A 65,034-nucleotide genomic window follows, 5' to 3' on the forward strand; every position below is an offset into this window, starting at 1 on the left:
GGGCCACTCCTCCCACTGATCTCACACATCTACTTACTACTTTGCCTCAGTTACACCCTCAGGAAGGCATATGCTCTGGAAAATATAAGGGACCAACTCCACCAAGTGGGCAGAGCAGAAATGCAACTAAAGCTGGGACTGTTTTGCTCGGCTCCATAGCCCTGGCCTTCATTCTGTAGAGAAATATCCTGATCTTGGAAATTTCACCTGTGAATGTACCATATATGAGGCCATGATTTTCAGAGGGTTTTGCTGAAGGAAACTGACAATTGCAGAGAGGATTTTAGCCTGAGGGTCAAAGGATCAAGAACAGGTAGAAGCTAGGGAGCTGGCATGGATGTGGTCTTGACTGATGAAGACCTCTCTGCCTTTGGGTGGAAGCAGGACAGAAAGCTGCTTTTGTTCTCTTTCAGAGAACCCTCTTGGGAGCTGAATGGGACGTGGGGTGGTCGCTGAGCATTTGTTCTGCTTTTTCTAACTCCTTCTCCTTCCTCTAGTCCTGGAAAAAGTCCTGAACCAGGCAGGGATCGGAAGTGGCCCAGACTAAGGTGGGTGGTGGAGAGACTCAGGGCGGGGGCTGTCAGAGTGCACACGTTTCACCGAGCTCTGTGTGAGGAGGACCCTGGATGGTGTCCCAAAATATGGACTCTTTTTCTCTCTTTCTATCCTGATCTCTCCTCCACGCTACTTTCCTCTGTCATCTATATTGTCATGAAGGCAGGAATTTTACTGGACAAAATTGTTTCTTTTCATATGTTCTTTTTCTCACCCCCTCCTTCTCTCTCATTCATTCTTTTTTTTCCCCACACTAATTGAGAGCATATTAAGTGACAGGACAAACTAGACACTGGGGATACAGAATCTGTTAGGGGTCTCAAGACTTACACTTTAGAGGAGAATACTCCCTCCTATTTCCTAGAATCATGCAACAGAAAGGACTCTCCAGACAGATCCATCGTTCATTCCTGCATTCACTCCTTAATCAACAAATAGTTATTGAGGATTTACTATTTGCTATGTTCTATTTAGGTGTTACTTGTTAAGAACAAAGACAGCAGGAGACACACTTATTTTATTTCATTTCTTTCTAAGTTACTCTGGAGCTGTAACTTGCCAGAGATTTTTTGGTATGGGAACAAAGGAGGAATTGGGTCTCAGTACTAAGAAGGGACTGTCCCAGAATTAAGTGGGATATTTGCTAGTGGTCAGATAGGTTGATTTACACTTTGTGCATAGACAAAGTAAAAAAGTGCAGGACAGGCAAAAGGGGAGGGGTAGAAAGGACAAGAAATGAGAGGAAAAAGCAATAGCTGTGGAAATGGCTGGTGAAGCTGTGAAGATTTTCTTCACTTTTTTCTCCCAGTTTTATAGAGTTATTAGCAAAAGTCTAATTCTGCCACCCAATGGCAGTTACTGGTATTTTGAATTAGAAAACTATGCTGTGACTAAGTGCAACCCACTTCAGACACAATTACTAGCATGCTCTTAAGCTGTGGTGGAAATAGCTCATATGGCTGAAGGACAATGAATTACCAAGATATATATTTTGATATGAGTGATTTAAGAAAGACATTCATATAAAGAGAGAGCTGAACAACACAATTCCTTGATAAAATGTAAATGTTATACTTAGGAATATGCTGAGATGGAGTGTGTGTATCATATCCATGAGTAGGTAGCCTCTCTCTGTAGGATCGATGACAGAACGCTCACTCATGCTTGTGAATGATCTGACTCTTATGACTCCCTTCTCGCTGAAGTGTAACAGGCTGCTTGCTCCACCATTGGGAGCTCAAGTATTAAAAAATGACATTTTGTATGGAAGTCTGCTGCTATTTGCCTAGCAGACAGTAAATTCCTAGTTGAAAAAGGCAAAAGTATTCTGCACGATGGGCTGAACTGAAAGCAATTCATGTAGCAGTACAAAAGTAATTTTGCTCTAGAACAAAGTCCTAATTCATATAAAATGCTACATACGAAAGTCAGGATATCACAGACTATTAGGCCATAGCCAATGGCCCAATGGTCTAGCTAATAAATGTTTGATGGGTGAACAATGAAAGAATACTGTGTGTGAAGAACACAGTTGTGGCAGGCCTATGGAATTTCAGAAGGAAAATTAAAGTAGATCATAGGGGTGCTCAATAAAAGAACCCAATTACTGGCTCAGAGGAGAACCAGAATGCCAAGGTGGTGACTTGGTCGACTGTTTGCAGGTAGCCACCTGGATACATGATATGAGCAGTCATGGAAGTGTCCAAGCCATGCAACAATGTTTGTTACAAAAACATATTCCATTGTCATCCACCAAAGTCACTGCTGTGGAAGTTACTAATGTAATTTCCTGGATGATAATAGGAGAAAAATGACCCAAAATTGGTCTTGGGGAGAATCTCCCAAGATTGCTAAAAGGTGGTTGACATGGGGCCACTGCCAGTGTTTCTGAAGGATTCAAAAGAATTTCAATAAAACTAGGGACTTACTTCTCTTTGGTCTTTGCTTACTCTTTAACTGAAATAGCAGCTGAAATACCATTAAGGTCCTGGAAATAGGCATTTTAAGGAACTTTAAGACGTATAGAGCAGTGACTTAATTGAACAATTGGAATGGGAGATTCAGACATTCTTATTAAAGATGTGATAAGATCATAAAGGGCTTCCTAGCTCAATTAGGTGAATTTGTGTCTGACCTGAAAATGAGGAGTGGTAAATGTGGAACCTTCTTAAAGAGATTTCTGGACATTGGGTTTTAAAAACATTAATTTAATTTTAATTTAATTTTTTAAAAATCAGCTCCAGTGGTCCCAGGCTCAGGACTATATCTGCATGTTTGAGCTAAGGGGAACATTGCTTCTCAAATGCTACTATCTCTATTCTTTTGAATTAGACTGCATATTTTCCTAAGGCACCTCTGGATAGATTATTGATCTTGCCTCTTGTACAAAGTAGAATTGATTGTAAGTGCCACCCCACTTCAATAATCTTTTGATGATTTACCTCTCCAACTCTTAACATCTCTCCCTGGAAAAGGACAAAGGACAGGCTCTGACAAGATTCCTATTGCTGCTTTACAAGCTTTCTTTTTTAATTATTATTATTTCTTTTATTTTTATTTTTTTTGCGATACGCGGGCCTCTCACTGCTGTGGCGTCTCCCGTTGCGGAGCACTGGCTCCGGACGCGCACGGGCCCAGCCGCTCCGTGGGATGTGGGATTTTCCTGGACCGGGGTACGAACCCGTGTCCCCTGTGTCGGCAGGCGGACTCTCAACCACTGCGCTACCACGGAAGCCCGAAGCTAAAGCTTTTACTTCATCTACACTCACACCTTCACAGTAGCGGACCCTTCCTTTGCAGGGCGTGCAATACTGGCTACTCTGGGCCCGGTAGCCCTCAAGGATCTCCCAAGAGCCGCCGTCGGCAGGACGGGGAAGGACAGGATCAGCACGTGGTTGCGGGGTTCCATGATTCTCAGCTTGCCACGCACCGGTTCTGCTTCTGCTCCTCGCTCTCCCAGGTGTTGACGTCTGCCATCAGCTTGTCTTCCATGATGCGCTCTAGCACCAACCACGGTCGAAGAAGCCCTCCGCCAGCTTGAAGAGGCTGTTTCATCGCAGTTGCTATGGTGTAGCCAGGTGGGCGGAGCCGGCCCGCGTAGTTGGACGGCTGCGCAGAGGCCAGGGCGTCGCCTGGCCCTGTGGAGGGACCACCGGGAGAGGCGTGCTCTCGGAGGTCCTGGGGCGGGCTGCCTTTTAAGCTTCCAGCCTGCCTCCCTGTCCTCTCCCTCCTCGTCACCCGCCACCTGATCTGGAGGAGCGGGCTCAGCCTGTTGCTGCCAAACGACACGTGGAAACGGTGGTGTGAAACCGGGCATCCAGCGCGCCGGGCCTGGGCCTCCTCTTGCCTCTCCTGGGCCCACCCGCCGGGCGTGGGGCGGCAGAGCAGCTCTCCCTTCATTTCTGAGGTACATTTTCTTTCATTTTGAGGTACATTTTGATGTATAGAACTCTAGTTTGCATTTATTTTCTTTCATCATTATCAGAATATTAACCCATAAGACTTAAGGCGTCTATCCCTTCTGTTTGAAATCAATTTCAGTCTAAAGTTGGCTCCTTCGAAGGCAGGCTCGCCTTTACTTATTTCCTGGGTAAAAAGTACAAATGGAGGTCCTTGACCCAAGGCTCTTCTTTGTCGCACCATTGGGTCTTTCATGAACTGAGAAAGTCAGTGCATGCCTCCGTAATTCAGCACACACCGTCGAGCTCCGTGCACACTCCTCACGCCTGGTGTGCACACTCCTCACGCCTGGTGTGCTCACTCCTGTGGAAAGAGGGCTGTGAGAACCGGAAATGGACTTGAGGCTGTTTGGGCAGGGATTTCTGAGGTCCAGCTCTTTGAAGCAGGAGATATAGAGTGTGCCGGCTGTGGGTGGGTGTATCAGCTAGACTCTGCAGGACCCTCACCCTGTGAAGAGTGATGGGTGGGAAGGAAACCAAACAGGCCCTAAAACAGAAGTCCAGGCCTGGACCACAGTTGCCTGTGTCTAAAGGTGGTACTGTTATGGACCTGGGTTCTTAAACTATTTAATCAATATAAATTGATAATAGGCCAGACAAGAAATTCAGGCATGGCTTTATTGGGACTCGTGCTGCAGCACGAGGGAGTGAAAACAAGTAACAGGTGCCCTTGCTCGCTCACTGAGGGCGAGCTGTTCCCTTAAATGGGGTAAGGGTAGGGGCAGATCCGTGGGTCAGGCCAGCGGGTGGCTTAGGTGGTCTGCCCACTCCCTTGGTGGTGCTGTGTGCAGGGATCATGGGTAGTACCCTGTGTTTGCTTCTGACACCTCAGAAGTAGCAGCTGGGTTTTGGTCTTTCTGTTTTGCTCCAGCTGCACATGCCTGCAGTTATTTTCAGCCCCTTGTAGTTTCTTTGTATTATTTTGCTGGAGGAGACTTTGTCCAGGTGCGAGCACTGCGGCAAAGGGTCCCAGGCCCCAGGTCCCAGCCTGTCTCAGTACTGTTTAAAGGTAATTTGTCTTTTGTCTCAGGCTGTTTACAATTTTTTCTTTTTTGCCTTTAGTTTTCAGTAGTTTAATATAAATGCCTAGATTTGTTTTCTTTTGTATTTATCTTGCTCGAGGTTCGTAGTGGTTATGAAACTTCTCTCTCTTATCTCTAAACCCACCCTTATGCTTTGTGATGTGCAGAATATGGAAAGTATTTTCTTCTTTGACATCTGACTCCTCTTAGGTTGTGGCACTAAAGGGAGACTACTTGCTGTTTCTGTTCACATCACCCCAGCAATAGCTGGGGTTCCACTTTCAGCTTTTTCTCAGCACTCCTGGAACTAGCTTCCTCATGCCCTCTCAGCCATAGCAGGAACAAGGAAGCTCCCCTTCCCAGCTTCATAAGACCCCTTCTCTGAGCTCCTGAGGTGGCAGCACAGATGGGCAGCACCCTGCTTAAGGATCTGAGTCCCAGCTCATGGAGAAACTCTTGCAGGCTTTCAGTCGATGGTCCAACCTCTTCTCTTTGTTCCCTTAGCCACAATTCTGTGATTACTATCTCTGTATTACCATAATGTTCCCTTTTCGCTTTTCCAATTTTGCAACTTCTGTTTAACTACATTTTCATATTAAATTATATTGCTCTGTCCCATTCTGTCTGTCCTTTCTATGACTCTAGATATACATATGTTAGATCTTACCATTTCCCATAAGACTTTGATGATTTTATGCTGTATTTCTCATTTTTTTGGTCTCTGTCTTTCAGTCAGGATATTTTCTGTTGACCCACATTCTAGTTTTATTCATCTTCTCTTCTTCTGTTTCTAATCTGCTTAATTTTGCTTATTATATTTTTTAGTTCTAGAGTTTACTTTTGGTTCTGTCTTATAGAATCCAGTTCTCTAGAGACATTCTCCATTTTGCCACATATTTTCTTGAACACATTAATCAAACTCATTTAAAAGTGCATATCTGAGTAGATAAAAAGTATTGTCAAGGATGTGGAGAAAAAGGAACCCTTGTGCACTGTTGTTGGGAATGTATATTAGTACAGCCATTATAGAAAACAGTAGGGAGAGACCTCAAAAAATGAAAAATAGGACTGACATATGCTTCAGCATCCTACTTCCGGCTATATATCCAAATGAGGTGAAATCAGTATATTGAAGAGATATCTGCATTACTGTGTTCATTGCAGCATTATTCACAATAGCCAAGACATGGAAACAACCTAAGTGTATGCCAGTGAATGAATGGATAAAGAAAATGAGGTATAGCTATACAATGGAATGTTATTTGGCCATAGAAAGAAGGAAATCCTACCATTTGTGACAAAATGGATGGACCTAGAGGGCAGTATGGTAAGTGAAATAAGTCAGAAAGAAAGACAAATACTGTATGATCTCACTTATATGTAGAATCTTAAAAAGCTGAACTCTTAGAAATGGAGAGTAGATTGGTGGTTTCCAGGGGTTGGGGGAAATGAGGAGATGTTGGTCAAAGGGTACAAACTTCCAATTATAAGAAGAATAAGCTCTGGGGATCTCATGTACAGCATGATGACTAGTTAATCTAGTACAGTTAATACACTGTATTACATTCTTTAAATTTTCTGAGAGTAGATCTTAAATGTCCTCAACACACACACACACAAAATGGTAATTACATGAGGCGATGGATGTGTTAATCTTATTGTGGTAATTATTTCACAATATACATGTATATCAAATCATCCTGCTTTAAACTCACACAATGTTGTTTGTCAATTATATAAAGCTAGAAAAAAGGCAAATGTTTATTGAACAAAGAGATGAATGAATATGAAAATGAAATAAAATAAAATGCATGTCTGATAACTCTAATATCTGAGATCTCCAGTGGATCTGTTCTATGGTCTTTTATTTTCCATTTTTGGTCATTTGGTCCCGTCTTAAGGAATACCTGACATTTTTAGAAGTGAAACTGAGACTCTGGCTGATGTCATCTCAGTCCAGAAAAGGATAACTTTTGCTTTGTGCAGGCATTTAGAGTCAAATCATCTTAATCCAATCTGGCATTGAGCTGTTTCCAAATTGTGTTTCCAAATTGTTGTGAGACTGTTCTATTTCTTGTTCAGCATTACTCCTATGGTATAGTGCTTCTGTGACCTTCCATGGCTCTAGCTAAAGGGGTAATCACCACTTACCTCTTCTTGGTGGACCCTCAGCTCCAATTTCAAACTACAGTTATATCTGCTTGGCTTCTCAGCCTCATAGACTCTACTTCCTGTTCAGCTTTTTACCCTTTTATCATGTGCTACAGATGGCATTTATGTATCTCATGGGGATACGCAGGCTCAGCGGCCATGGCTCACGGGCTCAGCCGCTCCGCAGCATGTGGGATCTTCCTGGACTGGGGCACGAACCCGCGTTCCCTGCATCGGCAGGCGGACTCCCAACCACTGTGCCACCAGGGAAGCCCTGTTGGAAGATTTTTAATCACAGTTTCAATTTCAGTGCTTGTGATTGGTCTGTTCATATTTTCTATTTCTTCCTGGTTCAGTCTTGGCACATTGTGCTTTTCTAAGAATTTGTCCATTTCTTCCAGGTTGTCCATTTTATTGGCATAGAGTTGCTTGTAGTAATCTCTCATGGTCCTTTGTATTTCTGCAGTGTCAGTTGTTACTTCTCCTTTTTCATTTCTAATTCTATTGATTTGAGTATTCTCCCTTTTTTTCTTGATGAGTCTGGCTAATGGTGTATCAATTTTGTTTATCTTCTCAAAGAACCAGCTTTTAGTTTTTTTTTTTTTTTTCCTGTGGTACGCGGGCCTCTCACTGTCGTGGCTTCTCACTTTGCGGAGCACAGGCTCCGGACGCGCAGGCTCAGCGGCCATCGCTCACGGGCCCAGCCGCTCTGCGGCATGTGGGATCTTCCTGGACCGGGGCACGAACCCGTGTCCCCTGCATTGGCAGGCGGACTCTCAACCACTGCGCCACCAGGGAAGCCCTCAGCTTTTAGTTTTATTGATCTTTGCTATCATTTCCTTCATTTCTTTTTCATTTCTTTCTGATCTGATCTTTATGATTTCTTTCTTTCTGCTAACTTTGGGGTTTTTTTGTTCTTCTTTCTCTAATTGCTTTAGGTGCAAGGTTAGGTTGTTTATTTGAGATGTTTCCTGTTTCTTAAGGTAAGATTGTATTGCTATCAACTTCCCTCTTAGAACTGCTTTTGTTGCATCCCATAGGTTTTGGGTTGTCATGTCTCCATTGTCATTTGTTTCTGGGTATTTTTTGATTTCCTCTTTGATTTCTTTAGTGATCACTTGATTATTAAGTAGTGTACTGTTTAGCCTCCATGTGTTTGTATTTTTTACAGATCTTTTCCTGTAATTTATATCTAGTCTTATAGCATTGTGGTCAGAAAAGATACTTGATATGATTTCAATTTTCTTAAATTTACCAAGGCTTGATTTGTGACCGAGGATATGATCTATCCTGGAGAGTGTTCCATGAGCACTTGAGAAAAATGTGTATTCTGTTGTTTTTGGATGGAATGTCCTGTAATATTAATTAAGTCCATCTTGTTTAATGTATCATTTAAGCAAGATGTGTTGTGTTTCCTTATTTATTTTCATTTTGGATGATCTGTCCATTGGTGAAAGTGGGATGTTAAAGTTCCCTACTATGATTGTGTCAATTTCCCCTTTTATGGCTGTTAGTATTTGCCTTATGTATTGATGTGCTCCTATGTTGGGTGCATAAAAATTTACAATTGTTATATCTTCTTCTTGGATCGATCCCTTGATCATTATGTAGTGTCCTTCTTTGTCTCTTCTAATAGTCTTTATTTTAAAGTCTATTTTGACTGATATGAGAATTGCTACTCCAGCTTTCTTTTGATTTCCATTTGCATGGAATATCTTTTTCCATCCCCTCACTTTCAGTCTGTATGTGTCCATAGGTCTGAATTGGGTCTCTTGTAGACACCATGTATATGGGTCTTGTTTTTGTATCCATTCAGCCAGTCTGTGTCTTTTGGTGGGAGTATTTAATCCATTTACATTTAAGGTAATTATCGGTATGTATGTTCCTATTCCCATTTTCTTAATTGTTTTGGGTTCGTTATTGTAGGTCTTTTCCTTCTCTTGTGCTTCTTGCCTAGAGAAGTTCCTTTAGCATTTGTTGTAAAGCTGGTTTGGTGGTGCTGAACTCTCTCAGCTTTTGCTTGTCTGTAAAGGTTTCAGTTTCTCCATCAAATCTGAATGAGATTCTTGCTGGGTAGAGTAATCTTGGTTGTAGGTTTTTCTCCTTCATCACTTTAAATATGTCCTGCTACTCCCTTCTGGCTTGCAGAGTTTCTGCTGAAAGATTAGCTGGTAGCCTAATGGGGATTCCCTTGTGTGTTATTTGTTGTTTTTCCCTTGCTGCTTTTAATATGTGTTCTTTATATTTAATTTTTGATAGGTTGATTAATATGTGTCTTGGCGTGTTTCTCCTTGTATTTATCCTGTATGGGACTCTCTGTGCTTCCTAGACTTGATTAACTATTTCCTTTCCCATATTAGGGAAGTTTTCAACTATAATCTCTTCAAATAATTTCTCAGTCCCTTTCTTTTTCTCTTCTTCTTCTGGAACCCCTATAATTCGAATGTTGGTGCGTTTAATGTTGTCCCAGAGGTCCCTGAGACTGTCCTCAGTTCTTTTCATTCTTTTTTCTTTATTCTGCTCTGTAGTAGTTATTTCCACTATTTTACCTTCGAGGTCACTTATCCGTTCTTCTGCCTCAGTTATTCTGCTATTGATCCCTTCTAGAGTATTTTTAATTTCATTTATTGTGTTGTTGATCATTGCTTGTTTCCTCTTTAGTTCTTCTAAGTCCTTGTTAAATGTTTCTTGCATTTTCTCTATTCTATTTCCAAGGTTTTGGATCTTTACTATCATTATTCTGAATTCTTTTTCAGGTAGACTGCCTATTTCCTCTTCATTTGTTAGGTCTGGTGATTTTATCTTTCTCCTTCATCTTCTGTGTGTTTTTCTGTCTTCTCATTTTGCTTATCTTACTGTGTTCGGGGTCTCCTTTTTGCAGGCTGCAGGTTTGTAGTTCCCATTGTTTTTGGTGTCTGTCCCCAGTGGCTAAGGTTGGTTCAGTGGGTTGTGTAGGCTTCCTGGTGGAGGGGACTAGTGCCTGTGTTCTGGTGGATGAGGCTGGATCTTGTCTTTCTGGTGGGCAGGTCCACATCTGGTGGTGTGTTTTGAGGTGTCTGTGGACTTATTATGATTTTAGGCAGCCTCTCTGCTAATGGGTGGGGTTGTGTTCCTGTCTTGCTATTTGTTTGGCATAGGGTGTCCAGCACTGTAGCTTGTTGGTCGTTGAGTGAAGCTGGGTCTTGGTGTTGAGATGGAGATCTCTGGGAGATTTTCACCGTTTGATATTATGTGGAGCTGGGAGGTCTGTTGTGGACCAGTGTCCTGAAGTTGGCTCTCCCACCTCAGAGGCACAGCACTGACTCCTGGCTGGAGCACCAAGAGCCTCTCATCCACGCGGCTCAGAATAAAAGGGAGAAAACATAGAAAGAAGAAAGAAAGAAAGAGGATAAAATAAAATAAAGATAAAATAAAGTTATTAAAATAAAAAATAAATAATAATTATTAAGAAAAATAATTTTTTAAAGTAAAAAAGGAACCAAAAACAAAATGGATGGATAGAACCCTAGGACAAATGGTAAAAGCAAAGCTATACAGACAAAATCTCACACAGAAGCATACACATACACACTCACAGAAAGAGGAAAAGGGGAAAAAATAATAAATCTTGCTCTCAAAGTCCACCTCCTCAATTTGGGATGATTCGTTGTCTATTCATGTATTCCACAGACGCAGGGTACATCAAGTTGATTGTGGAGATTTAATCTGCTGCTCCTGAGGCTGCTGGGAGAGATTTCCCTTTCTCTTTGTTCGCACAGCTCCCGGGGTTCAGCTTTGGATTTGGCCCCGCCTCTGCGTGTAGGTCTTCGGAGGGCATCTGTTCTTCTCTCAGACAGGACGGGGTTAAAGGAGCCGCTGATTCAGGGGCTCCAGCTCACTCAGGCCGTGGGGAGGGAGGGGTTCAGAGTACGGGGCAAGCCTGTGGCGGCAGAGGCCGGTGTGACGTTGCACCAGCCTGAGGCGCGCCGTGCGTTCTTCTGGGGAAGTTGTCCCTGGGTCACGGGACCCTGGCAGTGGCGGGCTGCACAGGCTCCCCAGAAGGGAGGTGTGGAGAGTGACCTGTGCTCTCACACAGGCTTCTTGGTGGTGGTAGCAGCAGCCTTAGTGTCTCATGCCTGTCTCTGGGGTCCACGCTGTTAGCCGCGGGTCGCGCCCATCTCTGGAGCTCCTTTAAGCAGCGCTCTTAAACCCCTCTCCTCGCGCACCAGGAAACAAAGAGGGAAGAAAAAGTCTCTTGCCTCTTCGGCAGGTCCAGACTTTTTCCCGGACTCCCTCCCGGCTAGCCGTCGTGCACTAACCCCTTCAGGCTGTGTTCATGCCGCCAGTCCTCTCCCTGCGCTCCAACCGAAGCCCGATCCTCAGCTTCCAGTCCCGCCTGCTCCCGCGGGTGAGCAGAGAAGCCTCTCGGGCTGGTAAGTGCTGGTTGGCACGGATCCTCTGTGCGGAAATCTCTCCACTTTGCCCTCTGCACCCCTGTTGCTGTGCTCTCCTCCGCGGCCTCGAAGCTCCCCCTTTCCGCCACCCGCTGTCTCTGCCCGCGAAGGGGCTTCTGGTGTGTGGAAACCTTTCCTCCTTCATGGCTCCCTCCCACTGGTGCAGGTCCCGTCCCTATTCTTTTGTCTCTGTTTATTCTTTTTTCTTTTGCCCTACCCAGGTACGTGGGGAGCTTCTTGCCTTTTGGGAGGTCTGAGGTCTTCTGCCAGCATTCAGTAGGTGTTCTGTAGGAGTTGTTCCACGTGTAGATGTATTTCTGATGTATCTGTGTGGAGGAAGGTGATCTCTGCGTCTTACTCCTCCACCATCTTCCCCCTCTCCCCCCAGAAGCTCAGTATAATCCTTTTTATATATTGTTGAATTTGGTTTGGTGATATTTTGTTGAGGATTTTTGCATATATATTCATTAGGAATATTGGCTTGTAATTTTCTTTTTATATAGTGTCTTTGTCTACTTTTGGTATCAGAGTTATGGTGACCTCATAGAATGAAATTGGAAGTGTTCCCTCCTCTTTAATTTTTTGGAATAGTTTGAAAAGTATAGGTATTAACTCTTCTTTATATGTTAGGTACAGTCCCCCTGTGAAGTCATGTGGGCTTGGTCTTTCATTTGTTGGAATATTTTGGTTAGTGATTCAATTTCAGTACTAGTGATTGTTCTGTTCTCATTATCTATTAATTCAGTCTTGGAAGATTGTATGTTTCTAGTAGTTTGGCCATTTCTTCTAGGTTGTCCAATTTGTTGGCATATAGTTCATAGTTTTTCTTATGATTGTTTGTGTCTCTGTGATATCAGTTGTTATTTCTCCTCTTTCATGTTCTATTTTGATTCTCTCTCTTTATTTCTTAATGAGCCTGGGTAAAGACTTACCAATTTTGTTTATCTTTTCAAAAAACCAGCTCTTGTTTTCATTGATCTTTTCTGTTGATTTGGGGGTCTCTATTTTATTTATTGCCTCTAATCTTTATTATTTCCCTCCTTCTTCTGACTTCGTTATTCTTTTCTAATTCCTTGAGATGATAAATTAGGTTGTTTGAGAATTTTCTTGTTTCTTGAGGTACTCCTGTGTCACTATAAACTTCCCTCTTAAACCTGCTTTTGCAACATCCGATAGATTTGGGAAAGTTGTGTTTTTATTTTCATTTGTCTCAAAGTATTTTACGATATTTTATTTGATTTCTTCATTGACCAAAAAAATTTTTTTTTTACTAGTATGTTGTTTAGTCTCCACGTGTTTGTGTTTTTCCCATTTTTCTTCCTGTATTTGACTGTATTATAGTATCATACCTTGTGGTCAGAAAAGATGCTTGATATAATTTCTGTCCTCTTAAATTTGTTGAGACTTGTTTTGTGGCCTACCATGTGCTCTCTTCTGGAGAACATTCAATGTGTAATTGAAGAAAATGTGTATTCTGCTGTTTTTGGATGTAATGTTGAATAGATATATTAAGTGCACCTGGTCTACTGTGTCATTTAATTCCAGTGTTTCCTTATTGATTTTCTGTCTGAATGATATGTCCATTGATGTAAGTGGGGTGTTAAGTCTCCTAGTAGTATTATATTAATGTTAATTTCTCTTAAAACTGCTCCATGTTGGAGACCACCATCACAGGAACACATGTCCCTGTGCACCCCTATCCCTTTACGTCTGTTAATATTTGCTTTATATATTTAGGTGCTCTGATATTAGGTGCATATATGTTTATAAGTGTTAATCCTCTTTTTGGATTGACCTGTTTATTATTATGTAATGCCTTCTTTGTATTCAATTATAGACTGTTTTAAAGTCCAATTTGTCTGATATAAGTATTGCTACCCCAGTTTTCGTGTTGTTTCCATTTGCATGAAATATCTTTTTCCATCCCCTCACTTTCAGTCTGTGTCTTTAGCTATAAAGTGAGTCTCTTGTAAGAAGTATATAGATGGATCTTTTTTTTTTATCCAATTAGCCACCCTGTGTCTTTCAGTTGGAGTATTTTAGCCACCCTGTGTCTTTCAATTGGAGTATTTAGTCCATTCGCGTTTAAAGTGATTATTAATTGATATGTACTTCTTACAATTTTGTTACTTGTTTTCTGTTTGTTTTTGTAGTTCTCCTCTGTTCCTATTTTCTTCTTTTAATTTTTTCTCTTATGCTTTGATGATTTTCTTTAGTATATTCTTATACTCCTTTCTCTCTGTTTTTTGTGTAACTGTTGTAGGTTTTTGATTTGTGGTTACCATGGGGTTCATATATGTTGACCTATAACTATATGTGCTTGTTTTAAACTGATTGTCATTTAAGTTCAAACACATTCTAACAGCTCTACATGTTTTACTCTCCCTATCACATTTTGTGTTTTTGATGTCATATTTTATATCTTCATATCTACCCCTCAACTATGTATTGTAGCTATAGCTGATTTTACAATTTTTGTCTTTGAACCCTTGTACTAACTTATTTAAGTGGTTGATCCACAGCCTTTACTATATAGTTGCCTTTACCTGTGGAATTTTTCCCTTCCTATAATTTCTTATTTCTTATTGTAACCTTTTATTTTTCACTTAAAGAAGACCCTTTAACACTTCTTGTAAGGGTCCATTTAGAATTGATGAACTCTTTTAGTTTTTTCATGTCTAAGAAGCTCTGTATCTGTCCTTCAGTTTTCAATGTTAACCTTGTGGCGGAGTATGCTAGGTTCCAGGTTTTTACCTTTCAACACTTTAAATATATCATGCCACTCCCTTCTGTTCTTCAAAGTTTCTGGAAAAAATCAGCTGATAGCCTTATGAGGGTTCCCTTGTACGTGATTCTTTCTTTTTCTCCTCCTGCCTTTAGAATTCTCTCTTTATCTTTTAACTTTTGCCATTTTAATTATGATATGTCTTGGTGTGGGTCTGTTTGGGTTCATCTTGTTTGAGACCCTCTGTAATTCCCGTACCTGGATATTTGTTTCCTTCTTCAGGTTCAGTAAGTGTTCAGTCGTAATTTCATCAAATACATTTTCTACCTTTTTATCTCTTCTCCTTTGGGACCCCTATAACTTGAATGTTAGTATACTTGATGTTGTCCCAGAGGTCCCTTCAACTATTCTCATTTAAACAAATTTTTCTTTTTGCTCTTCTGATCCAGTGATTTTCATTATTCCGTCTTTCAGATTGCTATGTGTTCTTCTGTATCACCTAATCTGCTAATTCCCGCTAGTGTATTTTTTATTTCAGGTATTGAGTTCTTCAGCTCTAACTGGGTCTTTTTTTTTAATATTTTCCAGTTCTTTATTAAAATTCTCACTGTGTTCACCTGTTCTTTTACCCAGTTCAGTTAGCATTCTTTTTACTATTGCTCTGAACTGTTTATCAGGTAAATTATCTGTTTCATTAGGTTTTTTTCTGGAGTTTTTTCTTGTTCATTTGAAACATATTCCTCTTATACTTTTTTTTTCATTTTGTCTAACTTTCTCTGTCTCTATGAAGTTAGGTGAAACGGTTACTTATCCTGGTCTTGAGGGTGTGTCCTTGTGTTAGACCGTCCTTATACAGTCTGCATGTGCCCGGTAGCTTTGGTGGGAGTGCTGGATCTGAAATCAGCACATTTCATATCTTCCCGTGGGTGGCTGACAGCCACCTGCTTAGTGGAAGGTAGGGCTCGAGTTGGAGGGACCAGAGCCAGGTGCAATATAGGGCTTCTCCTGTGCTCAGTGACTGTCACCGCCCTATCAGGGGTAAAGGCAGGGACCAAGGGGCTGGAGCAGACACTCTGAGGTACTTGGGTTTCTCCTGGGTGTAATGGCAGTCTCTACCTATGTTTGGGGCATGGCCAGTGCCTGAGAGCTTGGGGCTGGTTTCTGTGCTGGTTTCACTACCTACCCCCTTGCCCCAGTGTGCACACATTAGTTAGAGGCTGGATAGGAGCTGGAGGGGGTGATGCCACAACACTGAGCTGGGCCTGCCCTCTCCCAAGTATGCACAGGGACATGTGTTCCTGTGATGGTGGTCTCCAACATGGAGCTAGCTTCACTCCTTCCATATTGTGTGCAAGGATGCACGAGCTGGTGATGGTTGCCTCTGTCCTGGTCAGATGCAGGGCCATGGTCTGGGCTGGCTCTGTTCCCTCCCAGTGTGCACAGTCTTGTTGGCAATAGCAGGCTCCCCTTGAGTGGGGAGTAGTGCTGGAGCAAGAGTGGCTGGAGTAGTAGCCCAGTGTGGGCTGGGGTGCATGCTGGGTGGTCTTGGCAAGCTGGCCAGAGCCCCAGGCAGTTTTCAATTTGCTGCCTCCATGCTGTGACCAGAAATAAACACTCTTAAAGAGTGTGTGCACTCTTTAAGAGCAAGAGTCTTGGTTTCTTACAGCCCTCTGGTAAACCCCATTGGTTTTCAAACCAGCTAAGGGGGCTTGTCTTCCTGGTCAGACCCCAGGGCTGGGGTGTCTGATATGGGCTCAAACTCCTCTCTTCCCAGGGAGGATCTCCTAGCCTGTGATATCCCCCTTCTCTTTTTGTCCCCCATGGTGGTTGTGGTTCCTGATCAGATCACTTCTCTTTTCTTCTTATTAGACTCCATGTGGAAATTTCTTTACAGCCCTTGTTTTAGAAGAGCTGTTTTGCTAGTTCCCAAGTTGATTTTAGTGAGAGTTGCTCTATATGGAGTTGTAGTTTTGGTTTGTTCATGAGGGGAGGTGAGCCCAGTCCTTATATGCCACCATCTTGATCCCCTCCCAACTCCACATTTTCATGTTACTCAAGTCTTTTCTTCAACCTCTGCCCCTATACCTGGGAGTCCTGAAAGAAAAACCTGGTTAATTCTATGTTTGTGTGCCTGTCCCAAATTTCTATTCTTCTCATGTCTCTCTGAGATCTGTAACAACTCTCTTTTTATCCCAGGCCATGGCTTCTGTGACATTTATTGTCAAACCTGTGACTTGAAAAATAAACTTCCAATAATCAGAACTTGTCATTTTGGAATTTTACCACAAGGAGGCAGTGGTGTCCTAGCCATTAGGTCTGAACCAGCTGGCATATTTACTGTTATGCCGCCCCAGATTTATAACCTTGAGTTTTGCGTATTTCATTTATATATATAAAAAAGTAAATCTCTGTCACAATGGTTACTCAAACACTATTTTAAAAATATGATATTTGGAATCAATGTTAAAAAGCAGTAATTTAAATGATTAAAAAGGCAGTATTTTTCTCTTAACTTATTCTAGCATCATATGTTATCTCAATAGTGCCGAAAGGCACTCGATAAAATTCAGCACTTGTTCATTATAAAGGTCTTTGCAAACTGGGAATAGTAGGGATCTTTCTTAATGTGATAGAGTAATTACAAAGCCTACAGTAAACTTTTGCTTGAACAATACATTTTAGAAATTTGTCTTCAATTAAGACAAAAAAAAAAAAAGGTAAGACAAGGATGGCCACTATCACTTATACAATTTAATATTGTATTGAAATTCCCAATATAAGGAAATGAAAGAAATTAAAATTTAAGAATTGGAAAGAAAAAAAAGGTTAGTTATTTGAAGATGATGTGCTTTTCTACATAGAAAATACTATAGAATCTACAGATAAACCCAAACATATCCAGATTCATCACATGTGCTCTAATCTTCTGAAAAATAAATAGAATGTGGTATACCTATACATTAGAACACTATCTAGCAATTAAATGAATGAACTATCTCTACCTATCAACCTGGATAAATTTCTAAAACATGCTGACAAAATAAAAACTAATTTCAAAATGTTTCATGTAGTGGGAGACATTTATGTAGAGTTTAAAAAACGGACACGTGTAATAAAAAAATATAAAAGCATGCATGAAGAAGTGTATTAGTTTCCTATTGCTGTTGTGAAAAATTACCAAAAATTTAGCAAGTTAAAGCAATGCCTATTTATTATCTCAAGGTTCTGTAGCTCAGAAGTCCAAGTACAGCATGCTCAACTGGATCCTCTGCTTAGAGTCTCAGCAGGTGGAAATCGAGGTGTGAGCAGGGCTACATTCTGGAGCCCTGGAGATTCCGGTGATGAATCCACTTCCAGGCTCAGATTGATGGCTGAATTCAGTTTCTTGACATTGTAGGACTAATAAGGTCCCTGTTTCTTTGCTGGCTCTCAGCTGGGGGCTCGGCTCTTCTTCTAGAGGCTGGTTGCATTACTTCTCATGCTTTCTATGTATCCCTCCCCAAGAGGTGATGAGCCAGGTCTTCTCATGCTTCCACTCCTCTTTGACTTCCATTTCTACCTCAGCTTTCTCATGCCAGTGAGAGAAAGTTCTCTGCTTTTAAGGGCTCGTATTATTAGATTGGGCTCACCTGGATAATCCAAGATAATCTCCTTATTTTAAAGTCTGTACAAAGTCCCTTTTGCCATGTAAGGTAACACATTTACAGGTTCCAGAGATTAGAGAATGAACATCTTTGGGGGGCCGTCCTGTCTACCACAGGAGGCTACTTTCTGACTTTAGGATGGTGGTTATCTATGGGTAGGGAGGAAGGGATTGGGAAATGGTATACAAAGAAGACTTCAGATCTATAGTGTCCTATTTTTGAAAAATAATCTGAAGTAAATATGGTAAAAGTTAAGATTTGTTAAGTATGCATGGTGTGTACTGGATGTTATGTATGTTTCTCTAGTCATTATGTATATTTGAAAGGTTACCTAATAAAAACACTTTTTAAAATAAATGAAAACAAAAAACATTAAAATATTGAAAATGGTGTTTTATGCATCTCGGTGTTTTAGAACAAATTTATTCTTGTGTCGGAGATCATAAATAAACCATAGAGAAGCTTTAGAAGAGTGGTTGGTGCAGAAATGGTTGCCAGGTAATACCGTTATTACTTCAGTACATTTGGGTGTGAGAAAATGCAAGAATTAAGTCAGATGCTGTAAGGGTATGTGGGACTAGGAAAGTAGTTTTAGAAAATAATATGTGCTATGAAAACATACACAAATAGAGAAGATAGTTTGAATGTGCTAACTGCTAAATGTAAAAGACAAATGGAGAGGAAAAATTGAATACCAACTAGAAAAATAGCAAGTTTGAGGGAGCTTGGTCCCAGAGGAAGCAGAATGGAAAAATATCTAAAGCATAGGTGGAGGCATTTGTCTTGGATTGAGAAGGACATCTCCTCTACTGTATTAGCTCAGTACATATTTTTCATAGCAAAATGCCATAGTCTGAGTGGTGGAGATTGAGAGAGAGCAAGCTCTCCTGTGTCTTTTCTTGTAAGGACACTAATCCCATGATGAGGGTCCCACCCTAATGACCTCATCTAAACCTAAGTATCTCCTGAAGGCCACATCTCCAAATATCATCACATTGGGGCTTAGGACTGCACCATGTGAATTTTGTGGGACACCATTCAGACCATAGCATCTATCAAATTGAAGGAGGGAGTAAAAATAGTTCTATACAGAAGTATGTAGTCATAGATAGGAAGATAGGTAAACATGTTCTTACATACTGGATACCAAGAAATGCATTCAATGAAGTATCCAAGCTCTTAATCTATAACAAAAAAGGAAAGACAGATAGAAAGGTAAGGGTATCAGTGAGAATTCTAGCATATTACAGTAAAGCCGTTCAGAATTAGGAAGGAAAGAAACATGCCATTTGGGAGGGGACACCATGACTTGCCTATTTTATTATTTTGCTTTTTTACTTACTAACGTCTCTCATTTTATTTAGATACCCAATAGTAGGGGGTACTTTGTTATTGTCTAAACCATTCATGAAATTCCACTCTCCTTTCCCAGATAATCAGCTTCCCAGTCTTCCTTGCAGCTAAGGGTATTCATGTGACACAGTATTAGCCAATGAGTCTGAGGGGCACCCTCTAGAGGAATAATCTTTGCACTCCTCTCTGACTTGAGGACAGGGGAGGGAGAAGGGTAAGCTGGGACGAAGTGAGAGAGTGGCATGGACATATGTGCACTACCCAACATAAAACAGATAGTTAGTGGGAAGCAGCCACATAGCACAGGGAGATCAGCTTGGTGCTTTGTGGCCACCTAGAAGGGTGGGATAGGGAGGGTGGGAGGGAGACGCAAGAGGGAGGGGATATGGGGATATATGTATATGTATAGCTGATTCACTTTGTTATAAAGCAGAAACTAACACACTATTGTAAAGGAATTGTACTCCAATAAAGATGTTAAAAAAAAAAACTTACACCGTTAAAAAAAAAAAAAAGAATGTGATGCTAGGAGCTACAGAACCTGTAGTGAGACTATGAGAGAAAGGGAAAAATATCATAGTCACATTGAAGCAATAACTTTACTTATCATGGAAATGCTGAATAAAACCCCAAATCTCATTACCGCCCCCCCATTCCCAGATTTCTCAAGTAAAAATAAACATCTTATGGATTAGACTATGGCTATTTAAGTTTTCTCTTATTTTCATCCAAATGCATCCTAACTGATATGCAATGCTAAGATAGAGGAAGAAACCCATCTTGGGAAAAAAATAAACTAAGAAGCTTCAAATTCTTTGCATATACTTCTTTTGATAGAAATATGTAATAAGAACCTCCATTGCTTTTAAAAAGGTAGGGGAGCAAAGAAAGAATGATAAAAATTGAGACTAGAGAAAAAGCCGACAGAAGAGTAAAGTATTATAAAATATGTAAATTAGCAATAGCAAATAATAATAATAGAATAGGAATGGACTAAAATGATCAGGGATTTCCACTTCGGGTAACTACTCACTAGATCACTTGGACCAACTCACATTTAAAAAATTTTTAAAAAGCTGAACAGCATGTTTTTAAGATCTGCTCTAAAGATATTTGAAAGCTAAGGAGGCAGTGAGTAATTATGGAGCTGTCATCCCAAAGAAGAAGAAAACCCAGAGAAGCAAGCTTTGCACTTAGGGGTCTCTTTTTCCTGTAAGGGCATCTTGAAGAGGTGGTTGAAAATGTGAAAAGTTATTTTGACAGTTTCCTAAAGTTAGTGGGGAAAATGGAATTCAGGGACCACAAGGGTGGGTTGGAACCTTAAAGGGCGATACCCTGAAGTAAAGGTGGATTGGAAGCAGAGAAGCTTTGTGTGGGTTGGAGCCCAGCTTCATTTCAGTCCGCAAATTACATGAGGGTCATCCAGTATTGCTGATGCCCATGGTTGTCTGACAGAAGCAAGTAAAAATTTTCTCTGGAGGAAGAGAATATAATTCAGAGCCTTAAGTTATCTCCATAATTTTTCATAATAATACCCTATTCTCAATAGAAAAAATTTAACAAGAATATGGGGAGACAAACTAGAGACAGTGGAAGCAGATCCAGATGCTTAACTTTAAAATAAATATTTATAGAGATTAAAGAAAAGGTTGAGAATTTTGGCATAATATTTCTGGAAACTATAAATAATCTTAGTGAAAATCTTGAGAAAGAAAAACTCAATGGCTGAATAAGATCTTAATGGATGAGTTTAAAGGAACTTAATGTTGAGGAGTATACTAATAACTTATAGGATAGGCAAGAAGAAAATATATACAGTAAGGCACAGAAAGAATAAAGAAAAGAGTATGAGATACATAATGCATAGATACAGAAGGATAACATACATTTACATGGAGTTCTAAAGAAGAGGGAGAATTAGGCGATACCTAAGAAAATAGGGCAATATGTAAGACAACGAACGAAAATACTCCAAACTGAAAAATTATATCAACTATAAATGCTAGGAATTCTATAAATATACCCCAAGTATGATAAATTAAAAGAAAGTCACACTTTGTCCCATCATAATAAAATTACTGAAAATCAAAACAAAATATTAAGAGTGGCAAGAGGGAAAGGAAAGACAAATTAACTCCAAAGAAGTACAATTAGACCAACAACTGACTTCTCAAGAGAAACATTAGACTAACAAGAAGACAGAAGACAATGAGGTAGTATCCTAAAAGTACTGGATTAAAAAAAAAACCAGCCCTCCCCCATTAGGATTCTGTGCCCAGTAAAACATCCTTTAAGAATGAAGGTGAAATAAATACATCACCTAGAAGACTTGCACTAAAGGGAAAATTAAAAGGAGTTCTTCAAGGAGAAGGAAAATGCCCACAGATGGAAGTTCTTATTTTCTTCTGGCTTATCTTCTGAGTCACCTCTTCAGCTTTGTCTAATTTGTGTTAAACTTATCCATTGAAATCTATTTTCAGGTATTGAACTTTCAATTCTAGGTATAGAAAAAATTGAGCAAAAAAAAAGGTCAAACATGTAGGTAAATTTAAATGACCATTGATCATATAGTAGTGATAATGTCATGTATAATGATTATGTCTTTAATGTGTATCATGATAAAACACTTGACAACATTAGCAAAACTATCTAAAGGTAAGCTATGAGTCAATCAGCTTCAATGGTAATTCCCAGAGGGATCATCCAGTAACTGTTTTTAGCTAATAAGTCCAAAGTATACTTCAGGCTGAGCTTTCCAGCAATCAGATGCATCAGGACCTAGATGCCACCTGGGCTTTCAGGTTACACCTTGCCATCCCATTGGCCACCTTAACACACAGGGCCTTCTGGTAGACCTGAGCCTCCTTTGTTAGGATGCTGCTCGTAGCAGTGTATCAATGGTAATAGAGATATGTAAAGAAATGATTGTGCAGTTATGCTAGGGGAAGTATGAAAGAGGTTGCTTTATTCCTTGTTAGGAATTTGAAGTTCTCAGTTTTCCTTTTCTTTGTCATTTTATGGAGTCATAAAGGATAAGACCAAAATGCTACCAAAGTTCAGAAGAGTTTTCTGAAGTCTGTATTTGCAGGGGCTTTTAAGGACTGAGCTTATACATTTGTCTTTATGCACAAAATGTCTAATAGAAAAATCAATGTCAGTTTACACGATGGGACAGTTGTGGTGCATTTTCTATCTTGTGAATTTCTCCTGCACTCAGAGGCATGCCCACCAGTTAGAAAACCAGGATGTATTCTGCACCAGGAACAGAGAAACTTGGTAATGTTTTCCTTCTGTTTTCTGATGTTGTTTTCCTGTTCTTGTGCTCCCCGTTTCCCCTCAGTTCCCGCCACTTCTTACCCTTCCCTCATCAGGCCCCTCCTTTCTCCTGCAGTTCTATCATCTTACCTTTGTTCCCCTGGGCTGAGGTAGTGCCCCCCTCAAGTCTCTCTGACATGGTATTCATTTCTGTTACCTAGACTGTTGGTCTGTTCCTCAAAATTACTTCTTGTCCTCCTTTTGGGAAAATTAAACACTTGGGTTAGAGGTGAAGAAAAGAGAATCTAATGATTCTTCAGCACCTCAATTGTCTTCAGCACCACTCTTCAGTTAGTAAGTTAAGTCCTCACAACATTCCAAGCTAATTATTTTTAGCTTTCATTTCACATATGGGACAATTAAGACAGGAGTTTCCCTATGTCTTACTATACTCCTTGTTTCTAATGGTGAAAGCCCACATTATACCAGAAACCTGGAAGCATGGGGAGGCTAATACCTGAGAACTGTCTATAAGAGGGGGGAGGAGATCAGGAAAATGATAGACTTTGGGCAACTCATGACTCAAAAATAACCCTATCCAAGCCCTCCTAACATATAGGGTCCAGAAACTAATTGTACCTTTAATTATAGGTATTCCCTATAATTATATAATCATAGGTATGTGGAAGTTGAGGGCACGAGACACTGCATTGGGGCAAACCTCTCCTGTTGGCAGAATTTTTCTCCTGTGCCCTTCCCACAACTGGTTTCATGCAAGCTCAGGATGTCTAAATCCGTTACTGGTTCCTAATCAGATCTGTTCTCTACTAGTAGTAAAGCTCTAGACTATTCTCTTTCTGAGTTTTCTCCATTCACTTACTCATTCACTCATTTGTGCATTTATTTTAATTGTTAAGTAACATTTTGGAGCAACTCCTTGGGCCAGTCACAATGCTAGGTACTTTTGTATGTCCCATTCTAAAATGGACTCCTCTCAGGCCGTCTTTCTTTGGAAGTGATCTAGTCGGCTAACTCCACCTAATTATGATAACAACTGAAAACTTATAGTGGTAGCATTCTCAGAGCTGTTTCCATTCTCAATTTGGAATCTGAAGCATCGACTCTGAATGAATGAAGTATCAAGGACAGTGAAATTGCAGCACTAGGCAAAAAAAAATAAGTGATTTTATTTATTTCTTTGACTGCTTCAAGTAACTCTAACACAGTACACCTCTACCTGTGAGGAAGTATGGTTCCTGATAGTGTACAGTTTCTAGGTTTGTCCTTCATGAAAATGCCCTGTGCAAGATTTTCACTCTTTGGCTTTTATTTATAGGAGAATAAGTTTCCCCAAAGTTTAAGGAATTTCTAGTGCTAGTTAGTAGGGCTCCATTTAGAGATGAGTAAAATGGAGGGGACCTTTCTTTTTGTTGCCCTCCAAAATTACAATGGGTGCTTCTCTGTATTTCATGACTTGATTTTCCCGTGTCTTCTGCCAATGATGTGATATTCTCAGGATGAATCCAGGTTGCTGTAGCTAGAGCTACAGTGGTGAGTAAAAGAAAAAAAAGTAATAATAATAGAAAATTATTATAATCTCCACATGAGAGGAAGAATTGAGGTTTTTAGAAATAATATACACAACTTACCCTTTTATTTTCCTCCTTTAGAAATCAAGGAAGAGGTCTATATCCAACAGGAATTTTCAAACTCCATCTTAACTCTGAATTCTCACACCGAGGTTCAAATTTAGTCATCTTCTGGATCACTGGATTTGAAAAAGGTTTTGTTTAATTCTGTGCTAGATATTGCTCAACTAGGTGAGAAATACAGGTAATGTGAACTTGATTTCTCAGATAGCTCTAATTCTGGGTGTCGTTTGGATATACATGGGAGCGAAATCCTATTGGGTGGTGGGTCTCGCAGTGTGAGCACAAAAGATAGAGCAGGTCAGGAAGGGTCGAGATGGTGGAGTCAGTAGTGTTGAAGCGTTATCCTGAATCTTCGGATGTAATTTGGATTGTCAGTTTAGAGTAGAGAAAAAGAAGGCCAAACTTTAGAAAGTTAGTGGGTAGTCTATACTTAAATGGCATGAAGGCACAGACAAGAGCTGAATCTGAATAGATCACCCAAGCTGGGCATGGAGATGATGAGCAGAGTATGTTCTCATATGGGTCAGCGGTTTCTTGTGATCAATTATATAACATCTAGGATATCTCTTCTACTTTCTCTCTAATTAATTCCCTTTCTCCTCACTCTGCAAATCTCCAGCCACTACCCCTCTTCACTTTCCGTTAATGACCCTATTTAAATATTTAGTGAAAAAATAGAAGCCATTAGCTGAGAAATGCTTCCTTCCTAACATCAGATCTATGGACTTCATGCATGTTTGATGAAGTAAACCCTCTCCTGCCTTTGGCCATGCTCTGCTTCTGCTCTGAGACCCAACTGCTCTCAGAGACACCATTTCTGCAATTTTCTCTTAAATTTCCTCCTGCAATTTCTCCCTCTCTACTAGTTTATTATCAACAGTTTGTAAATATCCTCCAGTCACTTTAATAATAAAACAACAAAAAATAAACTCTAAGACATCAAAGAAAGAACAGTAAAGGTGGAGAGGGAGTTGATCTAGTGTTGGGATCCCACAGAAAAGATTATTGCAGGTTTCGGTAAATCTAGAGACTTAGGGAAGTTTATCATTTCAGAACGTACATTTTTTTTAACAACTTTATTGGAGTATAATTGCTGAACGTACATTTTTGAGTAGGCGTGAAACTTCGTGAATGGAGCGGGTTAAAACACTTGGGTATTTGTTAGGCATCAGAAGAGACTTCACCTGGTTTTTTCCTTGCATTCCAAAGAAAGTACTGAAGGCAATGAGAAACCACAGTGTTGTCTCTGAGTTCATCCTCCTCGGGCTGTCTGCTGACCCCCAGATCCAGGCTCTGCTCTTTGTGCTGTTCTTTGTTATTTATATCCTGACCCTTATGGGGAACCTGATGCTGCTGCTGGTGATAAGGGTGGATTCCCAGCTCCACAACCCCATGTACTTTTTCCTGGGACAATTGTCCTTCCTGGATCTCTGCCACTCTTCTGTCACTGTGCCCAAGCTGTTGGAGAACCTCCTGTCTGAGAAGAAAACCATCTCATTCGAGGGCTGCATGGCTCAGGTCTTCTTTGTGTTTGCCACTGGAGGCACTGAATCCTGCCTACTTGCTGTCATGGCCTATGACCGCTATGTTGCCATCAGTTCTCCTCTGCTGTACGGCCAGATGATGAACAGAAAGCTGTGTATGGGGCTGGTGTGGGGCTCATGGGGCTTGGCTTTTACAGATGCTCTCATCAATATCCTTGTAGCTCTCAATTTAGACTTCTGTGAGGCTCAAAATATTCACCACTTCAGCTGTGAGCTGCCCTCTCTCTACCCTTTGTCTTGTTCCGATGTGTCTGCAAGCTTTACTGCCTTGCTCTGCTCCAGCCTCCTGCATTTCTTTGGAAATTTCCTCTTGATATTTTTCTCCTATGTTTGCATTTTCTTCACCATCCTGAGCATCAGCTCAACTGCAGGCAGAAGCAAGGCCTTCTCCACCTGTTCCTCCCACCTCACGGCAGTGAGCTTCTTTTATGGCTCAGGTTTACTCCGCTATCTCATGCCAAATTCAGGATCCACTCAAGAGTTCATCTGCTCCTTGCAGTATAGTGTGATCACCCCCATGCTGAATCCTCTCTTCTACAGCCTGAAGAACAAGGAGGTGAAGGCAGCTGTGAGAAAAATGTTGAGACAATGTTCCTAGTGTTTCAAATCATAGATTAAAAAATCAGAATGATGAGGAAATTGGGTAGAATTGCCATAAATAGTGCCTGCATATTAAGGAGAATTCTCTGATATAAGGATCTGCACGATGCCATACCTCTTTTCTTGAAAATACTTAAGAAAAGTTGAAGTTAGTTTCTGGAATGATACCAGTTCAGTCCTAATCAGAGGAAGGTGGATAGATAAACATTTTGTCTAGCAATTTTTCTTGCAAACATATTTAATTTATTACACACAATATGGTAGACATTGTCTGCTTAGGCTATCTTTACCATTCTTCCAGTAACTAAACTTCCAGTAACTAAACTCCGTGTGACAGTCTCTCCCAGAGAGACTGTCAATTACAGTGTCCCCAAATCCTCCCCCCTCCCCTTCTCATTATTCACTCATTCTTCCTGTCACAGTGGCTGATACAGGAGTGAGCACATGGTCAATGCTGGACCATTCACTCTCTTAGGATATTTGAAATTGTTTATTTGACCTACACATGTCCAATAGAGACTACAAATAAAACATTTGTTTATCATGCTTCAAACCATTTACATAGTGACCCACCATCTCCAGCTGTGAGGGGCCCCCATAACAAGAGAAGATTCCCTGGCTTGTACACACTGCTGGACAAATAGCTCTGCCACTGAGCTCTAGTGGTGCTGCAGAAAAGGCAGAATGTGAGCAAATCAACAACAGAGCAAGTACTGTACAGGGCCTTTGATAAACACCAGGAAGAAACCAAAGGGCTTTTCAACAAAGGCCCTTTAGATCATGAAACACAATTAGAGCACTAGTGAGAAGGAGACTTAGGTGAGGTATATGGATTAAAATGATCATGGTCAAAAGTTAATTATTATTTCTTTCTGAACTTACCTTTTAGTTTTTACTTACTTACCAACTGTCAACTGTCCTCCTCCCCTTCACTTTGCACTCCGCAGGAACAGAGAATATAAACTCAAAGAGAGCAACGACATTTTCTGGCATCTTCACTACTTTTTCAAGAATGTTAAAATAGTTTCAAACATGCTTGTTGCACAATGAATGTATTTTGAATGTATGAATCATGAGCAAGACACAGAGAATATATGTAGGATGAATTCTCACCAGAGGGCCACCAAAGCAGTTTGAAATAATTCTGTGAGTAGAATAGCCTATTATGTGAGTGCCAGTCTTTTCCTTCCTGGTGAGCCTAGTTCTGGTCCATGGATTCACAAAGAGTGTGGCCATGGCTGGGCAAGGTGGTGGTTACGCAAAGGTTCAACAACATTTTCATTCACCAAGGCCGATCTGCTGTTGCCACTGGTGAAAATTATTTTGCTAAAGGTCACACACAAATTTTGTTAGATATATTATCAGATACCTTCCACTGTTTGTTTCTGTTGTGAATTAACAATCCAATTCCATTTACTACTTGGTTATTTCTAGGAATGCTGTGGTATTTTGTATACAGATCTTGTATCTTGTTGAACTTGTATCTTGTCGTACTATCTTCCTAGTTCTAATGGCTTGTTTATATATACTGTTGGATTTTTTAAATTACATTTTAATTATTTTATCTTACATAAAGGAAAACAATTTTTTTTCTTTTTCTATGCAGTTTTTGTATATCTCATTTTTACGCACGATGCATAATTAGTGCAGTGGCCAGGGCCTCTACTACAAGCATCTTTCTATTGGGATCAGTAAGAATGCTTCTGATATTTCAGCATTAAGGATGATTGTTCCGTTTCTGATCAATACCTTTAACTTATTATAAGAGTTCTCTTCTAACAATATTTCCCTAAGAATTGGTGTGAAATTTTGTCAAGTGCTTTTACTATTTCTATTGAGGATCCGGACTTTTTCTCTTTTGTTTACTGATGTGTAGTGTCCATCACATAATACGCATGCAATAAATACATGTCGAATAAAAAATAAATTTATTGAAATAGTCATATGGCTTTTATTGTTTAGATTTTTAATAATAAATTATATAAACAGGTGTTCTGGTGTTGAAGAATTGTTACATTCCTGAAATCACCCTACTTAGGTAGAGGGGTAAAAACTGAATTAACTTTTGCCAATATTCAACTTAGGAATTTCCTGTTGATGTTCATAAGTGAGATAGTATAATTTTTTTCTTGCTTTTGTCTGGCATATTCTTTTTTTTTTTAACATCTTTATTAGAGTATAATTGCTTTACAATGGTGTGTCAGTTTCTGCTTTATAACAAAGTGAATCAGTTATACATATACATATGTCCCCATATCTCTTCCCTCTTGCGTCTCCCTCCCTCCCACCCTCCCTCTCCCACCCCTCTAGGTGGTCACAAAGCACTGAGCTGATCTCCTTGTGCTATGTGGCTGCTTCCCACTAGCTATCTATTTTACCTTTGGTAGTGTGTATATGTCCATGCCACTCTCTCACTTTGGCCCAGCTTACCCTTCCCCCTCCCCGTATCCTCAAGTCCATTCTCTGGTAGGTCTGCATCTTTATTCCCATCTTGGCATATTCTTTTTAACAGCTTTATTGAGATGTTTCACACATCACAAAGTTCATCTATTCAAAGTGTACAATTCAGTGGTTTCTAGCATATTCACGGAGTTGTGCAACCATTACTATGGTAACCCAATTTCAAAACATTTTCATCACCCTCAAAGAAAGAAATCCCATGCCCATGGCAGTCACTCTCCATTCCTAACCCCTAACCCTGGCCCTAGGCAATCACTAATCTACGGTTTGCCTATATAGATTTGCATATTCTGGACATCTGATCTTGGCATCAATAGTATGTTTTCTTTCATCTTTTTTAAAAATTTTTTTATAGTTTATTTATTTATTTTTGCTGTGTTGGGTCTTCGTTTCTGTGCGAGGGCTTTCTCTAGTTGTGGCAAGCGGGGCCCACTCTTCATCGCGGTGCGTGGACCTCTCACTATCGCGGCCTCTCTTGTTGCCGAGCACAGGCTCCAGATGCACAGCCTCAGTAGTTGTGGCTCACGGGCCTAGTTGCTCCGCGGCATGTGGGATCCTCCCAGACCAGGGTTCGAATCCATGTCCCCTGAATTGGCAGGTGGATTCTTAACCACTGTGCCACCAGGGAAGCCCTTTTTTTTTTTTTTTTTTTTGCAGTACGCAGGCCTCTCACTGTTGTGGCCTCTCCCGTTGTGGAGCACAGGCTCTGGACGCGCAGGCTCAGTGGCCATGGCTCACGGGCCCAGCCGCTCCGCGGCATGTGGCATCTTCCCGGACCGGGGCACGAACCCGTGTCCCCTGCATCGGCAGGCGGACTCTCAACCACTGCGCCACCAGGGAAGCCCTGGTCCTGGGATTTTTTTAGGTGAGACTTTTGAGTACTGATATAATCTTTTTGCTTGTTACAGGTCTGTTCAGTTTTTCTCTTTCTTTTTGAGTAAGTTTTGGTATTTTGTGTGCTTTCAGGCAATTCTCTATTTATGCAAACTAGTTTGTTGGTAAACAGTTTTTCATAGTGTTGTCTTACAATTTTTTTAATTTCCGTAATATGTTAGAAATGTCTCCACTTTAATATCTGATTTTGTTGAGTTTTTTTCTCTTGCTCATTGCAGCTCAAGGTTTATCAATTTTGTGTCATTTATTGCTCTTCCTGGAGAGCTGGAACTGGAAACTCCATAAGGTAATCTCAGTTTCTGTGTGACGTGTACAGCTCGTTCTCATGTGGAGAACTGTTCAAAATCTTGTCAATTGATTGCACAATGGAAATCATTATGATTTGTATATAAATCCTAGGTAATTTTTTTTTAAGATGTTGGGGGTAGGAGTTTATTAATTAATTTATTTATTTTTGCTGTGTTGGGTCTTCATTTCTGTGCAAGGGCTTTCTCTAGTTGTGGCAAGCGGGGGCCACTCTTCATCGCGGTGCGCGGGCCTCTCACCATCGCGGCCTCTCTTGTTTCAGAGCACAGGCTCCAGACGCGCAGGCTCAGTAGTTGTGGCACACGGGCCTAGTTGCTCCGTGGCATGTGGGATCCTCCCAGACCAGGGCTCGAACCTGTGTCCCCTTCATTAGCAGGCAGACTCTCAACCACTGCGCCACCAGGGAAGCCCAATCCTAGGTAATTTTTACTGCAGTCTAACTTATGTAATAATACTATGGATTTCCAGGTTTGTTTAGTAAAGCTTTGCAAAATAAAACCTAACAAAGCACTTCCCTTATCCCAACACAGAGCATATGAGGTATCTAACTGAGCAAGGAGCAGCACATAAACCAAAATCAGGACACATTTTAAAAAAATAGGTGATGGTTGTCTTTGGCACCTCTCACTTTATACTTTCCCCCTAATGCCAAGTGCCCCTCATAAAGTAAGGGACTTCAAGCTAATACAGACCATTTAAAAACCTGTGTCTTGGTTACATAGATTGGCTTGTCTTCCAAAAGCAGTGTCATTCATTCAATCATGTTTTTCACTATTACATTCTGAGCAACACATGGATTATATATTATGCTTGGTACCCTTTGTCTAATTCTGAAATGAACTCTTCTCAGGGAATTTTTCTTTAGGCAGGAGCCAACTAATTTTCTCCACGTAATGGCTGTTAATATCTAGAAACAAAAGTATTATGTTATGTTCCCAAAGCTGTTTATTTTAAAATTTGAAATAGATTTTGAAGAAATAAATCAATAATGGTGATATTTCTGCCACAGTAGAAATGGAAATTTTAAAATAATTTTAAAAGCACTTTATTGAGGTGTGACTGACAAAGAAAAAGCTATACATATTTGATTTATATGACTTGATGAATTTGAAGATGAGTGGACATCTGTGAAACCATCAAAGCAATCAATGCATAAACATATCCAGCACCACCAAAACTTTCCTCCACCCTCTTTATTATTATTGCGATTGTTTGTTTGTGATAATAACACTTAAGGGCTAACCTCTTAACCAGTTTTTAAGCATACAATACAGCATTATTAACTGTAGTCCCTGTGCTGTACAGGAGATCTCAAGAACTTACTAATGTTGTGTAATTAACTTCATACTCTTTGACTAATACCTCCCTCTTACCCCTTCCTCCCAGACTCTGACAACCCCATTCTACTCTCTGCTTTTATGAGTTTGGCTATTTTAGATTCCTCATATAAGTGGTATCATGTAGTATTTTTCCTTCTTTGCCTGGCTGATTTCACTAAGTATATAGTCCTCCAGGTTTGTCCATGTTGTTGCAAATGGCAGGATTTCCTTTTTTTAAGGCTGAATAATATTTTATGTATTTACGGCATTTTCTTTATCCATTAATCTGTTGATTGACACTTAGATTGTTACCATGTCTTGGCTACTGTGAATAATGTTGCAATGCGGAAGTACAGATATCTGTACAGATATCTCTTCAAGATCTAGATTTCAGTTCCTTTGGAAATATACCCAAATGATTGCTGGATTATGTGGTAGCTGTATTTTTAATATTTTGAGGAACTTCCATACTACTTTCCTAAGTGACTACCAATTTACATTCCTACCAACAGCATGCCAGGTTTCCCCTTTTCTCCACATCTTCACCAACAAGTACTTATTTTTTTTTTTGATAATAGCCATCCTAACTGGTATGAGGTGATATCTCTTTGTGATTTAGATTTGTATTTCACTGATGAGTAGTGATGTTGAACACCTTTTCATGTACCTATTGGCCATTTGTATGTCTTCTTTAGAAAAATGTCAATTCAGATCCTTTGTTCATTTTTTAATCAGATGATGATGATGATAATGATTTGCTAATGAGTTGTAAGAGTTCCCTATATATGTTGGATATCAACCCTTTAACAGATCTATGGTTTGCAAATATTTTCTCCCATTCCTTAGGTTGCCTTTTCATTTTGTTGATTGTTTCCTTTGCTTTGCAGAGCGTTTTGGTTTGATATAGTCTCGCTTAGTTTATTTTTGTTGTTATTTCCTGTGCCTTTGATGTCATATTCAAGAAAACATTGACAAGACCAATAATAAGAAGCTTTCCCCAGTGTTTTCTTCTTCTAGTATTATAGTTTCAGGTCTTACATTTAAACTTTTAACGCATTTTGAGTTAATTTTTGTGTACGGTGTAAGATAAGGATCCAATTTCATTGTTTTTCATGTGGATATATAGTTTTACCAATACCACTTATTGAAGAGACTGTCCTTTCTTCATTGCATACTCTTGGCACTCTTGTTGGAGATTGACTTTGCATGCATGAGTTTATTTCTGGGCTCTCCATTCTGTCCTATTTGTGTGTACGTTTGTTTTTTCTGCCAGTACCTAACTGTTTTTATTATTCTAACTTTGTAATAAATTTTGAAACGGGGGAGTGTGATGCATCCAGCTTTCTTCTTGCTCAAAATTGCTTCAGCTATTTAGGGTATTTCTGTGGTTTCATATGGATTTTAGAATTGTTTGTTCTGTTTCTGTGAAAAATGCCATTGGTATTTTGAAAGGGATTGTGTTGACTCTGTAGATCACTTTGGTTAGCATGGACATTTAAAAAATATTATTTCTTCCAATCCGTGAAGACAGAATATCTTTCCATTTATGTGTGTCTTCTTAAGTTTCCTTCATCAAAGTCAGAGTTTTTACTATAAAGATCTTTAATCTACTTGGTTAAATTTATTCCTAGGTATTTTATTCCTTTTGGTGCTATTGTAAATGGAATTGTTTTCTTAATTGCTTTTTCAGCTAGTTAGTTGTTAGTGTATAGAAATATAATGTTTTTCTATATTGATTTCATATCCTACAACTTTACTGAATTCATTTATTAATTCTAACAGTTTTTTGTTGTACTTAGGGTTTTCTATATATAACATTGTATTATACAACAATAGAGACAATTTAAATCCTTCCTTTCCAATTTAGATGTCTTTTTTTTTAAACATCTTTATCGGCATATAATTGCTTTACAATGGTGTGTTAGTTTCTGCTTTATAACAAAGTGAATCAGTTATACATATACATATGTTCCCATATCTCTTCCCTCTTGAATCTCCCTCCCTCCCACCCTCCCTATCCCACCCCTCCAGGCGGTCACAAAGCATCGAGCCGATATCCCTGTGCCATGCGGCTGCTTCCCACTAGCTATCTACCTTACATTTGTTAGTGTATATATGTCCATGCCTCTCTCTCGCCCTGTCACAGCTCACCCTTCCCCCTCCCCATATCCTCAAGTCCATTCTCCAGTAGGTCTGTGTCTTTATTCCTTTCTTACCCCTAGGTTCTTCATGACATTTTTTCCCTTAAATTCCATATATATATGTGTTAGCATACGGTATTTGTCTTTCTCTTTCTGACTTACTTCACTCTGTATGACAGACTCTAGGTCCATCCATCTCACTACAAATATCTCAATTTCATTTCTTTTTATGGCTGAGTAATATTCCATTGTATATATGTGCCACATCTTTATCCATTCATCCAATGATGGACACTTAGGTTGTTTCCATCTCTGGGCTATTGTAAATAGAGCTGCAATGAACATTTTGGTACATGACTCTTTTTGAATTTTGGTTTTCTCAGGGTATATGCCCAGTAGTGGGATTGCTGGGTCGTATGGTAGTTCTATTTGTAGTTTTTTAAGGAACCTCCATACTGTTCTCCATAGTGGCTGAACCAATTTACATTCCCACCAGCAGTGCAAGAGTGTTCCCTTTTCTCCACACCCTCTCCAGCATTTATTGTTTCTAGATTTTTTGATGATGGCCATTCTGACCGGTGTAAGATGATATCTCATTGTAGTTTTGATTTGCATTTCTCTAATGATTAATGATGTTGAGCATTCTTTCATGTGTTTGTTGGCAGTCTGTATATCTTCTTTGGAGAAATGTCTATTTAGGTCTTCTGCCCATTTGTGGATTGGGTTGTTTGTTTTTTTGTTATTGAGCTGCATGAGCTGCTTGTAAATTTTGGAAATTAATCCTTTGTCAGTTGCTTCATTTGCAAATATTTTCTCCCATTCTGAGGTTTGTCTTTTGGTCTTGTTTATGGTTTCCTTTGCTGTGCAAAAGCTTTTACGTTTCATTAGGTCCCATTTGTTTATTTTTGTTTTTATTTGCATTTTTCTAGGAGGTGGGTCAAAAAGGATCTTGCTGTGATTTATGTCATAGAGTGTTCTGCCTATGTTTTCCTCTAAGAGTTTGATAGTTTCTGGCCTTACATTTAGGTCTTTAATCCATTTTGAGCTTATTTTTGTGTATGGTGTTAGGGAGTGATCTAATCTCATACTTTTACATGTACCTGTCCAGTTTTCCCAGCACCACTTATTGAAGAGGCTGTCCTTTCTCCACTGTACATTCCTGCCACCTTTATCAAAGATAAGGTGTCCATATGTGTGTGGGTTTATCTCTGGGCTTTCTATCCTGTTCCATTGATCTATCTTTCTGTTTTTGTGCCAGTACCATACTGTCTGGATGGATGCCTTTCTATTTCTTTTTCTTGCCTAACTGCTGTGGCTAGGACTTCTAATACTATATTGAGTAAGATTGGCAAGAGTGGGCATCCTTGTCTTGTTCTGATCTTAGAGGGATAGTTTTCAGTTTTTCACCACTGAGTGCGATGTTAGCTGTGGGTTTGTCATATATGGTCTTTATTATGTTGAGGTATGTTCCCTCAACACTTTGCCGAGAATTTTTATCATAAATGATGTTGAATTTTGTCAAATGCTTTTTCTGCAGCCATTGAAATTATCATGTGTTTTTCATCCTTCATTCTGTTAATGTGGTGTATCAGATTAATTGATTTGTGTGTGTTGAGCCATCCATGCATCCCAGGAATAAATCCACTTGACCATGGTGAATAATCCTTTTAGTGTACTGTTGAATTCAATTTGCTAATATTTTGTTGAGGATATTTACGTCTATGTTCATCAGGGATCTTGGCCTATAATTTTCTTTTCTTGTGGTGCCTCTGTTTGGCTTTGGAATCAGGGTAATGCTGGACTCATAAAATGAACTTGAAAGTGTTCCTTCTTCTATTATTTGGAAGTGTTTAAGAAGGATTGGTATTAATTCTTCTTTAAATATTTGGTAGCATTTGCCAGTGTGTGTTGGCTCTGAAATCATACAAAAACAAGCCTCATCCCTGGCTACAGTGAACCCTTACTTGAGTTCCCTTCCAAGTTGCTTTGTTCTGGGGTGATCTCAGGATGAGCCCTGGGAGCCCCCATGAACAATGTTGCTATACACAAGAGTGAAAGAGGAAGAATTTAAGAAAGTATCTCCTTTATCCTGATGCCAAATTACTGTAAATAAATGTCCAGATATTGTCCACAGTTTATCACTTTACATTATTAGTATTGAATCCATCATAAATATTAACTTTCAATATGATTTTCTATTTCTTCCTTACAGTGGTATTCTCACTGTTGACTTCACAAGCTAAACAGTTTTATCACTTACTGGATCTGAAAGTGCTACAAACCAGTGTACCACTGAGAATTCAAGTAATTGGGTTTTATTCCTCACCTGGGCTTGGAAACTCAGCTATTTAGTCAATTACTGGACAAAAGGATAGGTTTCTGAGTCTTCAGTGATGAATTAAATGAACTAGTGTTGAATTAGAACATCAAAGGCCAGGATGGGCCTCTAGATTGAGGCCAGAGTATTGAATAGTTATATTGAGACTCAGGTGAAGTCTAGAATATCAAGATAGTGTGGGAATATATACAGAAGTCTTAAAGTGTGAGGATAGAGTTTAGATGACCACGTGGGACCTTAAAACCTGCCAGAATGGCTAAGACATCACATGCGGTGACTACATATATTATTGGATATATTGGTTTTAGAGTGAGCATGGTGTATCTACCCAGAGCATTGTTCTATTACTGGAAACAGCTTCTTATGACTCATTGTAATCATAGCATTGCCTACAAAAGCCCACCTAAAATATCACTGGGCATGATAGTCTAGGCTACCAGTTTTGTAAAAATTTATTATAATTGTATTAATGTATTTTAAAATTAAATGATAACATGATGCCACTAAATAAAACGAGAGAAATTTAAAACAAGAAAACTCCAAAGCAATTTAATTCCACATTCAGTCTCTAAATTCCTTCATGTCATATTGTCCTCCTACCCCCTAATGGTTTCTTACACTTCACCTTGGCCTCTATTCCCATGACTGAACACTTAATTTTATCATTATCATGCTTTTATAATTTCTTGTGTGCACGTGGGCATGCTCACAGACATACACATACATAACCAATGAATTCGTTTACACTTTATTGAAAACAAATGGACGCAATCAAGATGTAAATTTGCTTAACTTCCTTTCCAAATGTAAATTTCCTTAACTTCTTGCTTCCAAATGTAAATTTCCTTAACTTCTTGCACTCTTGACCTTCCCTCCTTGACATAGAATAGACAAAGTGCCTCTGCTCCTACCTAAGTCCTTTTCATCTAGATTTAATGCTCTATTTCTCAAGTAATTCACTCCTGATTTTTTTCCTCCATATTTCTCTAATATCAGCAAACTTTCCTTTTCAAATGTATCACTCTGAACCACATAAAAATACTCTAGCTCAAAAACAGATTATAATAAAAAATAGTAATATAGTTGATTTAAAACATCAATGGTACGATGATGACCAGGAAGTGAGCTTTTAAATATCTGAATGTGGATTGTGAGACAGTAATGAAAAAACATTTATGCAGAGTAAGATCTAGGTGCTGGGGTAACTGAGAGGCATTAAGGGACTTTTGATGGATCTTCTTTGTTTGTTTTCCAGAGAGAACACTTCTCTATATGGCAATGAAAAACTACAGTGCTGTCCGTGAGTTCATTCCCCTTGGACTATCTATTGACCCCCATACTCAGGCTGTACTCTTCGTGCTGTTCCTTCTGATTTACCTCCTCACTCTGATGGGAAATGTCTTAATGCTGCTGATGATTAGGGCTGATTTTCACCTCCACATACCCATGTACTTCTTTTTGAGATGACTCTCCTTTCTGGACCTTTGCCACTCATCTGTCACAGTCCCCAAGATGCTGGAAAATGTACTTTCTGAAAGTAAAACCATCTTTGTAGACAGCTGCCTGGCTCAGGCCTTCTTTGTGTTTGCCACCAAGGGCACTGAGGCATGTCTGCTGGCTGTGATGGCCTATGACCACTATGTAGCCATCAGCTCCCCTCTGCTCTGTGGCCAGGTGACGAACAACCAGCTCTGTACTGGGCTGATGTGGGGCTCCTGGGGCCTGGCCTTTGTTGATGCTCTCATCAACATCCTCCTGGCTGTCAATTTAGACTATTGTGAGGACCAAACTATTCCCCACTTCAGCTGCAAGCTGTCTTCTCTCTTCCATCTTTCTTACTTTGATACCTCCACCAGTTTCACACTCCTGCTCTGCTCTTCTGTCTTGCATCTCTTTGGAACCTTCATTATGATTGTTTCTGCCTATGACCACATTGTCTGCACTATCCTAAGCATCAGCTCCACCTCAGGCAGAAGCAAGGCCTTCTCTACCTGCTCTTCTCACCTCACTACTATTATTTTGTTCTATGGCTCAGGTTTCCTCAGCTATTTCTTGCCAACCTCAGGCTCCACTCTGGAGATGATCTTCTCCTTGCAGTACAGTGTGATTACTCCCATGCTGAATTCCCTCTTCTATAGCCTACAGAACAAAGAGGTGAAGGAAGTTATGGGAAGAATGTTTAGAAAATATTTTCATTCTCTCTTGTAGTGTACACAAAATGATAATGAAAGAGGAGCTGAACTATTGCGCTACCTGATCAAACAATGGACTTTAAGGAGAGTTTCTTGGTTGTCCGTGCTGCCAGATGTTACAGGGAACATAGTGGCATTTATTTCCTTGGAAATACTTCTGAAAAGGACAGGAAACTCTTATCTTAGGATGATTCAGGTTCAGTCTTATTTGGAAAAGGAGAAATGAATCAGATAACCCTCTTTTTCAAGGGATCATTTTGTTAAAATGTTGATTTATTATTCATATTATGTGGACATCTGTTGCTATGGTTGCTTATTACTTCTTCATGCTTCTTCATATAATTACACTTCAAGTCCACAGGAAGACTGATTTTCTCAAATTTACATGTCCATAAAGTGAGGTGATCCTATAACCCACGATAGACTAACCATTCTACCCTTTCTCCCGGCAGTGAATTGAGGCAAGGTGTGAAACGAAGACCCAGGTGAGGTTATTTAGAATCCTTCTCTAGGAAATTCAGATATTGAGCAGGAAGAAACAACAACAACGGCAACAAAAAACCCATCATTCAGAATAAAGTCAATCTGACCATAGTGCCTAAAGAGACCATGAAACCCTGTTCCCCTGGCAATTGTCCTTTCTGAGGTCGTATTTTTAATAGATATGGTAATAATAGCTAATTTGTTACATTTCTTAACTCATGTCACAAAGTGCGTTAAGTTCCTGGGATAGACAGGATGGCCTCCTGAAGATGATCTCCTAATCCCTGGAACTTGTGAATATGTTATGTGACGAAAGGGGCTGGGCAGATGAATAAGGTTATAGACCTTAAAAGGGGTCGAGTAGTATAGATTATCCAGGTGGGCTCGATCTAATCACATGAATCCTTAAAAGCAGGGAAACTTCTCCAGCTGTAGGCAGTTATGATGAGGCGGAAAGGGAAGGTCAGAGATAATATAAGCATGAGAAAGACTCAACCCACCATTGCTGGTGTGGGTCCATGAGCCAGAGGTTGTGAGTGGCCTCTAGAAGCTGAAAACAACCCCCAGCCAAGAGCCAGCAAAGAAATAGGAACTTTAGTCCATGGAATTCATGGAACTGAATTCTGCCAACAACCTGAATGGTGTCTCTCCTAGATCCTCCAGGTAAGACCTACTGACTTGACTTTGGCCTTGTGTGACCCAGGGCAAAAAATCAGTTGAGTGCACCCATATTTCTGACCTAAAGAACTATCAGAAAATGTATTTGTGTCATTTGAAGCCACTAGTTTGTGGTAATTTGTTATGGCAGCAACAGAAAACTAATATAGTACCTTTTATTTATCCTACTTAGTTATCTCAACAGATACATGAGATAGGTTTATTGTGAGCTTTCCTTTACGGATGAGGAAATGAGACTCAGGATGTTTGTATGCTGTTCAGCGATTCATAGCAAGGAAATGGTGGAGCTGGAATTTTAACCCATGCAGTTTGAATCAAGTCCACACTCTCAATCACTGTAGTGCTGCTTCCATTAAGTCTATGAGGCTTGCAAATACTTTCTATAATTATATTTGCTATTGGATTCAGCTGCTTACAAAGAATGGTAATTAATACCACTAATACCAAAGGTGAGGTTCAAGCAACAGAACTTTGGTGAAATGCAAAGTATTTAGATATTTAGTTAAGATTTGGGAAAAGACAGTAATCACTGTGCTGCCCTTCCTCTTCTATTTTGTGAACTATCCTTTTTTCCAAAAATGTGTTTTCTCTCTTTAATCAGGTTATTTGTGGTCAGTTTCTGTTTTTTTTCAAAGAAAAATGATTGGTTTTGAAATTGGAACTGGGAGATTGATTTGTAGGCAACAAATATCAGGGAAGTGAGGATATGTAGAATTCGTGATTGTGCTAAGACACGCACAACGCAGTGAGCCGTCTGTCCATCGTTACTGCTCATCATATGTAATTGCCACTCTTAAGATCCATTGCCTGAGACCATGGACACTGTGCTAATAAGCCTTTCAGTAAGGGAAAGTTGCTAAAATTAAGCAAGTAAAAGAGAAAGAGGAATGCCAACACCACAGTGTCTTCTGTTGTCAAGACAATTATTTCTTGATTTTTTAATTTTTATACAATTTTTAAAGGTTACTTACCATTTACAGTTACTACAAAATATTGGTTATATTCCCTGTGTTGTACAGTATATCCTTGAGCCTATCATACACCTAATAGTTGCATCTCCCACTCCCCCGCCTTTATGTTACCCCTCCCCCCCACTGGTAACCACTAGTTTGTTATCTGTGAGTCTGCTTTTTTGTTGTTATATTTTTTAGATTCCACATATAAATGATATCGTACAGTATTTGTCTTTCTCTGTCTCAGTTATTTCACTTAGCATAATGCCCTCCAAGTCCATCCATGTTGCTACAAATGGCAAAATTTTCTTTTTTATGGCTTAGTATTCCATATTGTGTGTGTGTGTGTGTGTGTGTGTGTGTGTGTGTGTGTAACACATCTTTGTCCATTCATCTATTGATGGACACAAGTTATTTTCATGTCTTGGCAATTGTAAATAATGCTGCTATGAACATTAGGGTGCATGTATCTTTTCAAATTAGTGTTTTTGTTTTTTTGGGCTGTATACTCAGGAGTGGAATTGCTGGGTCATATGGTAGTTCTATTTTTAGTTTTTTTGAGAAACCCCCATACTGGTTTCCACAGTAATTGGTTGTGCCAATTTACATTTCCACAGACAGTGTTACAAGGCTTCCCTTTTCTACACATCCTCGCCAGCGTTTGTTATCTGTAGACTTTTTGATGATAGCCATTCTGACAGGTGTGAGGTGATACCTCCTTGTGGTTTTGATTTGCACTTCCCTGATGATTAGTGATGTCGAGCATCTTTTCATGTGCCTGTTGGCCAGCTGCATGTCTTCTTTGAAAAAATGTCTATTTAGTTCTTCTGCACATTTTTAAATAGGGTTGTTGGGGAAAAAGTGTTTGCAAATGGTATGACTGACAAGGGATTAATATCCAACATATATAAACAGCTCATACAACACAACATCTAAAAAACATCTCCTGATTTTTGACCTTAAGGTTCAGAATGAAGTTCAGGGACTTTCTTTCCCTGTGCTGAAAGAATACCTTTCCTTTTATAGATGTAGAGCAGAGACTATTCAAAAATAACCCAGAGGCTGACTCAGTGACTTCACTACAGCAGCAGGTTGCTTATCAGAGAAATGGATGTTGACCAGGGAATTACATCATCTCAGCATCATGGAATATCAGAATAGTGACATCATGGACTTGGAGGACCTGGAGAACCAAGAACCTCCAACCTCTCTAAAACCACCATGTTTCCCTTGCCTCAGCATACTGTGACTCCCTGATGGAATAAAGCTAGTTACTCCTCATAGCCTAAATTCTTCCCTGTCGCTTTGTTGAGGTCCAGGAGCCAAAACCAACATGGCCTGAAAGATGAAATCAGAATGAGAAAAGGAAAGAATTACATGTTGGAAAGAATACAGTACTAGATGAATTTTTATCTCCAATAATCTAGAGAATATTTCTGGGGATAAATTTTATTTTTTTCTTAACAAATAAGAGTAAATTTAATTTCTATGTAGTGTTGTTTTTTGAACCATTTTTATTTATTTATTTTTATTCAGACATCATTTTACATAAACACCTGAATGGGATCACATCATACAATATGTTTCCTGTTTTTTTTGGCTTGCCATCCTTTCCACATTTTCTCCTACTTATTCTCCACTCAAGGTAACCCATGTTAATCACAGAGTATATATCTTTCTTAGCTTTCTCTGGGTTTATATAGTCACATTCAAACTTCCATACACATATACATATATGTATACATATAGAAGTTTTCCATCTCTGTTTAAAGACTGTATAAATACACACTTTTTATTCTGGTTGCTTTTCATTCTTTAATAATTTATAAAACGTACTACACTTCAAATGCCATAGCTCTAATTCATTTTTCTGTGTGTCAGCATAAAATTCTACTAGTGAATGTGCCACAGTTTCTAAACCATTCCCCTATGTTTAGGCTCACTCTGCTTCCATTTTTTAACCACTGCAAAAATGCTACAGTAAACATTTTTGAGTACATAACATGAAATTTATTTATTTTATTTCAATTTGCATTCCTCTGCCACTAGGCAATATTAACATCTTTTCACATATTAGTTGGTCCTTTGCATTTGATCTTTTGTGAAGATTATATCCACAGCTCATTTTTTTTCAGCTTGTTTGCTGTTTATTTTTATTTATTTATATTTTTTGCCGTACGTGGGCCTCTCACTGCTGTGGCCTCTCCCATTGCGGAGCACAGGCTCTGGACGCGCAGGCCCAGAGGCCATGGCTCACGGGCTCAGCCGCTCCGCGGCATGTGGGATCTTCCCGGACTGGGGCACGAACCCATGTCCCCTGCATCGGCAGACGGACTCTCAACCACTGCGCCACCAGGGAAGCCCTGTTTGCTGTTTTTAATCAAAGTTTTAGAGCATTTCACATTTCATGTATATTTACATTTGTATTCTATGCAGCAGGTGGTTTTTTTCTGTTCTGCTACTTGTTCTTGTTGTGGTTTATGGTATCTTTTGCCATGCAGAAGCTTAGTTTTTATATATTCATACATAATTTATATTCTTCAAACAATAAATCTCTTTACCCTCTGAGATAAAGGTCTACTTCACTTTGAATTTAAAAATAGTTCCCTAGATATACTTTCTTAGACTTAGTTTTAAAAATTTGTTACATTTACATCTATAATCATTTGGAGTTCATGTTTGTACTTACTTGGTGTGAAATAGATGTCTAACTATATTAGGTTATGATGGATAACAACGATGACAGCAACATTTAATAAATAAGCTATTCTTTTCTAACGGAACTAAAATAGCACTTGAGTCACACATTAAAATCTGAGATAAATTTATAGTTTTTAATTTTTTGATCAATGTTCTATTCATCTTTTAGTTAAAATATTATATTGATATTTGGCAAGATAAGTCTCCTTCAACAACGTCCCCCCACAACCACTATTTTTCTTTCTCATTATTTTATATGAGCTCCATTATTTTATATTTATATGAGCTCCATTATTCTTATTCAGTTTCAAAAGAGTACTATTTTGGGATTACGATTTAAATGGCCTTAAATTTAAAAACTAGTTTGGGCATAGTAGACATGTTAATGATGTTGAGTCATGCCAGTAAGAATACTTTCACAACAAGAATATTTCTTTCAATTTGTTAGACATCGTTTATATCCCTAAATAAAATTTCATAGATTATCAGGCCATTCTTATTAAATGTACCCATACATCTTTAACGTTTCTGTCACTATTGTAAATGAGATGTTTTCCCTTTTTTGTTTTTTACTGTTCTTACTGTTAGTACAGTGATAAGCCGGCACATTTTATATATTTACTACTGTATCCAATGTGGTAGATACTGTGGAATGCATTTGTTTGCACCCTTTCAATCCTATTCTAGTGTGTAGAAACTAGAAGGTAAAAACTGTATTTGCAAACTCCACTGGATCAGGTGTCAAGAAGGTTTTTTTGAGGTTTCAGTCAGACACATTCATTGAGATGATAATTTGAACCTGAATCCTGGGAGGAGCGAAGCAAGATGTGGGGCATTCATTTTGCTGACCTAGATCATGGCAGAGGTGGCATGGCTCTACAGCCGATAACTGTGAAGTCTCACTGATTTAGCAGCTTCTACAATAGTAGAGACAGCTTTTGGCTAGGTTGAAAGTAGTATGACTCTACACTCGACTGCAGCAGCAGAACTTTCCTGATTCCCTGGCTGTCTGCATCAGTGGCAGCAGCTTTTTCTGTTACGGCAAAGGAGCGATTCTAGGTGCTGGGTACTTTATTAACTAAGAGATCGTCCTGGTGCTGCCTCCTCCAGCCAGCCCTTCTTGATGATTTTTTTAAGTGCTGATTCCTGTATCAAATTTCTTTCTGTGATTGCAGCTGAACCCAATGGATGCAATAAGCCAGAGTACCAAAATCTTATTAACTCTTTGGTTTTTCTTTTACTATAATTGCTTAAGTTTCCTAGACATGCAACTATACAACCAGGAGAAAAAAAAAAGAAATACCTTATAGTCTTCTTTTTCAATATTCATATAGTAATTTCATTTCTATTTTTTTTGTGAAAACTTCTAAAATAATATTTAATCATGGTATCAATGGGAATCCCTGGCCTATTCTTGAACTTAACTGATATTGTTTTAGTGTTTCATATTTAAAATAATATTTCCTGTAATTGTTGATATCTTTATTTTATTTTAGTTTCTTTCTATTCCTGTTTATTATCAATAGATGCTGAATTTTACAAATTACTTTTCAGCGCCTATTACTATTGGCGTACAGTTTTACTCCTTTGATGTACTGATGTTGTCAAAGAAAAATTGCAAAAAAGCAAAGAAAGGTATGTTGCAAGCTATTGCAATAGCGGAAGAGAGGCCAGAACTGAGTCTGAACTCAACTCCACTGAAACAAAAGGCAGTAGGGTTTTAAGAATTGGGGTGACTGGGAGATCGTAGGCCATCTGTATTTGCTAATTGGCTTTACCCAAAAGAAAAGTAAACTTTCTTGTGTCTTCATGACAGGAGGTCGATTTACGACTTAGACCAAGGTGCCCTAGTAGTCAGGCTCCTGCCCTCCCACAGAAATGGAGAGGTAGCTGCTTATCTTTCTTGATGATTACATTTCAAAGAGATGGTTCCCAGACATTCCTGGGTTGTAAAATTGGCAAGAGGCCTTTTAAAATATTCACATCACAAAAGGGCAGAGAAATGATTTATAATGACAAGTTTTCAAAAGTAAAAACTCTAAGAAAAAGGAGGCCAGGGGCCTAGAGGCAGGAAAAAGCTCATCTAAAGATTAGTCAAGCTGAAGGAAATATTAAGGCCATCTTGGTCAATGCCATGTTTTTGGTAGCAAGCTTCCTGATATTGAACCATCCTTACATTTTGACGTTAACCATTGTTCGGTTTTATTGAATTTTAGTTTGATACATTGCTATGTTCCATTTGCTAATAGTTTACTCAGAATTTTTGTATCATTCATAATAGATATTATTCTATAGTTTTCTTTTCTGGTTATCTTTTTGCATTTTATATTAATAGAATTCCCTGTTTGTGGTAGAAATTGCTTGTTGTCACCAAATATCTGTTATCCTTTTTTGTCTCATCACAGAATTATTACAGTTCTTTATCCAGGCACATGTATATACAGAATAATTCTTTAGCCAGTCTTTCTTAGAGGTATATGTGACAATGTGATTAAAATCAGACCAATGAGGTATACAGTGAAAGTTTCACGGAATCATTCTTGAAAGAGTGCTGTCTCTTGCCGTTCTGCACGTCTTTCTTATACCTTCTCCTTGTTGCTAGACTGCATGTATAATGCAGAAGCTAGCATACCCCTGTTGTCCACTACATGACTTTGGGAATGGAGGTCACTCATACATGTACAAATATAAACTGCTGAGATGCTGAAGATTTGGGGCAATAGAGCTATCATACCCACCCTGAATTGCCACCTTCAGACTTTCACATAACAAAAATAAAATTCTGTGTTGTTTAAGCTATTATCATTTTGGTCTCATACTTGTAAATAAATTTTATCCTAAGGCGTATAGAATTTGACTTCAGGAAGTGGAGTGCTCCATGTAACCAAACCTATAATATGTGTCATAGGTTTGGCACAAGCAGTCAAGCAACAGGCAGCAAAGATTTAGAGACTGTTGACTAGAAAGTGCAACACACTTGTTAAGCTAGAGTAAATTATGTGACCAAAGTTTTATCTGTGGCAGCTTGAAAGACAGAGCCCACGTGCTGACCGATGACATAACATTAGAGGAAATGATAGTAAAAATATAAGATATTGGTGGGTGTTGACTGCCTTCTGCCAATTTTGGCACAGTACTATGAGAAATAAACTCTGGCTAGGACTCCTGCCTGCAAACAGAAATGGAAGGAAATACAGTTTACCAAGTTAATTTCTGCCTATAGTTAATCTATATTAACTGAGAGTTCTGTAATTTAGCGTCTTGCAGGAGTGAAATATTGGTTACTTCTCTATCTGAAACTGATACAGTGGTAAGCACTGGTTTTGGTGCAATGGCCATAATAGGAGATAAGACTAAATTCCTTCCACACAAAAGGACGAAAACATGTATCAATTTACATTCCCACCAACAGTGCAAGAGGGTTCCCTTTTCTCCACACCATCTCCAGCATTTGTTGTTTGTAGATTTTCTGGTGATGCCCATTCTAACTGGTGTGAGGTGATACCTCATTGTAGTTTTGATTTGCATTTCTCTAATGATTAGTGATGTTGAGCAGCTTTTTATGTGCTTCTTGGCCATCTGTATGTCTTCTTTGAAAAAACATCTATTTAGGTCTTCTGCCCATTTTTTCATTGGGTTGTTTGTTTTTTTGATATTGAGCTGCATGAGCTATAGCTGATTCACTTCATTATACAGCAGAAACTAACACAACATTATAAGGCAACTATACGCCAATGGGGGAAAAAAAGACAAAAATCTACTGGCAAAACAAGGTTTGAGTGTTACTTTCTCACTTAAGCCTGTTGAAACAGATAGGTTCAAGGTAGCCCAACTCATAAGAGTGCGGGGAGGTGATGCAGATCATGCTTGCTAAGTAAAATTAAGATAATAGGGTCCTCAGACTTAAAAATCAAGTCTATTCAAGGTTTAGAGCTATGATTACCTACACAGGGACTAGAAGCTTGCCTTACAAAAACCAGTGTTAGATCAATCCCTAAAGAAAATTCTAGGTGTTGAAGCACCAGGTGTCAATAAAAAGCAAGCAGTGGAAGCTCTGCAGCTGCTAAGCAGGGCATTCTCTCCAGTGCTCATCTCAGATGTGGCTGTGCAGGATAATGGACTAGGAATATGCCTGAGAGCAGAGCCAGATACTAGAGAAGGTGATGGATTCAGGAGATCCTGCTAAAGAGGAGAACCAGGGCTGTAATGCATGCTACAAGCTTACTTCACTGCCAAGGCAGGAGTCTTCACAGTTTCTGAGCAGATTTGAAAACTGACTGCTACTATTTGTTGCAGAAATCCATACAGTTTTCCTGTGGAATATGTACATTCTGGATTTAGCCGATTTGATTTATTGTTGTGTTATTTACCTTGTCCTGTCCCACACTTTGTCTTAAGACTTGAGCCCTTTCTTAAGAATCTTCGTAAGTGGAGTTGTGTACTTCATGCTGCATTACGTCAAGAGAAATATGATATTGGTTCTTCTTCTTATTTTGATGACAGAATTGATCCGTGGGTTCAGGTGATGATAATCACATCTCTTAATTGTAAAGTTCCCCAATTAGATATTTACTTATATATTTATAAACCATTTATGACCATTGCCTATAGCAGTTATTTCATTAGAAGTTTCAAAATGGTAATTTTCTAATTTTATTATTTCTTCTGCATTTATTGGCTGGAATTCATCTGAATAAAAGTAAGTTTTCATATCCATTAGGGTTTCTTTGATTACTCTGAAATATGATTCATACCAGAAGTCATGACAGCTACTTTATTTCATTTTTTTAAACATCTTTATTGGAGTATAATTGCTTTACAATGATGTGTTAGTTTCTGCTTTATAACAAAATGAATCAGTTATACATACACATATGTTCCCATATCTCTTCCCCCTTGTGTCTCTTGCGTCTCCCTCCCTCCCACCCTCCCTCTCCCACCCCTCTAGGTGTTCACAAAGCACCGAGCTGATCTCCCTGTGCTATGCGGCTGCTTCCCACTAGCTATCTATTTTACGTTTGGTAGTGTATATATGTCCATGCCACTCTCTCACTTTGTCACAGCTTACCCTTCCCCCTCCCCATATCCTCAAGTCCATTCTCTAGTAGGTCTGTGTCTTTATCCCCATCTTACACCTAGGCTCTTCATGACCTTTTTTTTTTTTTTAGATTCCATATATATGTGTTAGCATACGGTATTTATTTTTCTCTTTCTGACTTACTTCACTCTGTATGACAGACTCTAGGTCCATCCACCTCACTACAAATATCTCAATTTCGTTTCTTTTTATGGCTGAGTAATATTCCATTGTATATATGTGCCACATCCTTTTTATCCATTCATCTGATGATGGACACTTAGGTTGTCCTAAGTGTCCTAAGTGACACTTATTTCATTTTTTTTAATTGTAACTTTCAGTGCAGCCTCCATTGATGTCCAATGAGTTTTCTCTTTCTGTTCTTTTATCAATTGATTAATTGAATGATTGATTTTACATTGTCATTAAATCATGTCTTTTTACATATTCATGTGTTTTAATCAATTTCAGTCATTAATTTTCATTAGAATACTCCATTTTTGGCCTGTGGGCTGGTTGCTGTGACCTTCTGATGACGATAATAGGCTTTGATGCCTTTCTTACTTTCTGGCACACACACAAAAAAATCCCAGATTTATTATGTGCACTTCCTGTCCTAAACCTGTAATCAGCCACTTTTCTAAAGAATCCTAGTTCCTTTAATAGTATTTGGAAACTAAACTCAGGGTACCATAGGTGATCACTACTACTGTATCATAACTTCTAGGCTTTTTCAACGGACAGAGCCTTTTAAAGCAGAAAACAGTGTAACAAGTTCATAAATATTTCAAACTCATATTTAAGATTACAAAGACTCTATTTGATTTTATATCGTCTCACGTTGTTCTTGTGCTGCAATATATATTCCTAACAATATTAGCATAATATTTGTTTTATCTTTCAAATGTACATCTAATAGTTTCAAAAACAATACCAATATTATTACTACTAATAATACTACTGAATGAAATAATCTCTCACTGAGTCAGCCCAGTCAAAATTCTACAATCTAAGGTCACCTGAAATAATTCTTTTCCATTGTGGTTATGTCACTACTTTGATATACAGCTAAGCTCATTTGTTTAGTTTTTAATTTTAGGATTTTTAAATTTAATCTTTTTTATTTTATAAAATTCAGAAGTTTTACTCAGAAGTCAATACTATAAAACAAAGTACATTCAAAGTGGTGTCACTTTCATCCTTGTTTCCCCCACGCTGTTAGTTTTCTCCATCCTCCTACATGTAATCATTTTTGTTTTTATTTTATACTTCCAGTGTTTCTTTTTTGAAAATTAAACTGTGTGTATTGTATGCACATGGGTGTGTGCTTGCTACTCAGAAGTTAGCATACTATTTAGACCACCCTGCATTTTGCTTTCTTTACTTAACAATATATCCTGGATATCGCTCCATAGCAATACATAGAGATCTTTCCTATTCCTTTCTACAGCTTAAAAGTACTCCATCGTGTGAGTGTCCAGTCTCCACTTATGGGTATCTGTGGTGTTTCCAACTTTTTGCTATTATAAATGGTGTCCCAATGAATACTTTTACACAGATGTACACATGAACCTTTCTTCCAGCCTTACTAAAGTGACATGGGGCCATTTACCCAGGTAACCGCATACAGTAAATTATGAAAACCTCTTGACATCTACTTAATATTAGCCCTTGAGATAACAGTAATTCCTTGGCATCAAAAAACGTCATTGCTGTTCCTGTACTTCATAGAGCCAGCACCATTCTGATTCCTACGGATATTTTCTGGGTGTAGTTAGACCAGATATCTTTAACAACTGGATACTTCTCCCCTACTGGCTCCCTGATCTATGAGAAATAAGAATAGGGGAAATCACAGGAAAGCTATTGAAGCTTATGTCCAGCTTGTACACTTTACCATCATCATCTATTCCTTGCATAATACAATAATTTTTAAAAGTTACCTCACTTGATTAATATTAATACTGATTAACATTAAATCCAGTTGAATTTCTCATACACATGAGAAGCTAACCTGGAGGTTAGCTGTGAGTCTAGTTTCAGATCCCAAGTGAATTCTCTGAGGGTCCACATGGCCTGTATGTCCCTAAAGGAAAATTCTGGCTTTCTTCGCAGGTTCAAAATTCCCTTCTCCTACCCTTCCTCTTTTCGGTTCCCAGCAGACTAGCAGGAAGGCTCATCTAGGAGTTCAAGTTGATTGTTTCAGTTCACAAGTTGCAAAGCTCACAAATGAGAAAATCCCTTATGTCTTTTTAAAAGTTCAAGCTTCTTAGCAAATGAGTCTAGACTTTAGCTTCAAGCTGTAACTTCTAGGGATATAGATTATTGAAACAGTCCTCTGGGTTCCTTAGTTCAGCCTAAACCAACTGCTCTTTTAATTGTCTAGACATCAGAATCCTTTGTTCAGATAACACCATCAGCAACATATTTAGCGTCACTGAGGAAAATGTGTGAACTCATGATCTTGTACTCACTGACTCACATAAGCTTGAGACACTATGAGAGAAATTAGTACAACCTGTCAAGAACTTGAAATTTTCAAGATATTTCTCCTGTCTTTTCTTCAAAGCCATGACAGGGTAAGAGTTCAAATAAGATTCTGAACACTTTCTCTACAAATGACATGCTTTTTGGAGCCTGAGCTAATGTATTTCTTTTTTTCTCCCCTCTCAGCTGCCTAGAAAGAAAACTATGTCTATTCCCAGAGTTGGGAAGTTATGCTACATCTTTTTCTAATGAATATCACTTGATCTCTAATCTCTTCACCTACTGACTCAAAGCTCCAGGATACTGTTTCCACCAAGAGAAGCCAAGAGTATGAAAATGTTCTACTGAATCCTCTGATGCTTTGTCCTCTTCTAACCTACTCCTTGAGGTACTTCTTTCTTCCCTATACTCGCTTCCTCTCTTCTTGCTTCCTAAGAGACTTAGCTTCCCTTTGAAGACTCTCATCTCCTCACTGTTCTCCAGCTAAACACTGCTTCCAGGTCTAGGGACAGCTCTTCTGCAATATGGCTTCATATCATCTCTTCCCTAACATGCTTTGATCTACTCCTCTGAAATACCCTTCTTCTTCTTCCTCTTTCTGGTATGCATTAATAATTACAATATGTCAGAAATCTTGTTTCCAGCTCTTTATGTGTAAGCTAATTCAGTCCTTCCAAATGTAAGATATATATTACTTCCCCCAAGTTTACTCAATTTACATGTGGAAAAATGATGATTTAAAAGAACAAACAATATCACAAAAGTTAAACAGATAGTAAATGACACAATTGGGTTATACAACACATGTCTGTTTCTAAATTGCAAGATGTTGGCAACGTGCCACTGCACTGACTGAACTTCAGGCATAAAGCCTGTGTTTCATCTTGGAGCAGCTGAGAGCAGCCCAGATAGGGATATGGTAGGACATTAGGAACACATTTCCCACTCTTCATGCCTTAAACTCTCTCCTCATCAACCACAGTCTTAAATCTGCAATTCAAATAATTAATCACTAAAGAAAATGGAGTAAAATTAAAAAACAAAAAACAGGAAAAAAGTCCTCACCACACTAACTCAGCAACCTAGACTTTGTCCTCTATGGGGCCAGAGACTGAATCTTCTACCTCATCTTAGCCACCTACTCCCACAATAATGCCCATCACTTTGTCATCAGGAGTACTTATACCTACAAAGTCTGAATTTCAAGCATCCCTCTATCTAACGACTATCTCCAAATCTTAAAATTTGCTTAACCTAGTGTTCCTACATAAGCAATTCTTCAAACCCGAACCAATGACTGTATGACTTTTGCCCTAGCCGTACTCCTCTGCTTGGCCCCCCATTTAATTCCTTGCACAGCCTTGTTTCTATGATGCATTCACTTTGTAAGCATGCTTTGCTTCCCTACCTCTTTTTTTTTTCTTTATCACTGCATGTGCCTGGAAAAAAACAAACCCCATTTAAAGCCAAATATCTGTCTGCTCCACACATGTGCTTAAGCATCTAAATACTACTGTGACAACCACACACTTGTCCAGATTGGTTCTAGAATCTCAAATAGGCAAATATATCACCAGTTAATCCTACTGTATTTCCTTAGTAAATAGTTTTCCACTTGGTATACCTGAGTTTTGTATTCTTGGTTTATCAAAATCTCTTACGGCCACTTCGCTAAAACCACACAACATACGAACACACACAGATACATAGATAGATAGATAGATAGGTAGGTAGATAGATAGATAGGCAAACTCTGTTCATGGTCTCATCTCACAGTTCTTCAAAAACTTTGCAGCAATCAGAAAGTCTGTCTATTTCAGCCATAAAATCCTGCAAGCTAGCTGCCTCAGTCCCCACTCTCTATAACTTCCCTCCTATTTACAAAAGATAAAGAGCCTCTCCTCCTATCTATGGACAAAACTCCACCTGTGCTCTCTGGATCTCATTCCTTTTCCCTTTCTCAAGGACTACACTTCTGCCGTTTACCTCTTACTCTGCTGCATCAATAAATTCTCTCTCTATTTCCACTGACTATACAAAATGTTCTCTGTATTAGTACCCATCTTAAAAATAAAAGAAAGAAACCTCTAGAGACATAAGACGAGGGTCTACAGAGTTACATAGGGAGTTGATAGAGGGGTGGTAGAATGCCATCCAGCAATATCAAAGTTGTCATGATGATTAGGAAGTTAGTTTAAGAATATGTGAACATGGTTTTCAGTACAGTTGTGAAATGATGTATATGAACAAGAGGGCTAAGTCAGTGGGGTAACTGGGAGGTGCAGAAGGAGTTTTAATGTCTTTCTCTCTTGGATTCCTAGGGTAAATCTTTTTATCACTATGGGAAACCACAGCATGTTCAGTGAGTTTATCCTCCTTGGGTTTTCTGTTGACCCTCAACCAGATTCTGCTCTTCATGTTGTTTCTGATGATTTACCTCCTGACCCTGTTGGGGAACCTGGTAATGTTGCTGGTTATCAGAGTTGATCCCCACCTCCACACACCCATGTACTTCTTTTTGGGACAGCTCTCCTTTCTGGACCTCTGCCATTCATCTGTCACAGTCCCCAAGATGCTGGAGAATCTACTTTCTGAAAGTAAAACCGTCTTTGTAGAGAGCTGCCTGGCTCAGGCCTTCTTTGTGTTTGCCACCAGGGGCACTGAGGCATGTCTGCTGGCTGTGATGGCCTATGACCGCTATGTAGCCATAAGCTCCCCTCTGCTCTATGGCCAGGTGATGAACAACCAGCTCTGTATTGGGCTGGTGTGGGGCTCCTGGGGCCTGGCCTTTGTTGATGCTCTCATCAACATCCTTCTGGCTGTCAATTTAGACTACTGTGAGGACCAAACTCTTCCCCACTTCAGCTGTGAGCTGTCTTCTCTCTTCCATCTTGCTTGCTCTGATACCTCCACCAATTTCACACTCTTGCTCTGCTCTTCTGTCTTCCGTTTCTTTGGAACCTTCATTTTAATCTTCTTCTCTTATATCTGCATTGTCTCCACCATCCTGAGCATCAGCTCCACCTCAGGCAGAAGCAAGGCCTTCTCTACCTGCTCTTCCCACCTCACTGCAGTGATCCTGTTCTATGGCTCAGGTTTCCTCAGTTATCTCTTTGCCAACCTCAGGTTCCCCCTGGAGATGATCTTCCCTTTACAATACAGTGTGATCACTCCCATGCTGAATCCCCTCATGTATAGCCTTCAGAACAAGGAGGTGAAGGCAGCTATGGGAAGAATGTTAAGAAGATATGTTAACTTTTTCACATAGAGGACCAGAGGAACAGGACCATGGAGAAGCTAAACTACTCTGTAACAAAATACATAACTGGAAATAAAGATTTTTTTAGCGTTCTTAGAAACATCTTTATTAGAAGTGTTCTTAAATCCTTCAGTACGTGAGGACTGTATTGAAGGATGACTTCCATTCACTGATATAATACTGGTCTGATCACAGCTTGCAAGTAGTGTTCTTAGAAACAAGGGATTATTTCTTGATTGACCATCATGCCAGATGTTAAAAGATATGTATGTGTCAGAATCTTAATAATGCTTAAGAAGGCAGCAAGCTCTATTCATGGGATGATTAGTGGTCAGCCCTCTTCAGAGGATGAGAAGTAGGTCAGGTAATTTTACAACATATTGTTTATATATTTGTGTTGTAGAGAACACCTGTTACTTTTGCCGGCCCAGCATGATTTTGTCCTTCCTACTTTAACTGCATACCACTCTTGCTTAGGGAAATTAACACTTCCCCTTCTGTGTAGACCAGTGGGATTCCCCATGGTGCCTCGTGTCCCCACACTCACCACAAGGAGATCATGTGACCCACGAAACGCCAATCATTCTACACCTGCCTCCTAACAAGAGACTGCCCAGGCTCTCCTGCTACTGAGATCTCCAGTGATTCCATGCCCAGTGGGCTTCCTCCCAGGAAGTTTTTCAATAAGCGAAATAACAATAGCAAACTTTTAATAAAGACCCTTATCTTAAGTGTTTTACACATATAATCCTCTTTATCTCAACAACCTTGTATGAACTAAGTACTATTACTCCTGTTTTACAAATAAATAACAGAACCAGAAAAGTTGCCTACAGGTGAAGGGAACTGGAATTTCAAACCAGTAGGTCTGAATTCAGAGTCCATTTTCACAAACCCTTTCTTGTATCTGGTACTTTGCAGAACATCCTTTTCTTTATTAGTGAGAACCAAATTCAAATTATGTTGGTTGGAAACAAAAGTCAAACTGGTACTCAAATTGGCACTAAAAATTGAATTATGTCCTTCACTTGACCCCCCAGTGGGATTATTTTTGATTAATTAATATACAAGGAGGTACAAAAGATAGCAAATCTTCTATTTATATTCTCTGATGGGAACATATACACCACGCTATTTATTACCTAAAATCATGCACCCACCGAGAATGAAACTATAGTGATTAAGCTGCTGCTGTCATTCGATAGGGTGGGGATAAAAATATTAAGAACGAAGGATAATTTCAAGCAAGACAAGTTCAAATCTGGAAATTTTGACCTTACTGCTTGCGGCTTAGAGATGACCTAAAGCCAAAGTCAGAGGTTGATTCTCTGGCTTGCTGAATTACAACCCTGTGAGAATGAACTATCATATTGGGCTGCACATAGAACCGATCAAGAGTTGAGCACATACCTGGGAGGATTTGAGGACAGCATACCAAACCTCCAAACCACTCAAAACTACCTCCACAGTGCTCTCCTCACCCAAGCTCTTCCTTTCCTGATGGAAAAAACACATGATTCTTCTCATGCTCATCCCTTCCTGTTACTCTATTAGTTTCCAGCACTCAAAATTAACATGACTTGGGCTGAAATGGAGAATCAGAAAAGATAATTAGGAGATTTGAATTTTAAATAACAATAATAACCCACTAATTTCTATTTCAAAAATACGGAGATAATTTGTGAAAAATTATTTTAAGTATGTTCAGCTAAGGAGTGTGGACTTGACATTTTAAAATTAATTTGTATATCTTTATATACATAAAGACACATACATAATTTTATGAGATCATTTCATGTATAGTGCTTCATGGTGGTCCAGTCTTACTTATTTTTTTTACTTACCTCCCTTTTCCCTAATTTCTATTCTCCCTCCAACTACATCACCTCCTTTTCCATGAACCCATGTTAACTAGAAGTATTTTCTTTCATAATTTTCTCCATGCTCATATAATCATATATAAGTGCTCACATATACATATACAGATATATTCATTTTTACATACACATTCATTTTTACATATACATGGCTGCTCTGTTTTTTAAACTCCCTTTAAACATGTAGGTTTTATCTTGTTTTTCTCATTCAGCAATACCAGGGGCATATTAATGTAGGTCAAATGGTTTGATTCTAATTTAGTCTTTCAAATCATAGCCTAATATTCCATGGTAAGGATATGCCATAATCGATACAACTATCTTTTAGTTGGGCATTACCTTTGCTTCCAGATTTTTGTCATAATGAGTAGTAGTTCAATAAACATATTTGTATATAAATCCTTAAACTTTGGATGCTTTTATTTATATGGGGGTGATTCTCAGGAATGAGATTCTAAAATCAATGTGGATATGTATTTTAATTTGAATATATGTTGCTAGATTGTCTTCTGGAATGTTCACACATCCTAAGTAGTGAATAGGTTTCCCCTACATACTCTCCAGTTGTTACAGATCATTTAAAACATATGAAATAGAACGTGTATATATATATATATATATATATATATATATATATATATATATATAAAACTGAGTCACTTTGCTATACAGTAGTAATTAACAGAATGTTTTAAATCAACTATACTTCAATTAAAAAAAACGAAAAAACATTAAACAAAACACTTTCTGCCTTCTGGTGGGTACAAAGTGGTGTCTTTGTTTAGCATATTCTACATTTCCCCTTACTACCAGTGAGTGTTACTGATTTTTCTTGTGTTTGTTAACCATTTGGATTTACTCTCCTGTAAGCTGTGTTTTAATTTCATTTGTCTCAAGATATTTTCTGATTTCCTCTTTGGTTTTTTCTTTGACCCATTTTTTTTTAAATCTCCACTTGTTTGTGTTTTTTACATTTTTCTTCCTGTAATTGATTTCTAGTTTCATACCCTTTTGGTTGGAAAAGATGCTTGCATACTTTCTACTCTCTTAACTTGTTGAGACTTGTTTTTTTTGCCTATCATGTGATCTATGCTTCAGGGTGTTCCATGTGCACTTGGAAAGAATGTGTATTCTGGTGTTTTGGATGGAATGTCCTGTAGATACCTATTAAGTCCAACTGGACTAATGTGTCATTTAAGATCATTGTTTCCATATTGATTTTCTGTCTGGGTGATATGTCCATTGATGTAAGTGGGGTTTTAAAGTCCCCTACTGTTAATGTATTGTTGTCAATTTATCCCCGTCTGTTAATATTTGCTTTATATTTTAGGTGCTCCTATATTAGGCACATATATGTTTACAAACGTTACAGAATCTTCCTGTATTGATCCCTATATCATTATATAATTCCCTTATTTGTATCTTATTATAGACTTTAAGTCTAATTTTTTTCTGATGTGGGTATTGCTACCCCAGCTTTCTTTTCATTTCCATTTACACTGAGTATCTTTTCTATCCCCTCACTCCCAGTCCATGTGTGTGTTTAGCTCTGAACTGAGTCTCTGTAGGCAGCATGTAGATGGGTCTCATTTTGTTTTTTTTTATGATTGAAGCATTAGACCTTTGACATTTAAAGTGATTATTGATAGGTATATAGTTATTGCCAATTTGTTGCTTTTTTTCTGGTGGTTTTTGTAGTTCTTCTCTTTTCAACTTTTAGTCTCTTTGTGGCTTGATGGTTTTCTTTTTTTATTTTAATTTTATTGGAGTATAGTTGATTTACAATGTTTTGTTAGTTTCAGGTGTACAGCAAAGTGATTCAGTTATACATATACATATATTCATTCCTTTTTAGTTTCTTTTCTCATATAGGTTATCACACAGAATATTGAGTGGAGTTCCCTGTGCTATACAGTAGGTCCTTGTTGGTTATCTTCTTATATATGTTAGTGTTTGTGTGTTCATCCCAGGCTCCTAATTTATCCCTCCCCCCACACACTTACCCTTTGGTAATCATAAGTTTGTTTTTCATATCTGTAAATCTGTTCCTCTTTTGTAAATAAGTTCATTTGTATCATTTTTTTTTTTTGTGGTATGCGGGCCTCTCACTGCTGTGGCCTCTCCCGTTGAGGAGCACAGGCTCTGGATGCGCAGGCTCAGTGGCCATGGCTCACGGGCCCAGCCGCTCTGCGGCATGTGGGATCTTCCCAGACCGGGGCACAAACCCCCGTCCCCTGCATTGGCAGGCGGACTCTCAACCACTGCGCCACCAGGGAAGCCCCATTTGTATCATTTTTAATGTAGATTTCACATATGAGTGATATCATATGATATTTGTCTTTGTCTGATTTACTTCACTTAGTATGATAATCTTTAGGTCCATCCATGTTGCTGCAAATGGCATTACTGCATTCTTTTTTATGGTTGAGTAATATTCTATTGTATGTATGTATCACATCTTCTTGATCCATTCCTCTGTCAATGGATATTTAGGTTACTTCCATGTCTTGGTCATTGTAAATAGTGCTGCAATGAAAACTGGGGTATGTGTGTCTTTTCAGATTATGGTTTTCTCTGGATATGTGCAGGAGTGGGATTGCTGAATCATATGGTAGTTCTATTTTTGGTTTTTTAAGGAAGTTCCATACTGTTCTCCATAGTGGTTGTACCAATTTACATTCTCACCAACACTGTAGGAGGATTCCCTTTTCTCCATACCCTCTCCAGCATGTGTTGTTTGTAGACGTTTTGCTGACGGCCATTCTGACCAATGTGAGGTGATACCTCGTTGTAGTTTCGATTTGCACTTCTTGATAAGTAGTGGTGTTGAGCATCTTTCCATGTGCTTTTTGGCCATCTTTATGTCTTCTTTGGAGAAATGTCTATTTATATCTTCTGCCCATTTTTTGATTGGGTTCTCTGTGTTTTTGACATAGAGGTACATGTGCTGTTTTTATATTTTGGAGATTAACCTCTTGTCAGTCTCTTTGTTTGCGAATATTTTCTCCCATACCATGTGTTGTCTTTCTGTTTTGCCAATGGTTTCCTTTGCTGTGCAGAAGCTTTTAAGTTTAATTAGGTCCCATTTGTTTATTTTTGTTTTTATTTTCATTACACTAGGAGGTGAATCAAAAAAGACATTGCAGCGATTTATGTCACAGCAATTTATGCCAAAGAGTGTTCTGCCTATGTTTTCCTCTAAGAGGTTTATAGTGTCTGGCCTTACATTTAGGTCTTTGATCTATTTTGAGTTTATTTTTGTTTATGGTGTTAGAGAATGATCCAATTTCATTCTTTTACATGTAACTGTCCAGTTTTCCCATCACCACTTATTGAAGAGATTGTCTCTTCTCCATTGTTTTTTCTTGTCTCCTTTGTCATAGATTAATTGACCATAGGTTTGTGGGTTTATTTCTGGGCTTTCTATCCTGTTCCATTGGTCTGTACGTCTGTTTTTGTGCCAGTACAATACTGTGTTGTTTTTTTTTTTTTGCGGTACGCGGGCCTCTCACTGTTGTGGCCTCTCCCGTTGCGGAGCACAGGCTCCAGACGTGCAGGCTCAGCGGCCATGGCTCACGGGCCCAGCCGCTCTGCGGCATGTGGGATCTTCCTAGACCAGGGCACGAACCCATATCCCCTGCATCGGCAGGCGGACTCCCAACCACTGCGCCACCAGGGAAGCCCACAATACCGTTTAATTACTGTAGCTTTGTCGTATAGTCTGAAGTCAGGGAGTCTGATTCCTCCAGCTCCGTTTTTCTTTCTCAAGATTGCTTTGGCTATTTGTGGTATTTGTGTTTCCATATAAATTTAAAAATTTTTTGTTCTAGTTATGTGAAAAATGCCTTTGGTAATTTGGAAGGAATTACATTGAATCTGTAGATTGCCTTGGGTAGTATAGTCATTTTGACAATATTGATTCTTCTAATCCAAAAACATGGTATATCTTTATCTGTTTGTGTCATCTTTGCTTTCTTTCGACAGCGTCTTATCGTTTTCAGAGTACAGGTCTTTTGTCTCCTTGGGTGGTTTATTCCTAGGTATTTTATTCTTTTTGATGTGATGGTAAATAAGATTGTTTCCTTAATTTCTCTTTCTAATCTTTTGTTGTTAGTGTATAGGAATGCAAGAGATTTCTGTGTATTAATTTTGTATCCTGCAACTTTGCTGAATTCATTGATGAGCTCTAGTAGTTATCCGGTAGCATCTTTAGGATTTTCTATGTATAGTATCATGTCATTTGCAAACAGTGACAGTTTTACTTCTTTTCCACTTTGGATTCCTTTTATTTCTTTTTCTTCTCTGATTTCTGTGGCTAGGGCTTCCAAAAATATGTTGAATAAGAGTGGCAACAATGGATATCCTTGCCTTCTTCCTGATCTTAGAGGGAATGCTTTCAGCTTTTCACTGTTGAGAATGATGATAGCTGTGGATTTGTCATATATGGCTTTTATTATGTTGAGGTAGATTCCCTCTATGCTTACTTTCTGGAGAGTTTTTATCATAAATGGGTGTTGATTTTTGTCAAAAGCTTTTTCTGCATCTGTTGAGATGATCATATGGTTTTTATTCCTCAGTTTGTTAATGTGGTGTATCACACTGATTGATTTGTGGATATTGAAGAATCCTTACATCCCTGGGATAAATCCCACTTGATCATGATGTATGATCCTTTTAATGTATTGTTAGATTCTGTTTGCTAGTATTTTGTGGAAGAATTGTGCGTCTATGTTCATCAGTAATATTGGTCAGTAATCTTTTTTTGTGGTATCTTTGTCTGGTTTTGGCATCAGGATGATGCTGGCATCATAAAACGAGTTCAGAAGTGTTCCTTCCTCTGCAGTGTTTTGGAAGAGTTTCAGAAGGGTAGGTCTTAACTCTTCTCTAAATGTTTGATAGAATTCACCTATGAAGCCATCTGGTCCTGGACTTTTGTTTGTTGGAAGTTTTTTAATCACTGTCTCAATTTCAGTACTTGTGATTTGTCTGTTCATATTTTCTATTTCTTCCTTGTTCAGTTTTGGAAGTTTGTACCTTTTGAAGAATTTGTCCATTTCTTCCAGGTTGTCTGTCCATTTTATTGGCATATAGTTGCATTTAGTAGTCTGTTATGATCCTTTTACTTCTGTGGTGTCCATTGTAATATCTTCTTCTTCCTTTATAATTTTATTGATTTGAATCCTCTCCCTTTTTTTCTTGATGTTTCTGGCTCAAGGTTTATCAATTTTGTTTATCTTTTCAGAGAACCAGCTTTTAGTTTCATTGATCTTTGCTATTGTTTTCTTCATCTCTATTTCATTTATCTCTGCTCTGATCTTTATGATTTCTTTCCTTCTACTTACTTTGGGTTTTTTTTGTTTCTCTTTCTCTAGTTGTGTTAGGTGTAAGGTTAGGTTGTTTATTTGTGATTTTTCTTGTTTCCTGAGGTAAGATTGTATTGCTATAAACTTCCCTCTTAGAACTGCTTTTGATGGATCCCTTAGATTTTGGATTGGTGTGTTTTCATCTTCATTTGCCTCTAGATATTTTTTGATTTCCTCTTTGATTTCTTCAGTGATCCACTGATTGTTTAGTAGCATATTGTTTACCCTCTATGAATTTGTGTTTTTTACAGTTTTTTTTCTTGTAATTGATTTCTATTATCATAGTGTTGTGGTTGGAAAATATGCTTGGTATTATTTCAATTTTCTTAAATTTTCCAAGGCTTGATTTGTGGCCCAAGATATGATCTATCCTGGAGAATGTTCCATATACACTTGAGAATGATTATTTTTGTTAGTGTTGTGTTTGTGTTTTTTTCTCTCTAGTTTTTATATATCTGTTGTAGGTTTTTGATTTGTGGTTACCATGGAGTTCATACATGTTGACCTATAATTATATCTACTTGATTTAAGCTGACAGTCATTTAAGTTCAAATACATTCAAAAAGCTCTAGATTTTTTACTCCCCTCACCATGTTTTGTGTTTTTTATGTCCTATTTTAAATCTTCATGTCTATATCTACATGTTTATTTTAGCTGTAGTTCATTTTATATTTTTTGTATTTGAACCTCCATACTAGCTTATTTAAGTGGTTGATCCACAGCCTTACTATATATTTGCCCTTACCAGTGGGATTTTCCTCTGCCTATAATTTCTTATTCCTTATTGTAGGCTTTTCTTTTTCACTTAAGACTATTTAACACTTCTTGTAAGGTCAGTTTCATATTGATGAACTCTTTTAGTTTTTTCATGTCTAAGAAGCTCTTTATCTCTCCTTCAATTTTGAATGTTAACCTTGTGGGTAGAGTATCCTAGGTTGTAGGTTTTTTCCTTTCAGCACTTTACATATACCATGCCAGGACTTCCCTGGTGGCGCACTGGTTAAGAATCTGCCTGCCAATGCAGGGGACGCAGGTTTGAGCCCTGGTCTGGGAAGATCCCACATGCCATGGAGCAACTAAGCCTGTGCGCCACAACTACTGAGACTGCATGCCACAACTACTGAGGCCCGCACACCTAGGGTCTTGCTCCACAACAAGAGAAGCCACCGCAATGAGAAGCCCGTGCACCACAATGAAGAGAAGCCCGTGCACCACAATGAAGAGTAGCCCCCACTTGCCTCAACTAGAGAAAGCCTGTGTGCAGCAATGAAGACCCAACGCAGCCATAAATCAATCAATCAATCAATCATGCCACTTGCTTCTGGCCTGCAAAGTTTCTCCTGAAAAATCAACTGATAGCATTATGGGGGTTCCTTTATATGTGACTTTTTTCTCTCCTGCTGCCTTTAAAATTCTCTTTATCTGTAACTTTTGCCATTTTAATCATGATATTATTTGGCATAGGTTCTTCGGGTTCATCTTATTTGGGATTCTGTGTGTTTCCTGTACCTGGATATCAGTTTCCTTCTTCAGGTTCAAAGAGTTTTCATTCATATGTTGATCAAATATATTTTCTACCACTTTCTCTCTTCTCCTTCTGGGACCCGTATAATGCAGACGTTTAGCGTGCTTGATATTGTCCTGGAGGTCCCTTCAACTATTCTCTCTTTTTTTTTTTTTTTGCTATTCTGATTGGGTAATTTCCATTAGCATATGTTTCGAGTTTCATCTATGCAATAGCATGTATCAGTACTTCTAGTCCTCATATCATTACTGTTTGTAGGTATACCTTAACTCACCTTTTAATTTTCAATCTGTTTGTGTCTTTTAATCTAACATGTTTCTCTTTTAGACAGCATATAGCTAGACCTAATTTTTATTTTTTTATTTTACTTTTTTTGCGGTACGAGGGACTCTCACTGTTGTGGCCTCTCCCGTTGTGGAGCACAGGCTCCAGACGCGGAGGCTCAGCGGCCATGGCTCACGGGCTCAGCCACTCCACGGCATGTGGGATCTTCCTGGACCGGGGCACGAACCCGTGTCCCCTGCATCAGCAGGTGGACTCTCAACCACTGCACCACCAGGGAAGCCCTAGACCTAATTTTTAAAATCCAGTCTGGCCATATCAGACTTTGGCTTGCACTGTTTAATCAATTTACTCTTAATATAATTATCAATATGGTTAGACTTAAATCTGCCATTTTGTCATTTGTTGCTATATCACATGTCTTTTTTGTTCCTCTTTTCATCCTTTTCTACCTTCTTTTGTATTAGGTAGATAATTTTCTAGTGCTCTACTTTGTTTCTTTTGTTGATTTTTCTGACATGTTGTTTGAACTATTTTCCTAGTTCTACCTTAGTTCTAGCAAGGAGTTTCTCAAAAGGGGATAATTCTTCCCCTAAGGGGACACTTGATAATGTCTTAAGAGGAAATAAAGGGTTTTTCAAACAAAGGAAAGCTGAAAAACTTCATTGTCAGTAGAATTTACTACAAGGATGTTAAAGTAAGTTCTTCAAGCAGGAGACAAATGATACCAGATGGAAATTTAGATATACACAAAAGTTCCCAAAATGGAAAATATGTAAGTAAGTATAAAAGGCATTTATCTCATTTATTAATCTTCTTAAAACATAGTTGGCTGCTTAAAGCAAATATAGTAATAGTGTATTGGGGGGCATATAATATGTGTAGAATTAAAATGTATGACAAAAATAGCACATGAGACAGAAAGGGGGAAATGGAAGTATAGTGTACTATATATGAAGTTGTATAATATTATTTATAGATAGCCTCTGATGAGTTAAAGACACAGATAGTATCATAATGCTAAAAACTCAGTTTTCCCACTAAGATGAGGTACAAGGCAAGAATGTCCCCTCTCACCACTGCTTTTCCACATCATACTGGAAGTTATAGCTAATACAATAGACAAGAAAAAGAAATAAAAGATATACAGATTAGGGAGGAAGAAATAAAACTGTCTTTACTCACAGATGACATGATCATCTGTGTGGAAAATCCAAAAAGTTGACCATAATACTCCTGGAACTAATGGGAATTTACATCAAATTTGCAGGATACAAGGTTATTGCTTTTCTAAAAACCAGCTATGAACAGTTGGAATTTGATTGTTCATATCAACAGTTGTAAAAATACAATACCATTTACATTGACACCAAAAAATGAAATGTTTCAGTATAAATCTAACAAAATGTGTACAAGATCTTTATAATAAAAATGACAAATCTCTGATGAACACACTCAAAGAAGAAGTAAATAAATGAAGTGATATTCCATGTTCAAGGATAGGAAGACTCAATATTGCCAAAATGTCAGTACTTTCCAACTTGATAAATAGATTCAGTGCAATCCCAATCAAAATTCCAGAAAGTTACTTTGTAGATATTGACAAACTGATTCTAAAGTTGACATGGAAAGGCAAAAGACCCAGAATAACAGAAACAATACTGAAGGAGAAAAACAAAGTTAGAGAACCAAAACTGACACTACCTGACTTCAAGACTTATTATAAAGCTACCGCAATCAAGACATTGGTGAAAGAACAGACAAATCAATCAATGGAATAGAATAAAGAGCCCAGAAATAGACCTACATATATATAGTAGCTGATGTTTGCAAAAGAGCAAAGGTAATAGAATGGAGCAAAGATAGCCTTGTCAACAAATGGCACTGAAACAACTGGACATCCACGTGCAAAAAAAAAAAAAAGAATCTGAACACAGAACTTACACCCTTCACAAAAATTAACTCAAAATAGATCACAGAACAAAATGTAAAGCGCAAAATATATAAATCCTGGAAGTTAACATAGGAGAAAATCTAGAAGACCTTAGATATTGCTATGACTTTTTAGATACAACATCAAAGGCAGGATTAATGAGAGAAATAATTGATAAACCAGACTTCACTGAAATTAAAAACTTCTTCTCTGTGAACAATGTCAAGAGAATGAGAAGACAGATCACAGATTGGGAGAAAATATTTGCAAAATGCACATCAGAAAGAGTACTGTTATCCAAAATATACAAAGAAATCCCTATAACTCAACAATAAAAAAATAATTAACAAATGGGCCAAATACTTTGACACCTTG

The 65,034-nt window shown here is 38.7% G+C and overlaps 2 protein-coding genes across 2 annotated transcripts; both read left to right on the plus strand.

Annotated features, from left to right (window-relative positions):
• The first annotated feature begins 24,870 nt into the window (after positions 1–24,870).
• LOC307194408 (uncharacterized protein) lies at positions 24,871–54,002 on the plus strand. The gene is given in 4 exon segments (XM_079937512.1): positions 24,871–26,382; positions 50,503–50,512; positions 52,742–52,819; positions 52,821–54,002. Coding segments are annotated over 4 exon segments (1,959 nt in total). The 5' UTR covers positions 24,871–25,379; the 3' UTR covers positions 53,689–54,002.
• OR8S1 (olfactory receptor family 8 subfamily S member 1) lies at positions 36,958–38,126 on the plus strand. The gene is given in 2 exon segments (XM_079936160.1): positions 36,958–37,314; positions 37,318–38,126. Coding segments are annotated over 2 exon segments (933 nt in total). The 5' UTR covers positions 36,958–37,122; the 3' UTR covers positions 38,059–38,126.
• Positions 54,003–65,034: the final 11,032 nt, after the last annotated feature.

The sequence above is a fragment of the Stenella coeruleoalba genome (genome assembly GCF_951394435.1).
Source record: "Stenella coeruleoalba genome assembly, chromosome: 11".
Classification (NCBI taxonomy): domain Eukaryota; kingdom Metazoa; phylum Chordata; class Mammalia; order Artiodactyla; family Delphinidae; genus Stenella; species Stenella coeruleoalba.